The sequence below is a fragment of the Heterocephalus glaber genome, unplaced genomic scaffold (assembly GCF_053883595.1).
Source record: "Heterocephalus glaber isolate CG9 unplaced genomic scaffold, H.glaber_assembly_v1.0 deba00001764, whole genome shotgun sequence".
NCBI classification, from domain to species: Eukaryota; Metazoa; Chordata; class Mammalia; order Rodentia; family Bathyergidae; genus Heterocephalus; species Heterocephalus glaber.
This window is the reverse complement of record NW_028258461.1, coordinates 994,571-1,066,659: the sequence shown is the minus strand read 5'-3', so window position 1 is coordinate 1,066,659 and position 72,089 is coordinate 994,571. Positions and strand designations below refer to the sequence as shown.

The window sequence follows — 72,089 nt, the reverse complement described above, 5'->3', positions numbered from 1 at the left end:
CCCTCACGCTGTAGAGTATACTTTTTGCTACCTTTACTTGGCCCAGACTCATTCTTCAGAACCTATTTCTTTTCCTATGTTTAATCAATGTAAAACTTTGCTGCTCTTTGCACTTGTCTTGACCAATTCTTTGCTCAGGCCAGAAAGAACCTAGCAACCACCTCTAGAAGGAGACTCCAGCACCCCAAAACTTGGTAACAGTACTGCTTTTAAAATCTTTAGACCAGAGACAACTAAAACACAGGTTTTAGTCCATTTCCTTTGGCTCGGGTACCCTGTCTACACGGGAAGACTTATATGTTACTAAAAGGCATCTGAGTCAGGAGTGCACTCAATACTTAGTAGTCTTTCTCTTCCTTGTTTGTTCCCTGGGTCCTCTTTTCTCCTGTGAACTCAGATTACTAATAGCTCAAGTCAGCATATTCTCTTGGTGACTGGTCTGGCTTCTCAGGCCACCGATAAAGAACACAAAAGTCTTTGAAGCCCCACTTTCGCACCCCCTCCCCCAAGGGAAAGGCGACTGTGGTGAGTCTTGGCCTGGAAGCAAGAAAGGTAGGGTAGGGCATGAAATTTAAGTAAGTACCCCCTCTCAGTTTTGTACAAGTGCAGGGTCAGCACCTGAAAATATAGCCTTCCTTCAGTTTTGTGCCCTGGGTGCCTCACTTGCCTTAGCCTAGTGCAGGGCCCAGATTCATACATCCTCCAGTCAGAGGTGCCACGTGGATCTTAGGGCGTTCTTGTAAACATTGTCTGAGACGGGCCCCTCATCGCAATCCCTGGTTGTGGCTTTCCTTTTCTAGATTGTGCGAGTTTTCTGTTGTGTATATATCCCAGTAGAGAATCGAGATTATAAGCAAAATAAAAATAGTTACAATTTATTGATTGCATACTGAAAGACAGATCTGTGATTAGCAACGTTTGCATATATTATTTCTAATCATCATGGCAACTCCTTCCTACATTAGCAAACTGATGCTCAGAGAGGCTTAGTTCGGTTTGGCAAACTTCATATTCACTGCAGGCCTAGGAAAGTTGGTTTGGTTGAGGATAGTAGGAGGGAAGTTGATGAAATTCTCAGCAACCTCTCTGAGCCATTGTCTTTGGCTGTTTGAATCATCATTTAGGAATGCTCTAACGAAGAGGAGGGTTAAGGACAGGACAGGACAGGCTCTCTGGTCACTCGATAAGGAATGATACTGAAGCTTTTGGATAAGTTTAAGTGTAACCAGAAATATGCTAACCAGCTGTGTTAGAGTGTAATATGAAATATACTGCTAGAACTACTCAAACTGTCTTTCTTAACTGGACAAAGTGATCATTATTTAATGATGTTTTGTTGACCACAGCACTAGATAAATAATATGAGGGATTCACTTCTATAATTAACCATTTACTACATATTATACCTTTGCAGTGAATAGAACTCTAAATGAAACAGGGAATAGCGAAAGACCTGTGGAGAATGAATCACTAGAACTTTGCTCAGGTATGGTTGGGATTAGGTTCTGTTTTCTACGGTTTACGTATAGTTTTCCTAATAAGAGGCACACTGAAGTAATTAAAACAATCAACTCCTGTAAAACATTATGTGTACTAGAAAATGTGGAGGACAAGCAGGGTCCTGGGGGAAGGTGAGAGGATTTCTCAAAGTGACACTGGCTCGTAAGGAGAGGGGAATTTGGGAAATGTTCTGGCAAAGGAAGTTTCACTGATAGAACCAGCAGCCAGGGAAAAGTTAAGCCACAGAGGGAGTCGCGATGACTCAGTGAAGGACAGGATGGCCAAGGCCAGGGCTTCAGAGGTTCAATAAACAAAGGGTTAGTGGGATTTTCTTGCCCAGGAATAAGATAAAGCAAGGTGACCAGTAACTAGTACCGACAAGTCTCTATTCATACCCCTCTGCAGAGTGCCTTTGTTCTGCTAGTTTTAGAAAAGTTAACCATGAATGGTGCTTGCGAAAGTATGCTTGCTACATATCCCGAGTTCCATAGGACCACTTCTAAATTAAACTTTCCTGCTTGTGACCCCCTAGGCTGACCACAATTTGGCCCAGAGCGGTCTGGGATATAGGGATAAAAAAACCCCAAGACAAACAGACCCCGTGGCAACCCACTTGGGTTCTCTCCTAAGTTCAATACAGGGAGCTTTGTGCTTTCACTTTACCATAAATGCTGTTTTCTGTTTTCACTCTACAATAAATACTTTTGTTCAGACCTCTTTTGACTCTCTGCTTTGTAATCCTTTCTGGGTTGAGAGAAGAACCCACCAGCCAGACAGTAGCACTAAGAAAATGCGACAAAGATTTTTGTGGCTCATAAGGAAGGTGAAATATAGAAGTTTCAGGTGCTACCAAGAAAACATGGGCGATGTAAAAAGTGAGGGCTCTGCAGACATATTATTGAAGCTCTGCTCTCACTGAGGTGACAGTTTGGTCTTTAACAGCAATTCATACATTTTTAAAATTCTTCCTTTCTCTATTGCCACAGCAGTGGAAATTGAGTGCTCATGTAATGGTCGCAGAAAAAGCTTTTAGAGGCTGTGACACATGGGCTTGCAGTGTTAATGGGGTGACTGGACATGGCATTGCAAGCAGTATTTCTCAGGAGTAACTGGACATAACAGTGTTTTCTCTGCCATTATGGGCAAATCTAAAACTTGCATAGTATTGAATTGTTCTATTTGGGAAATAATATAAGATCATTAAAATATTTTAAAAATAAAAATTATCATTCTATAACTAGCTAAGATCTTTATCTTCAGTATTTTATAGGCTTCTGCTGTAGCCACACTCTTGCTCCCTTAAAACAAAGATTATATTCCACAGAAAGATATGAATGGTAATAGTAGGTGTGGAACAAGATCGCCACTGTTGGTGTCTGAGATGCTTTCTGTTGGGTGGCAGTGGGCCACAGGATTGACCTTTCTTATTGTCCCCATCACTGACTTCAGCAGTGATGAGGATGCTAGACTTTCAAGAGTGGGGTGAAAGTTTGCAGGTGGCATCAGTGGATGTTTCCTAGCATGAAATGAGAAAAAGCCATTCTTGTCTACCTCTGACTGAGAAAGCGGGCAGCTCTGGACTGGGGACTCTGATTTCATCCAGGTTCTCAAATCTGGTTGTCACAGCAACTGAGAGCATCACTGGCAGGTATGGCTTCCTCTCGTCTCACCTTCTGTGTCAGTTAGTGCACAGACTGAATGTAATTACCTATTCAAATAGCCTTCCCGAGCTGACTGCAAACCTTGCTCATAATGCAGCATTCAAAACAAGATTGAGATTCACTAAAAATCTCTGAGAATCATTTTGTTGGTGTACACAGTTACTGCCCCACCTTAGTGTAGACAATTTGCTTTCTCCTTTTATGTCAAATTGCACATCTAATTAATGCTAACAAAATTGTGGTAGCTATGTATCTATATAGCCTTTAGAGAAGTGTTGTGGTTCCAAAATATAAAAGGTACATTTATTTTCTCAATTTTATAAATATGAATGTACAGGTTTTACCAGTATGTAGATATATAAGGGTGAACCAGCTAGTATTAGCTAGCAGTAGATAAGGAGCCTCATGAAGTTGAGATATACATATACAAAATCACACACACAGACACACATACACATACACACTCTTCAGGGGAAGGAGGTAAGTAAGTATAAGTTAGAACCAAAAGTATTGCCCAATTGAGATACTGGCTCCTTTCTGTCTCTTAATGTGAGCAGACTTAGGCATAGATAAATAATACATTGGTACAAATCTGGGAGGGTATTTTATCCCATTATTAATATATGCCGACTGCATTGTGTGAAATGTATGATGGAAAAACATGTGGGTTAAGATTTAGATTTCACTCACTGTTGAGTGAGTTGCCCACATAATGGCCTCTAAGGATAACATAAACAGTTACATAAATGATTACACACCTGAAAATTTTGTCTTGGGCTCCCACGTTCTTTACCACTAAAGCATTTCTTTAAATGAGTCCCAGACGCCAAGATCTGCTTTTGTTTTGGGTTCTGCTTCAGCTGAAAAGTTCCTGTCTGGTCAGCTTATCTTTAGTCTTTCTCTGGCATCCACTTATGTGGATTTGATTCCTTGCCTATCACTTTTCTTTGCCCACTGGATTCAAAATACTCCAACCACCTGATTTCATTCACTCGGCACCTAGCACCTCCTGTCATTCACACAACTTCTGTTTTTATTTATTTAGAGACAGGGCCTTGCTATGTTGTTCAGACTGGCTTTGAACTCACTGTGTTGCCAAGCCTGGCCTGGAACACATGGCAATCCACCTGCCTCAGCCTCCTGAGTGCTAGAATTACAGACGTGCACCACCACGTCCAGCTTCAGCTTCATTTTTATGTCTCCTCCCCAGCCCTCTGATTTACCAAATTATTTTCTTTCTTTCAGCTTGTGAACTTTGACTTAATGTTTGACCCTCAATTTGATGTGTTAATTGAAAAAGGAAATTTCCAGGTAATATGTCTCCTAGCTTCATCCAGTCTCTGAGATCTCCCAAACAAATCTGCCCTTTATTCTGACTATGGTTTGGTTACTCACTTTTACTTTTCATTTTAATCTAGAGCCTGTAGTTATGTCTCATTCTATTTCTTCCCTGTTAATCCCATGCATTTAATCAAGTCTTTAAACAGTTTCTAGTCACTCTCTTATGGATTCATTAATTCAACAGATGTCTCAAGAATACATTCTATGTTCTAGGTGTCTGAGATATACCAGTCAAAAATGTCTCTATCTTCACGGAGCTTATATTCTGTTACATGGAAATATAACAAATAAATGAACAGGTAAATTATATAGTATATCAAATAGGGAAAATAATGTGATGGTTAATGGTGATTGTCAACTTGATTGGATTGAGATGTCTATGTAGTAAAGGACATCTCTGAGTATATCTATGTCATGTTCCCAGAGATAATTATCATATAGGCCAGCCAACTGAGCAGGGTAAGACCCGCCCTGATTATGGGCGGTGCCATCCAATAGGCTTGCAGCCCAGACAGAATGATAGAGGAAGAAAGGGGACTTTGGCTTGCAATTGAAAAGCTCCATTCTGCTTGAGTGGGGGCCTCTTTTGCTACTGCCATAGCCTGTGGACCTCAGACTCCAGCTTCCTCAGCCTTTCATCACAGACTCACACGCACGACTCTCCAGGGAGCTTCTAGGCCTTCAGTCTTGGACACGCACTGCATCCTTGATCCCTCTTTTTCTGTGGCTTCCAGCTTCCAGCCTCTTGAGAAGCTAATGGGCTTTCTGGTCTCCAGTATATACAGGGCCATTGTGGACTCTCCGGCTTCTGATCCTGTTTTGTTTCTGTTTCTCTAAAGAACCCTAAACAATATAAATGATATAACAGGAAAGAGGATAGGAACTGTGGAATCACAGTTACTCTTTTATTTAGGCTAGTTAGAGAAAGCTGCATTAATAAATCCTAGTCGACTAGAGATTCAAAGTGGTTAAGGAACTGGACTACGTAGCTATTTGGAGAACAACTGTAAGAAACGGAAGAGCAAGAGCAAGGACCACGAACAAGCCTACTCTGGGCATCTTTGAGGGGCAGAAGGAGGCAAAGACCTGGAGTAAAGTCCGTGAGGACTGAAGTGACACAACAGATCATCCACAGCCATCAGTTAGAAGATATTCGCCATAATCTCAGTGACAGTGACATTGACTTCAGCCACAAGAGAGGCAGTGGAAGTGGTGCTTGTGACTCATTAATGTCCACCTCAAGCTAGCTTAAGCTACCCTTTCTGAGATGCTCCCTCCACAACGTACATATATATTAGCTAGGGACATATGCATCTTTGTGTATACAGGCATGTGTTATTACCCAGAGAGAGAATCAGAATGGAAAAGCTTCTACATATTGATTCCCAAGGCAGCAATTGACAGCTGACAAAAAGGCAATAGATGAGAGCATTGAAGGGGTCACCACAGGACCATTGAACATGACACATGAGAGAACAAAGAAAGCTTGACTTTCCAAAGAGCATTTTGACATCCAGAGTCAGTGCCTGAGCCGATGTGACTTCAGCCATTGTTGGAATTTGGGGAAAGTTAAAGAATATAAATATGGGCTTCTTGTTCATTAATTTTGCAGATGAATTGGGTTGTTGTTTCCCAAAGAAATAAGTTGAATTAAGTAAAGTCTTATTTTGAGCAAAGACCCTGAACCTCACAGATGAGCTCTGAAGGTGATTTATCTAGGTTATTTTGCTACGGCGCTTTTATCTGTTGCCAACAAATCTATGGGAAACCTTTCTCTCTCTCCTTTTTCTTCAGAAGTGTGAAACCCATTACTAAAATCCCTCTTTGATGTTTAAATTACTATATGTCAAAGGTGGAGATCAAACTGTAGCTCTTTCATTTTTTTAGGGAAGTGTGAGAAATGGGAAAACTTTGAGACCTCTCTATTGATCATGCAGTCCATTTAAATACTCTCCTCCATGCTCTGACTTTCCCTCAAGAAAGGCTGTGGGAAGAATTTATTACTGCACAGTAGTTATTGAACCCATTTTGTCTTTTCTCTTTTGAGCCAATCTATAAAATTGTGAAACAGAACAATAAAATAATATCAAAATTTGGAAGAAATAGCTCTGAGCAAGAGTAATAAAGAAACACACATATTGAAGAAAAATTTAGAAATATAATTCTCAAAACAGAATATGTGTGACTTCAGTATCACGATTATCTGACTAGTTGTTTTTTTAAATATCAATTTTTAAAAGTATAATTGAGTTGGTGGTTGTAAATGAGTGTTTAATTCTGGCACATAGTAGGTCTGAAATGTTTCAATGAATTACTATCTTGTTATGGTGCTATATAATGTCCAAAGCAAAATTGTCCTTAAATAGGTCAGCTCCTACAAGCCATATGTTTAGCGAACCTCTATTACTGTGATAGCAAAGTTCACTCCAAGAACTGAGGCATAAAAGCAACTTAAATTTAACAAGAACTTAATCAGTTCCCAATGTGTCTCTGGTATTGTGCTAGGCATAACAGGACTGCAGAGGGGGTGACCATACTTATACATGCACCATAATTAACAGTATAGAACTATGTCAAATGTGTGCTAAACTGTGTACATTAAGGTACAAGGATGTGCAAATATTAAGTGCTTTGAGCATTTAGGGAAAAAGGGGGAATCAATGTTGTCTTATAGGAGCTTTTTAAAGCTCTATTTAATAATTCAGTGCTGATTAACAGTTTACAAGTGGTGTGGCAGGCAGTGCAGACAGTACTGATGATTCAGCTATGGCTACCCAGCCTGTAGAACAGTACTGTCTGGTCGGAATGTAATGGGATATGTAGACCCAATTTAAAATTTCTAGTAGCCACATTACAAAGGTTAAAAGGTAATAGGTGAGATTGGTTGTTAAAACATATTTGTGCTAGACATTGTAGCAAGGGGATATAATCCTGGGAATTTTAGGCTTCCATAACCCTTAGGATGGAGAAAAGTCAAGAAACTTGAGGAAATCAGGAAGCATAATAACAGTAAGACACTGTGAACCATGTTCTCAGCAGCATTGAAGGGGGATTGCTCAGAAGCCACTGCAAAACTCATGACTGCCATTTACTCCTGCTTCTTCTATTTTTGCCTTCCAAACATGGAATTAAGATGGGATGATGTGGCACAGGCATCTGGGAAAAATAGTTTCCAAGATTCCAACATGTGGCACACATTACCCCCCCCCACACACACACACATACTATTATGTTCTCTTAGTTATTTAAGTGAGAATATTTGGGATCCTTTTTCACTTCTATCTTAACAACCTGCAAATAGTCACAAAATCCTGTCAACCTCCCCTTCCAAATTTTCTCTATTTTCTATTCCCGTTATTATTTCTTCTGGCTCTTGTGTTTTACATTCAGATAATCACAGTGGTCTTTTAAATACCTTGCCTTTATTATCTTCCTCTGATCTGCCAACTTCCACCGTTTATCCTCCTTTTTTCCCATGTACTGCTACCAGGACTTAGAGGAGCTCCCAGTACCTGCATTAATTGATTCTATCAGCAAGATTACCAAATTTACATATTGCTGTTATAAAGAACATTGTTTAAGTTGAGTGCTGAAAATAAGAGCCCTTTGAGACCTTCTGCATTGGAGTGTGCAAGGGTCCAACATATGCCTGGGGGTGAGAAACATGGGGTTTTTCCTCCTCTGCTCTAACTTACTGTATGGATCCTTTCCCTTTTCTGAACTTCCTTTCCTACAGTGAAGTGGATGGGCTAAATTATGATTTGTAGACTTTTTTCTCATCTGCGTTGACAGCAACTTATGAAATCCATATTATACTATGTTTGGATTAGGGACTGAGTACGTGTTAAATGGCTCAATTAGAAACATCAGTATTCTCATCTGACTATAAAACATGATAGCTAGTTTATTTTCCTTTTCTTATTATAGTAAACAATTGAATTCATACCATGTGTAATTTGAGATAATATGGTATGTTGAGGAACAGGGTGCCATGTCCAATGGCTTTACAAAACTGTCACTAGAGAACCGACAGTAGACTTTTCACATGGAAAAAACAGCTCTTCTGTAATAGTATGACTTTCTAAGTTTTCTTGTAGTTTCACAATTTGCTGGATCACTGATTTATTTCAGAGTGTCTGGAAAACTGATAAATACATGTTTGAAAAGCATGAACTTTGTGATAGGCTCAAATTTTTTTTTGAAAATGTGGATCACTTGCTAAATACTGATGAGACAATGTTTCAGGCTGCTATTGAAAGCATTTCTCCATGAATGATATGTTCTGTGTGGGGATGCTTTTTATTCCTAATAAATGAATAGATAAATTATACATTCATTGCTTGTTTCTTTTTAAGGTTAACTTTTGAAATCCTAGAGATCATGTTATATATTATATGAAATGTTGATGAGGGATACGTGATAGATCAAAGAAAAGTAAGTCAAAAAACTGATTATTGTTTTTAGACTCTTCAGTGGTGTGTTGCATATCAGCATCAGTGTTCTCTTTTCTGTCTTTATCTTGGTCTATTGAGGTGGTAGTTAAATATACATCATGCTATGGCCTGCATGTTCATCCCCCTAAAATTCATATGGTTGAAATCTAATCTTCAGTGTTAAAATATTTGGAAGTGAAGCTGTCGGGAGATGATTATTGCCATTATAAAATATAAGCCCCAGGTGGCATATTTGCTCCTTCAACCATGTGAGGACATAATCTATAATGGAGTGGCCCTTCACCAGATACCAAACCTGCTTGGGCCTTCACCTTGGACTTCCCGGCCTCCAGACCCATGGAAAACAAATTTCTCTTGTTTATAAGCTGCTCAGGCACTTTTTTTTTTACCACCCCAAAGGACTAAGAGACATGATAAAAACATCACGAATAGTCAAAATCTGAAGTCAGCTGGTGCTGATGGACTGAGATGCATTATGAGTTCATTTTAGCTATTCTACCATCATGTACCACTTTATATATATATTTTAAATGGAAATCAAACATTAAAATAATTATCATATAGTTAACTCATTTTAAAATATAGAAATTGAAGCAGCCACAATGACCACTATTACCATTTGAACCCTCGGGGCATATTTGTGGATCTCTTGAGTGTTTTACAGGAAACTTTGGATGTACAATCTCTCAGGGCTCAGGGCTTTAAGAACTGGGAAGATGTGAATATTATACAGCATAGGATTTCTGGTACTTATGGTTGCTATGAATATAAGCACTAAATGTTTTCGAACTTCGATTTCAGTTATCCTGAGAAATAGTGTGCATTTTCCAGAATGCAATGGTTCGCTGCCTCTCTCTCTCTAGTTTTGGTTAAGCAATTATATTGTATTGAGGAATTCTAGGAGCAAAGAGCAGTTAGAAAGAAAGAAAGGAAAGAAAGAAAGAAAAGAAAAGAAAGAGAAACAATGAAGCACATGCTCAATAAAGGAGAAAAGACCATTTGACATTTATAAAGGTATAGTAAGTGGTATAAAATCTCAACAGGAAGTAATACTTTATCTCACGGTTATTTGATTTCTGCCTTCAATTCAAAGGTACCTTTTACTTTGTGTTGTGCACAGACAATATCCTTTGAACATTTCACAAGAAATGCCATTTCATTGGCTATTTTCATTTATATGTTTTAACATTAGATAGCTTGCAGAAAGTGTAAGAAAAACTTGGCTATTTAAGGTCTAAAAATAAGAACAGCCAGACTGAAACAGATACCAAATAAACAAGCCAAGATAAAAGCATTTTTGCTTCCTGCACTTCCTCAAAAACCTGTCTGTCTGTGTCCTGTGTTTTCTTGTATTCCATGCTAACGGCCACAGTGGTTGACCTCTCCTGTGCTATCCAGTTTTCATTGGTACGTGAAAATCATATTACAAATCCTCCAATCAATCCCGAGCCCATGCCCTAAGCCAGCTCCTTTATGTCATTGTCACACAGCAAGCCAGTATCCTGTCTTAACTCCCTGAGGTCCAGGTAGCAGATGACCAGAGATCATGTCTATAGACCAGATCCCGCTGAGATTTGTAAGACTAGCCAACGCTGATCTGTTTCCCTATCTTGGAAAATGCAATTAAATGCTTTCCCCTCACTCCTATTTCTGCCTTCTCACCAAGGTAGATGTTTCCCCGCGTAGTTCTGCATCGTGTGACATGCCCAGTCATCTCAGAAAATATAGGTCATAAAAACCTTCTTTCAAAGGCATTAGTATCCCCCTGTAATTTCGTAGTTACCCCCATAAATTAAAATCCCACAGGTACATTTTCATGTAGTCTTAAATCCATTCTAGACAACATCTTACTTGCTTTTCTTATAGACATCACCAATGACTTCCATGTTGCTAAGTCCAGTGGTCAAACCTTCATCCACAGCTTACTGGAAATAGCTTACTTAACCATTCAGCCACATCTGGGTTAGTGGACCACCTCCCTTTCCTTGGAACACTTTCTTCACTGGGACAGCTGGCATTAGAGGGTCAAAAATGAATGTTTTACTTGATTCAAGTGCAAAACCTAAGGTTCATGCCAGAAACTCAATAATCAATGTATATAATATTTCACTGCAATATTTTAAAAAGTCAAAATTAAAAGTCTACGCAGAACAAAATATCAAAGTTTTAAATAAAGAGGGCACTTGATAGTGCTATGCTAATCCACAATAGAACAATAGATCACTTACATGTGCCCCTGTAGAGGTACATGTGCATACATCAAGCATAATCAAAAGTGTGGTAAATGTTTAAAGAATTTCATTACAGTAAAGGACAGATTGCCATTAATGTCACTCAAAATACTCCCTTTCACTACAAGCACACTTATCTCATCTTTTTTGCCACTTTTTGAAGCATTTTTGAAAGTCTTCTTTCACCAGTGTCTTTAGTTTTGCTATTATGGCTGCCTCGGTATCAGAGTCCTGAATCAGTTCAAAATGTTTACTTTTCATGGTCATTTTGACTGTGGGGAAGAGCCAGAAGGCACATGGTGCCAGATTCGGTGAATAATGCTCACAAGGACACACCAGAACGTTTTGATGAGCCTGCCTTTCCACTGGATGGTACTTAGTAGAAGCATTCACCATGTTTTTATTGTATTTCAGAAAGACACTCACAAAACAGGACTTCCAGAACTGCTTCAGAAAGTAGCAAGAACAATGGGATAAATGTATTCCAAGTGAGAGGGAGTATTTTGAGTGGGATTAATAATAATGTGTTATTTACTATAATATGTATTTTTATTTAAATATTCATTGTATATTTTGATAATACTGCATCATATGTGTGTGCCTGTGTGTTTTTATCTTTTATTTTCTGAAGCTTTCCTTGGAGGTACAATGATAAGCATGTTTTTCCATCTTTCTATTCAGAGAGACCCATTCTGGTACCTACATTTCCTGGGCAAACTGAACTTGGGACAAAGTTAAAGGAAGTGCAGCGGCAGAGAGGAATATCAGTACTAAGATAAGCCTGTTTAATAAATATTGGAACCAAGTTCTGGAAACGCTTATGGATAAGGTAATAGAAAAATCTTTATGAACACATAATGGTAATGAATCTTTCTTGGAGGTGTATGAATGTGAGTGGAGGGAAAATATTCTGAGTGTCCCAAAACTAAGTCTGCTCCTTTTGAGAGCTGTCCCCAAAATGTTCCCATTTCCCATCATGCACCAAGTTCCACACTTCTCTAAACTATATAAAATATGTGTATCTATGTTATGTGTAATAAAGATTAGAGATACACAAAATATATGTATCTCTATTATCTTTAAATCAGATTAGATAGACTGATTTCTAGGAAGATTTATGGCTGCATTTAGCTCAAAACTCCTGGTCCCAACTCAATAAAAATGGGCACAGTCACATCCAAGCTAGCTGGAAGAGCTGAACAGCATTCTCTTCTTCTCAACCGGATTTTTCCTTCGGGGCCTTCACTTGACATCCTCCGGCTAGAGGCGGAGGGTGACTGCAGCCACATAGTTCATTTCAGAGAGCAAGGGGGCTCCTCTCGCCTTGTCATTCCCATCAGTCTACAAGGCTTTTGTAAACTCTGTACTACAGTTCTCAATGTTCAGTGGAGTTTAGTTCAGGAAACATTGTTCACCCATCAAAAATATTCCAAATATCTCAAACCCTTTACTGGAAATTCTTGAAATCATTTAAAAAGAATAAAGTTATAATTCCTCTGCAGTGGTTACAGATTCCACCATCTATTCCTATTTCTCTCATGTCAAAAAACCTTCCCCCATCGTCACTTCAGTCACCACAAGCGAAACCAAATGCCCACAGTACAATAGCTGGGTGTTATTCGCACCGCGCTACGGGAACTGTACACGCAGCGAGTCAGTGAACCAGGAGTAAGGTGCTGGCGAAACTGTCCATGTTGCAGGGGAGGAACCCCGCATGCACCGCGGGATCTTGGCACTGGGGAAGGCATCCACACTGCAGGAGCTGGGCCTCAGGGAAGCTGCTGAGGCAGAGGCTACCTGCCCTGCCCAGAGCCCACTCTAATCAGGGTGCTGCTGTAATGTCTTCTCAGCGCCCTCTAGGGACAAAACCGAACTTGGTGCCAACTGAGAGGAAAAGTAAAGGGCCTATCCTCATTTTCACAGAGCAGGCAAAAATGGGCCCTTTGGAGGTAAAAGCCGATACCATCTGTAGCCAGCAGAGAATCTCAGACTAATATGACCAAGACAGAACTCTTTGTCCACTACCTATAATCTCCAATTTCTTCCTACATTTCCGTAAATGTTACCTTGTTATCTCCATTCATTTAAGTCTCAATTAGGTGTCAAACCTAAAACTCAAGTTATTTTGTATTCTTGTGTCTTTCTCACCCCCTTTTTGTTTGTTTCTTTTTTTTTTTTTGCTATATAGTTCAGACTGGCCTTGAACTCATAGTGATCCTCCTGCCTCAGCCTCCTCATGGCTGAGATTGCAGCCATGCACCACCATGGGGGCTTTTTCTCACTTTCTGTATTGAGTACATTACTACAGACTCTCAGGGCTAGCTCCCCAGCATGGCTTGAATGTATCAATTGCTCTCCCATTCCAGTTCCTTTATCCTGGTCTGACCCTCATTGGCCTCTGCACTTCTGAACAGTTCTTCTGAAACAGTTCCGTAACTCTGCTGCACGCTTCAATTCTTGGTCCCCATCAGCCATCAGTCTATTGTTTCCATGGCAGAGATAGTGATTTTCATACGCTCTGCGTCAGATGTGCCATTCTCCTCTGCCTCAGAAATCCAATTCGCCTCCTTTCTCCCTCAGACTGGGTGGAAACTTACGAGGACCCATTCGGTCCTACCTCTCTCATCTCTTTTCCTACGAACTTGTCTCTTTCTTGCTCTGCTCCCACCTCTTGGCCTCTTTCATGTTTTTCAAGTAGCCTAGGTTCCTTCTTGCTTGAGAGTTTTTGCACTTGCTGCTTCCTCTAACTTGGGACAGTCATCTCCTGTTTTGTCAAATGGCTTGTTTCTTCGTATCATCCTTGCATGAGCTCAAATATTTCTTTAGCTAAACTCAAGCAGATCCCACTCATTCATTTTTCTCTCCTCTGCTTATTTTCTCCCATGTTAGTTATTACTATTTAGCCTACTACGTACATAAATATACATATTATATTTATCCACAGTATTTAGACACATATTTATACCTACTCATCTCCTTGCTCATCGCTCTTCTCCCTCCAGCAGCACAACCTTCTCATGCTCACAGGCTAATCTCACAGATGTTTTTAATTCTCACATGAACTGGACAAGAGGGCCCATTCCATTATAGAGTTGAGAAAATGTGCATGTGGAAAAGTGAAATTTCATTAAAACTTTGCGTCGTGATGAAATATTTTGTTTGTTGTTGTTGTTGTTGTTGTTCTTTTTTGTTGTTACCGGGGATCAAACTCAGGACCTTGTGCTTGCAAGGGAGGCAGCAACACCACTGAGCTAAATCCCAGGCCTGAAATATTTTGTTGAATGATTTGCACCAAAGAATTATCAGGGTTGACATGGATTCTCATTTGCATATTAGAACACAGTGAACGAGTGTAATCTGTTATTCAGATTCTAGTTCATGTTTCAGCCCTCTCTATAATTTACCTAAGTTACTGTCCAATGAATTCTTGAGTGTTAGTACTATTTAATATTTCTACCAACAAGGAACTCACTCCCACACAAAGGGACCCATTTCACTGATGGGGACTTAAGGGGTAGAAAGTTTTGTTTGGTTTCGAGACAGGGTCTTGCTATGTAGTTCAGGCTGGCCTTAAACTCACTATGTAGTCTAGGCTGGCCTTGAACTCATGATGATTCTACTGCCTCAGTCTGCTGAATACTGCAATTATAGGAGTGAGTACCCTTTCTTTAACTTTAGTGAAATTTGGGAATGAAAGACTGTAGTTTGAAACCTAGCTCTGACATCTGTGACCCGGACCTATACCTGTAACATTTCTAAATCTCGGTCATCTATTTGTAAAACACAGATATTCATCCCCATGACATTGAATCACTGGTTAGATTAAATAAAAGAAAATATACAAGCATCTGTCATTGTACTGACACATAGAAGACACTGAAAAAAATGCCACTTGGTTGGCTCTTTCTCTTACTCCAAGTTTTATTTCCCTCTGTTTATAGCAGGTATACATTTCTATAGGCCCACTATATACCCCCTAACACATCCCTCATGATGAGAGTATATGTTTCTGTTTCACTGACTGCAGCTAATTATACGTTTTAATTAACTGGAGATGGATCACAAAAGCATGTAAGGCCAAATAAAAAGGTAATTTTGATACATTTTAACCTTCTTTGTTAGTCAATTAAACCAAACATACTAAAATTTATTTCCACGTGGTCCATCAAGTAGGCAATGTAGTTCCTTTAATTTGTAGGTTAGGCGAGCAAGAAATACTGGATTGACTCTGATTAGGACGTTTTGTGTTCTCTCTCTAGTCTGCCTATGAAAATGAAGGTGTCTCATTCTTTCCCTTCCTGGGGGATTGTGAGTACTAAATACTCATATGTCATTAATCTATCCTCCAGAGCATTTATCAGGTGACTCTCCTGCCCACCGTGTTGGCAATCTTTGCTTTCCTTCCACAGGGTGGGTCAGGAGGCACAGCTCACACACTTTGTTATGGGATGGGTCCTTTGGCATTGACAGCATGTTGTGGACTAAGAGCTGGGGAAAACTGAAGCTACCAGACCATGTCTAGGCCATTGCAGTGACTTCTGCTGGAAGCAGATAGGGATCTCTTCCTTGTCCTAATGCAGAGGAAGAGAAAAAGCTAGTCTTTCTGCAACTGACATCTCCAGATACCTCAGAGCTTTTAAGTCTGTTACTGCTATACAAAAGTTTCAACTTAGAATTATGTGATGTTTAAGTGAAAACTTGAAAGTGAATGTTCTTAGCTTCATTATACAGAATAGTAAAGAAGTGGAGACAACACAAACGTCCATCAACTGATGGATGAAACACACAAAATATGGTGTCCTGACACAATGGAATGTCACCGAGTACACCAAGGAGTGAAATGCTGCGACAACATGAAGTACTCGCTACAAAATGTGCAAACCTTGAAAATATTATGTTAAGCAAAAGCTTCTCCTGACTACTCTTACTCTCTCTTCTTCACTTGGCACAGTGATTACTTACAATCAGTCTCTTGCACTTCTGACTCTATCTTGGTATCTGCTTCCTGGAGGACCAAAACTGACACTCTTTGGTGGAGCAAATATTTAAGCACAAATCTTCTGGCTCCAAGATCTTTCTATAGAGCTAACTATCACTATTGTGCATAGCCCCCTGGGACTAACTAGCTGAATAACAAAACACTGCTGAGTTTACCGTGTTCCCTTCTATACAGATACACATGAAGAAGGCCAATTTTATAGATAGAACAAGCTTCTGGGGCTAAATTCAGTATGCTCAGAACGCTTAATGTACTGACGAGTACAATGTATCCCATGAGACAGTCCATGTGAACTTTCATAAACCAGGGTCTTTCTTACTCCTCCCTCACACTTTTGCAGGAATTACCAGAGTCTAATTACTTTCATTTGCAATGTACAAATGAGATCAGCTATACGGAGAGAGCAGAGGTTTGGAATTGAATTTGAGGTGGTTACAGGGAAGAGTTGTTGGAGTACATAGAACATCAGGAGAAGACAGATCTTCCAGCATGAGGTACTTGGCCTCATGTGGGGAAGTATGCAGAATACAAAGGCAATACAGACTTTTGTTGGCTGCTTTGAATTTGTTGCCCCTTGACAGCAAGATCCTTTGTGAATTCTTCCCCACCCATATCCTCAATTTAAGACAGACTTTATTGAGCACTGACTATAGGCCAAACTCAATGCTGGGAATCTCAAGGGCTCCCAGACTTGTAATCAAGTGACAAGACGTATGTGACTATGACCCCTAAATGCAAGCCAAGTTCAGTGCTGGGAGTAAAGCAAGCCGAAAGATTGGTTCCAAAAGGAAGGTTTTGAAGTAAGTGATTAAAGGGATGGGTATGCAAAGAGAAGTAAAACTTGAGCAAAGCAGGTATTCCAGACAGCAGTGACACCATGAAGAATGGCAGCAAGGTGAGAGATGCCATCACATTTACAAACCAACAAGGGTCGCTAAGTAGTCAAATCCATGGCAGGTTGGGGGCAGAGGTGAGTGGTGTGGAAGAGGAAGAAGGGACCATGCCCACATAATCTCATGTGGCAAGCAAAGGAGTGTGAACATTATCCTGTGGGTAACTAGGAGGTACCAACAAGTTTAAAAGTGTGCCGGGGTGAGAGAGGGTTGCTTATATGATTTTTTATATTAACAGGTCTAACTCCTAAATCTGTGATGTCTTGAATTTATCTGCAGAAATACTGACCCACACACCATAATACATTTACACGTACGTACTGCAAAGAACACTTGACTGTGGTAAAGCAGTCTCTTCGGACTCCAGTTTTGTCATCTGTAAAACATGTGTGACCTTGGAGGTTCCCTCCACCCTATGCTTCTATGGCTCTATTCTTAATAATTTGTCTAGAAACAACCTAGATGGTAGTTCTGACATGCAAATCTACTTGACTTGGATCTCTACCATTAATATGAAGTGCTTAAGCAATTAGCAATTTCACTTGACAGTGTAGTTGAGGATCCAAAGTAGATTTATTTAAATTGAGTCAACTATCTGGATAAGGCTCGACTACTGTCTGAAAAGCACGCTGCTCAGCTCATATTTTTACCAATCAGTGCTTAGGTTATGCATTTGTTGCCTGTTTCGCATTGGTCTGAGTGCCTCGAGAAGCCATGGCTGGTCAGGCTTGCTGATAGTTAAGCATGGAGACAATGTCCCCAGCTAACTCTACTCATTGCATCTGATGGCTTCTTGGAGCCAGGCAAGCAGCCCAGGCAGGACTAATGATGCACTTGGGCTTTTCATAAAAGCACACTTTCAACCAAGTCTTTTCTAGTTATCCATCTCTCTGGTGATAATGATAAGTTGCTTTCTTCAGCAGTTCACGATCACAAGATTATGAATCTAAGGTTGTAGAGAGAAGTGTTGTCTTGCCTTTATAGTACAAAGAATTTGGGATTCAGTGGGCCCTTACAAGTCATCTAGATTCTTCACTTTACAAAAGAGGAAGCCGGGGAACACTTCAAGTCTTTCAAATTCACAGATACTTGTCATCACTTCTTCTTTAGCCCCGTCTCTCTTAATCATCAAGAATCATGAACTTTTCATAAAAATGTACTTTTCTACCAGTTTAATGCTCTTGGTAATAACTATGCAGTTTAGCTAGAGAATGGAGTCTTGTGTGGGTGTACTGGCAAGTTATTCATTTAGCTACTCCTAAAGGTCCTCATTGCTCTTTAATACCAAATCCTTTCAGCATTTATGTGAATTCATTCAACATTCAATCAGCAGCTTTTATTGAACTGATATTGTTCTCCTCTCTGGGATGAGTAAGACATGTTCCTTGCTTTGAATAGCTTGATCTTTTATTTTGGGGGGGGTGGACACTCTAAAAGGCAACTGCAATTTAATGTGACAAGCACAGAATTATAAAAGTGAACTATACGTAGGGACAAAAATGAGGGAGCAATTAATTCCATCTGAGGTATAAGAGATCGACAGAAAGCAAGTGACATTTGAGCTGGCCCTGGGAAGGAAAGAAGCAGTTGTGGCAGGTACTTGAAGAGCGGGGGCTCAGTGTGGGGGAGGATTTTCTCGACAGGGGACTGAGTCAAAGTCACTGAAGCGTGCAAGAGTATGGCTTTTTGGGAAGTGGGATAGCTGGAGTTTATGGCATCTGCATGCAAATGGATCTAGTGCATAGGATAGTGGAGGACCTTGCAAGGCAGGGGAAGGCTTGTGGTGTTTGCTGTGTTATTCAGCTTTTTGTCATTCTAATTACATATACAGAGCAAAGCTTTAGGTTGGCTCACAGGCTTGGAAGTTCCAGTCATTGATCATTGGCCCCAATGGTTTGGGCCTGTGCAAGCCAGTATATCAAACTGGGAGCCTATGATGGACCAAAACCACTCATCTTGTGGCCAGGAAGTGACAGAGGGGGCAGAATCCACAGTCTCCTATGAGGGCATGTCCTTCATGACTCTTGAAGTTTCTGCCACTTCCCCACGGTGACACACTGGGAATCAGGCTTTAACACTTGTGCCACTGAGAAACAGTGAAGAACCACACTACAGCATTTGTTTAATATCCACAGTCCTAAAGGTGGAGACCCATGGTATACATGAGCGTAGCATGGTTCTGAAAGGCACCTTGGAGCTTCAGAGTATAGGATGGGATGGACACAGGCAAACCAATGAAAATTCCGTTGCATGTGTAATTAGCCCTAACTTCAGAAGGATAGTTTCATTTCTCTGTGTGTATCTGGCTGTACTTGGCATTAACCCCCATCCAAAAGACACTGAGTTTTAATCCATCTTCTCTTGCTATAGGAAAATACCACAGGGTAGGTCATACATAAACAATATTTGATATTTGTTTGGCTTTTAGTTCTTGAGGCTAGGAAGTAAAGAGTATTGTGGTGGCATCCAGTGTGAACCTTCCTGCTGCACAATAACATGGTGAAGGGGAGCACATGGTGAGAGGGAACGAACATTTTAGCATTTAGGGCTTTTCCTCTTCCTGATGTCCTTATGGGAATCCCACCCTCTTGACCTCATCTAATCTCTTTTTTTTCTAATTAATTTTATTGGTACATTTAAGGTACACAATATAATGACATTCATCATTGGGAATTTGCAACTTTCCATAATCTCTCTTGGTTCTTATGTTTCCCCCTTCCCCTGCCCTCCCTTCAACCACTCCATCCCTCCCTATTTACAAAGATTTTGTTTCCACTTTTTCATTTTCTCATATTAATTCCATTCCTTTCTTTCCTTTCCCCTACCCCTCCCACTTTCTCTTCCCCTTTGCCCCTTTTTTTCCTATTTCACATTATATATTAGACCTTTTAGTCCTTATTTACAGTTTCAGTTTCTCACACCAGAGAAACTATTTAGTATTTACACATGTGTGTCCTATTTGTTTCACCTAAGAGTATCACCTCAATGTGCATCCATTTAGCTATAAATGTCTCTAATTTCTTATTTTTTATGGCTGAGTAGTACTCCATTTTATTAAAAAAAAAACCCCACATTTTCTTTATCCAGTCTATAGTTGATGTGCAATTGGGCTCCTTCCAAGTCTTAGCTATTACAAACTGTGCTGCTATGAACATGGGTGCACAAATATCACTGTGGTATGATTCTTTTAATTCTTTGGGGAAGATCCCCAGCAGTGGAATAGCAGGGTTGAATGGGACTTCCAGTCCTAGTTCTTTGAGGTATCTCCATACTGATTTCCACAGTGGTTGTACCAGTCTACAGTCCCACCAGCAGTGGAGCAGGGTTCCTCTTTCCCCACAGCCCCGCCAGCATTTGTTACTGGTCGATTCCATGATAGCAGACATTCTTTCTGGAGTGAGGTGGAATCTCAGCATTGTTTTCATTTGCATCTCTTGAATGACCAGTGATGTTGAGCATTTTTTCATATGTTTATTTGCTATTTCTACTTTTTGTCTGAGAAATGTCTGGTCATTTCAGGTGCCCATTTTTGGTTTGGGTCTTTAAATTTGGAAGGCCTGATTTTTTAAAGTTCTTCACAGATTCTAGATAGTAGACCTGTGTCTGAGGAAGAGCACGTGAAGATTTTTTCCCACATTGTGGGTTGTCTCTTCACACTGCTGGTGGTTTCTCTTGCTGTGCAGAAGCTTTTTAGTAAGAAAAGATCCCACTTGTTGATTGTTTGTGCTAGTTCACAGGCAACTGAGGTTTTGTCCATAAAATCTTTTCCTACAGCAATGTCTTAAAGAGTTTTACCTAACTTCTGCTCCAGCCGGTTCAGCGTTTCTGTTTTAATACTTAGATCTTTATTCCATTTTGATTTTAGTTTAGTGCATGGTGAGAGATACAGGCCTAGTTTTAATCTTTGGCAAATTGAAAATCAGTTTTTCCAGCACCATTTATTAAAGAGGCTATCTTTCCTCCAGTGAGGGTGTTTGGCTCCTTTGTCGAAGATGAGATGGCTGAGTGTGTCTGGCGTTGCTTCTGCATCTTCTAATCTGTTCCACTGGTGATCCAGTCTGTTCCTTTGCCAGTACCATGCTGGATTTATCAGAGTAGCTTTGTAGTATAGTTGCAGGTTGGGGATTCGGATACCCCCTTCCAAGTCTCTGTTACCTAGAATTGCTTTTGCTATTTTGGGTCACTTCTTGTTTCAAATGAATTTTTGGATTGTTTTCTCAAAGTCCATAAAGTATGCTGCTGGAATTTCAATTGGGATTGCATTAAATCTATATAGCAGTTTTGGAAATATGGCCATTTTCACTATGTTGATTCTTCCTACCCAGGAGCAGGGGATGTCTGTCCATTTTCTGATATCAGCTTCAATATCTCTTTTCAGAGTGCTATAGTTTTCAGAAAAGAGGTCTTTGATTTCTTTCATTAGGTTGATTCCTAGATATTTCAGTTTCTTGGATACTATCATGAAAGGAATTATTTGCCCTATTTCTCTCTCAGTGAGTCTGTTGTTTGTGTAGAGGAAAGCTATTGATTTTTGTATGTTGACCTTATATCCACCTACTTTACTTCATTATTAAGTCTAGAACACTTTTGATGTAATTCTTGAGGTCTTCTATATAGAGTATCATGTCATCTTCAAATAATGACAACTTGACTTCTTCATTTCCTATCTTTATTCATTTTATTTCTTTCTCTTGTCTAATTGCTGTGGCTAATGTTTCCAAGACTATATTGAACAAGAGAGGTGATAGTGGACATCCTTGTCTTGTTCCTGATTTTAGTGCAAAGGATTTCAGTTTTTAACTACTTAGTATGGTATTGGCTGTTGGTTTTTCATAGATAGCTTTTATCAGATTGAGGTAGAGACTGTCTATTCAAATTTTTTGTAGGGTTTTTTTTTAATCATAAATGTGCATTGGATTTTGTCAAATGCTTTTTCTGCATCTATTGAGATGACCATATGGTTTTTGTCCTTGACTCTATTGATATAATGTGTTACATTTATTGATTTGCGCACACTGAACCATCCCTGCATCCCTGGGATGAATCCCACTTGGTCACGGTGTATGATCTTCTTAATGATCTTCTGCATTCTATTTGCTAGTATCTTATTAAGGATTTTTGCATTTGTGTTCATTAGTGAGATTGGCCTATAGTTTGCTTTTTCGGTTGGGTCTTTCTCTACTTTTGGGATCAAGATGATATTTGCTTCCAGGAATGAATTTGGGAGTATTGCTTCCCTTTCAATCTCATTGAAGAGTTTAAACAGTAGTGGCAGCAGTTCCTCTCTAAATGTCTTGTAGAATTCAGCAGAGAAGGCATCATGAGCCGGGCTTTTATTAGTTGGTAAATTTTTAATTACATTTTCAATTTCATTGATTGATATTGGGGTGTTTAGAGTTTTTAGGTCATCTTCGTTCAACTTTGGTAATTCATACTTATCTAGGAATCTATCCCTTTTTTCTGTGTTTTCCATCTTATTGGCATACAAGTTCTCGAAGGAGGTATTGATGATTCTCTGAATTTCTACTGGGTCCGTTGTAATTTCATCCTTTTCATTCCTAATTGCATGGATTTGGGCCATTTCTTTCCTTTTTCTGGTAAGGATGGCTAAGGGTTTGCCAATTTTGTTTATTCTTTCAAAGAACCAACTCTTGGCTTCATTGATTTTTTTGTATTGTCCACTTAGTCTCCATTGCATTGATTTCTCCTCTGATCTTTATAATTTCCTCCCTTGTATGAGCTTTGGGGTTGTCCTGCTCTTCTTTTTCGAGAAGCTTGAGGTTCAGCATCAGGTTGTTTAATTGGGCTCCTTCAGTTTTCCTAATATGCATATTCACTGCTATGAATTTCCCTCGTAAGACAGCTTTCATTGTGTCCCATAGATTCCAATATGTTGTATTGGCATTGTCATTTAATTGAAGGAACTGCCTGATTTCTTATTTAATTTCCTCTGTGACTCATTGGTTATTCAGAAGTGTGTTGTTCAATTTCCATGTGTTTATGAAATTTTTGTGGTTTCTTTTGCTATTGATATCCAACTTCATTGCACTATGATCTGATAATATACAGGGGATAACTTCAATTTTTTTGTACTTACCTTAATATGTTCTATGAGGGAGTATGTGGCCTATTTTGGAGAATGACCAGTGTGCAGCTGAAAAGGATGTGTTTTCTGATTTTGTGGGGTGGAACACTCTGTAAACATCTGTTAAGTTCATTTGTTCAAGAGTTTCATTCAGTTTTAGTATTTCGTTGCTTGTTTTTTGCCTTGTTTATCTATCCATTTGTGACATTGGGGTATTGAGGTCCCCTGCTACTATTGTATTAGTGCTTATATGATTTTTAATGTCTGTTATTATTTGTTTTATATAATTGGGTACATTAGTGTTTGCTTCATATATATATTTATGATTGCCATCTCTTTCTCTCAGATTGTTTATTTTACAAGGATGCAGTGTCCTTCTTTGTCTCTCTTAATCAGTGTTGGTTTGAAATCCACTTGATCTGCAAAGAGGATAGCTACTCCTGCTTTTTTTCAGGTTCCTGTTGCATGGAGTAATGTTTTCCACCCTTTAACTTTCAGTCTATGAGTTTCTTTTTGAATTAAGCATGTTTCTTGTATGCAGCATATTGTTGGATCTTGCTTCTTGACCCATTCTGCCAGTCTATTTCCTTTGATTGGTGAGTTGAGACCATTAACGTTGATGGTTATAACTGTTAGTTATTGACTTATCATTTTCATGACTTTTTCTTTTTGTTGGCTTCTCCCCCTTTGCTTTTAATTTCTCGTGGAGCCCAGTGTATCCATTCTGTTGTGCTTCCTGAGGTTGTTATCCTCATTGTCTTTTCCTAGGATATTGTGTAGAATTCTTTGGAGTGCTGGTTTGGTATTCATGAAGTTCCTAAGGTACTCTTTGTCATGAAAGCATCTTATTTCTCCATCAATTTTGAAAGATAGTTTTGCAGGGTACATCAATCTGGGTTGGAGGCTGTTTTCCTTTAGGTCTTGAAATATGTCACTCCAACCTCTTCTTGCCTTGAGGGTTTGCATTGAGAATTCCGCTGTGATTCTGATGGGCTTTCCTTTGCATGTGATTTGTTTCTTCTCTTTAACTGCTTGTAGAACTTTGTTCTTCTGTTGGGCTTCTGGAATCTTAACAATTATATGCCTATATGTAGATTTTTTTTTCTGATCAAGGCTGTTTGGAGTCCTATATGCCTCACTTTTCTGTATGTCAAGTTCTTTTCCCCTGCTTGGGAAGTTTTCTGCCATTGCATCTGTGAGCAGTTTTTTTTTTATGTCATCTGAACTCTCTCCTGTTTCTTCATTGATTCCAATCACTCTGATGTTATTCTTTGCATTATCCAGAAGCTGCTGGATTGATTTCTCGTGGTCCCCTACAATTTTAAAGAAAATTTTTTTCTCCTGGTTGGTCACTAACTGCAATCTTATCTTCTATATCTGAAATTCTGTCCTCACATTGGCTCATTCTGCTGCACAGACTTTCAGTGGAGTTTTTAATCTCCTGGAAATCTGTTTGCATCTGTTGTATGGATTCCATTTGTTTCCTATGTTGGGATTCCATCATGTTCCTCAGCTCCTCTATTTTTTCACCTGTGTTCTCTCTAGATTTATTAATCATCTCTTGTACTATGGGCCCAATCTCTGCTGTTATGTGAGAAATTATTTCTGATTTCAGTTATTCCAGATCCTCTCTTGTTTTCAGTTCAGGGAGTCCAGGAAGACAATCTGATACTCAGTCAGGTGGTTGAGCATCAGTGTGTTCCATCTCCTTTCCCTTTGGGGTTGCTTTGTGTGATCAGGGAGTATGGTTTTGAGACTCGTTTAAGTGTCGTCTTATTTCAAATTGGGGGGTGGGATGCGTGCTGCTTGTGCCCCCAGGGCTCGCCTCCTCTGTGCTCAGGCCAGTGGTTTGGCAGCTTGGAAGTTTCACCTCCTCTGCACTGGGAGCAGCTCTGCTTCTCAGCACTGGGGGTGCTGGTCCATCTAATCTTAATCACCTCCCAAAGTTTCTACCTTCAGATACTAATGACCATAACTTTGGAGATGAATTTTCAGCATGAGTTTAGGAAGGAACAAGTGCTTAGGCCATAGAACACTTGTTGTCTTATTGCTTTGGTCAGACTACTGTAACAAAATGCCACAGATTGGGTGGTTTAACAACACAAATTTAGTTTCTCATGGTTCTGGAGGCCAAAAATCTCAGATTGAGGCCCTGGCAGATTCAGTTTCTGGTGTGGTGAAGTCTCTCTTCCTGGGACCTAGAAAGCTACCTCATAGCTTGTGGCTGAAGGAGGCAAGTCAATCTGAGGTATCCCTTCTTCCCACATAAGAATCTGTGTTCTGTCTGATGAGGGCTCCATCCCTACTATCTCATTTAGTCTTAATTACTGCCATAAAAGTCCTAATTCCATATATAGCCATATTGAGGTTTCAGCATATGGAACCTGTTTTGAGGGGAGGGGATAAAATTTAGCTTTCAATAACAGCTGAACTTCTGGTTCTACATAGCAAGAAACCCATACAAAGAGTTTTTATAGCCAGAAACCATACAATGACTATCATCTCTCCAGACTGCAAATGAAAGTCAAACATGCCATGTGAAGATCCCAGCTGTGTCTAGTATTCCCAATATTGTATATATTTTCCTTTTGATCGAGGAGTGAGAGATTCCTCCTATTCCCCAGAGTCCAGAGAACTGGCATCACTGCCATCCTAATGTTTGATCCCTCTTTTAGGCGATTTATCACTTAGGCTCTGGTAATCATTCCCTGATCTGCTGAACAGCCCACCCCTCCCCAATTCAGGCACTGTCCTCCATATTTTATTCTCTTCTTATCCTTTCCCGAAACAACCCACAGACTTTCCATTTCCCCAGGTCACAATCCTTTTTCCGTTCCAAAATACAGGCCTTCCGAGAAGTGGCAAACCAACAGGGCTTAGTCCTTCTGCCTCAGCTCCTTTTCCTGCAACCCAATAGGGCACATGAACACTTGCAAGGCTAATTGATTAAATGCCTGCTGAATGAATGCTGATAATCAAATGAATACCAACAATGACTGGAGCTAGAAATAGGAATTGTTTATGGACTCAGCATACAAAGGTTCACATAAAATAAAAGTACTATATTGGGGCTGGAGATTTAGCTCAGTGGTTCTGCCGCCTGCCTGGCAAGTGCAAGGTCCTGAGTTCGATCCCTGGTACCAAAAAAATAAAAGTACTATAAAAATTTCAGCAGGATTATTAGAACTCTAGTTTTGCTCTTCTAAATACAACCTCCAATTCTGTTTAATAGAAAAATATTGATTGGGCTTTATTTATAGATAAGACGGTCATATATATTGGACAAATAGTGTTATTGTCCCTTGGCAAATAAGATAAAAATTCATAGCTATGATAAAATATTGGCATAAATGATAAAATAATTATATGCTATGTCCTTAGTTCTAACAACAATAGACTGAGTATTTGTAGAATAAATAAAAAATGAAATTACATTGAAGGCAGATTAATTCAACAAAAATGTGCTGTGTCCAGAAATTTTAAGCAATTCCCTAGAGCTGCGGGAGCCAGCAGGCGTGAAATCTGCTGTTAGAATGCTCCTCACCTGTGCCATGGGGCCCAGTGGTGGTGGTGCATCCCTGGGGCCATGCCTTTGAAGCACTGGCACTCTTCCTCTGTGCTCTGCTTGCTGTTCACCACTAAGTGAACAGCTTTACTCCACCATGCTCTTCCGCCATGATGTATCTGTGCTGGAGCCAGCTAACTGTGGACTGAAACCATGAAGCAAATTGATCTCCTTCTCCTTTAAGTTGAGTAAGCCAGCCATTTTGTCCGAGCGATGGGAAAAGTGCCTGGTACAGGACAGAAGTCAAATTACCTTCATACACGTAAAAGTGAAGAATTAAATATCGACTGGAGTCTACAGACATTGCCCCATGTTGTACTTGAATGATAAAATTCCTACCCTGGTAAATCCCTGCTAAACCCACTTACCTACTGCAATAGGTGAACAGTATTTGAGAGAAGCACAGGATTATGTTTACTGGTTTTCATTTAGTACATGCCCGCTAATTTCAAGTGAGTTTTTAGTGCTACCTAGGTGTCCAAACTCATTTAGCTAACACACTCATTACCTTTCTCTCATAGAAGACTCATTTATGCCCTACCTTTTTCATCTGACCTTCAACACCTTTGAGACAGCCATAGAGTTGTGTACCTGTATCTCCCTACAGGAAAAAATTGCTGTTCAACTGCAAGGAGTGCAGCTAGCTGAGAGTCCCCAACCATCAGCTCTTTCAGAAAATGCCTCAGCCTTCTCGGTGAGGACACACTATTCCCAGGTAAACATGAGCCAGTGATTGGAAACACCAAAGTGACAGTGGCCTGACCATTTTGTCAAAGTGGAGCTCTTTTAACTCCTCTTCTTAGTTCTGGAGCTCTGTTCTGGGTGGCCAATTAAATTTTCAAATCTTACCACTGCCTGAGGTTGTTCCTGCCCTATGCTGTTTTCTCTAGCCCCCCTGCCACTGTTGCCCCAGCCACAGCCCAGATTACTTTAGACAGAAATATAGTACGCAATGTGGAAGAACATTAAAAGTTAACTTTATTTTCTTCTGGTATCAGCATTTAAAATGTTTTTATAGCCAACGATTTTTTAAAAAAATTAAGGCTCCATCTAGTTAAAGGAAAATACTGAATCATTATGCAGCTAATGGTTGCTGTTGCTCAGCTCTGTTCTCTGCACCACAAGCCTTGAGCCTTTCTCCCAGGAGACTAAAGCAGCACTTCCAACACCAAAAAGCATCACTGACCAGAAGATAACAAGGTGCAACTAGGACTGACATCTTTTCCCCACACTATTCAGTATAGTAAGGGCACTATGTACCTCCCTACAGGGCTTTGTATTCGCAATCATTGTGTCTTGGAAAGGTATTTTTTTTTTGCATTTAATTCCTATAACTTGACTCTATAACGCAAGAAAATATATTTTGAAAGGGAAGCATAGGGCTCATATTGTTTATCATCTAATATTCACACCTTCTGTATTGATGATTCTTTGCAGTTGCAAGATTTTGCCCTCCACTATTAAAGGGGAATCTTCTAACAGTCTTGTGAAGGGACAAGGAGGGGTATCATTTTCTGTGTTTTACATGTAGGAAAAATAAGGTTCACAGAGGCTATGTGTTTCTTTCAATAGCACAGAGCAGGAAAACGCAAAAGCTGTTACAAGATCCTAAGTTGTTCAAGTCTGACCAAAGTCCATTCTGTACTATATGACTGAGAGAGATCACTCTGACAAAATACAGGAAGACATCTGTGATTTGAGTCCAAGCTTGTATGAAGTACGGCACTGTGCATAATAACATTTTTTTCTTTATTCTATTTGCATGAGATGCAAAAGAAGATAAAAATTCATTAATGAAAACTGCTTTGAAGTATAATACTTGCACGCCCTGCTGAAGTATTAAAGCCTGCCAGTTGTTCATAATCATTAAGATTCCATTTTTGAGCAAAGACTAATTTGATTGTGACTCATAGTGAAGGTTCAGTGGATAAAATGGCCTAGAAATAAAAGAAACAGGTGAATTACCCATGACTGGCATTTGGCTATCCACAAGCGTGCTGGACTATGGATTAGACTCACCAGTAAGCCATTTGCCTTACTGTGACTGTTAAAAACATGTCCTATGTTTTGTTTTTTTTTGGCACAGGGAAACAAATGAAGTTGGGCAGCTAGGCAAGTTATTTTTTCCCCTTCGTAGTTCTCCAAGTAAGTGGAATAAATTCACTACGATTAAAATGTGAAATTTCAAATAAATTAATGAAACTGATGAAACTTTTAAATGGGTAATTACACTTATCATATTTTAAGGGAAATAAGAAGAGATGTAAAGCTTATAGAAATATGATTTATTCAGGAGAAGGAATTAGAAAAGAAAGTAGAGATATTTTAATTTGTTTTTTATGCAAGCAGTGTGTGGATATTATCTTGCAGTAAAACATGATTTCAAACAATGCGGAATATAAGATGAAAATGAAAATTCTATAATTACCTCTCCCTTTCCTAGATACAGCCACTGTCAAGAGTTCAGTGCATATACTTCTTGCTGTGCATGTGTATATACAGACTTTTTAATATAAATTGGACTTTGGTGTATACATTATTCCCTCACTCTTTTATTTTTACTAAATGATGTATATTAGAGATCATTCATCATTGTATTTAACCACATTATGTTAATCTATAGTATGGGTGTTACAGAAAGTCTTTTAGCCACACCTTGATTAATAGATACTTACCTTTTTTCCCAACAACGATGTGGTGCACATTTTGTTACAGGCTTCTTTGTTCACATAAATACCCAGAAAACAAACTGTGCGTTTGAAGTATCTGTGAATTTCAAGTTTATGTAGATTCTGCCGAATTGTCCTCCTAAATGTCTACCTATTTATCTGATCTCCAACACTGCGAGAGAGTAAAATGATCACTCACAATAATACGTATTATAATTCTAAAATTGTCCCATAATTTAAGATGTTTATTGCCCATGTAATTCTCCTTTGAAATATTTTTTATAACTTTATTTTTTTTCTACAGGTTGTTTTTGTTTTTGGATTGTTAGGCACCACTCTGTATATTCTAAATATTAATCTTCTGTCTATAGTTTATATTTTATGTATTTTCTCTCAGCCTGCCACTTGTATTTCACCTTTCCTTATAGTGTCTATTGTTAAACAGTGTTTACCTGTCTAAATCTGTTTTTCTTTTCTGGTAGGGTTCTGGGTTTTGTGCCTTGCTTAGGAAGTTTTTTCACCTTGAAACAATGAAAAGATTTTCTCCACTTTTCCAGTGCATTTAAAATTGAGTAGCTTTTCCTACTTAGACCTTTAATCTATATGGAATTTAATGTTTGAATGATCTGAGAAAACCCGTGCTCATAGCAGCATTATTCACACGGATGGAAGAAACTCAAGTATTCATTGACAGATCAATTCATAAAACAAGTATGTTATAAACTTACAATGCATTATTATTCAGGCTTACAAAGGAATGAAATTCTGACACACTTTGCAACATAGATGAACAATGAGGATATTATGGTAAGTGAAGTAACCAGTTACATAGAGTAAAATGTATGTAATTGTGCTTATATGGGGAATCTAGAGTGGTCAAATTCATAAACACAGAAAGAAGAATTGCCAATCACTGGGTGTTGGAGGAACTGGGGAGTTGGTTTAAAGATTCAGAGTTTTAGTTTTGTGAGATGAAAAGTTTCTGGGGATTGGTTGCAAACACTGTGAATATACTTAACGGTACTGAATTCTACACTTACAATGATTGTGAAGGTCAGTTTCCTGTATGTATGTTTTATTACAATTTTAAAAACAGTTAATCAAGTCTTATGTTTTTACTGTTCTCTATTTCTAAATTTTTGCATTTGTTGTAAGTTCTTTTTGTTTTCTTTACATGCATTTGTTCTTTCTATTAATAGTAGAATAAGATGCAAGGTACATTAATTTCTCTCATTATGACTGGGAAAATGCTGAAATTTCATTTTCAGAGTTTTTTATTTACATATTTAAAAATTATTACTAGGTTCAGAAAGGTTATGGATGCTCTATCTTATAGGCATATTAAACATTTTCTCAACATTAAAATTCTGCTATGACCCTCCGTCCAATTTAATCCTTTGGGATTTGAATTTTTCTGTATGTTACTGTCCATACACTTGCCTTTTCCCCGAAGTCTTTGGCTGGTATATCCCATTATTTTCCTCTTTGTGCCCCATATTTTTCAATCATTTTCTGTTTCATTGGCATGGATTTGCTTCTTTCAGTAGAACATAACTCAGTTTTAAAAATTAGATGCAGAAAGCCCCGACTATGAAATAGTGAAATTTAAGACATACACATTTGCTGACATTGCCAATTTCTTTGATCTTTTCCTACTACTTAATTGTATGCTTTCTGTTTGTGCCTTTTTGTTTGGTTTTTCCTATCCTTGCTTCTTGCCATTTGTTAGATTGATAAATTTTCTTTGTTCAATTTTTCCTACCGTCTGTATTTCCCTATAAATATCTAGGACAAATAAATATTTCTATACTTCTTCTAAATGAGAAGTCTATTACTTTGAACCATTCCCCTAAGACTCCTATGTAATAATCATCTGAGTTTGCTGTTCTAGATCATCATCACATTTTTACATAATGAAAAAAACATGGATTCAGATATAATCAGAAGTTAAACCTTCTTCTTTGTCCCTCACTCGTGTCTCTCATGTCATCTTATTTCTCTTTTATTGTTGTTTATAAATAGGTTATAAGCTATTTCTTTCAGAATCTGCAGATAGTGACCTTTCTTAGTCCTTATAGGTCTAACATGTCTTTAGCGTCACTTCGTAATTAAAATGTCAACTAGGAATGATCAAAATCATTGTCATATGTAAGGTGGCTTACTGAGGTCTGGGTGTAGTTGGAGTGTCTTAACTGGCAGGCTATTTGAATAGACGGGTGGGCTTGGGAGCCTCTCCAAGCCACTGCCAAAGTAGTAGGGCTATGCACTGCTGGTGAAGGGTCTTGTAGATCTCTCTCCTGGACAATGCTACCCGGCTCATACAACCACTGCACATAAACACATAAGCTTGTTGCAACTACTAGAAATATTTTCTTGCTTTTCCGTCAGGTTCCTATATTCTTCTAAGGAGCTATTTCCAAGCAGATAGTCCATTTTTGGTTTTAGCCAAGGATTAAATTCCAGAACTGTATGTTAAACACTGTGGGCATGTGTGTGTGTGCATGTGCATGTGCACACGTGTGTGTGTAGCTATGTGGGTTCCTGGGAAAGAATGCCTTTCTGTATATTCTGAGGATTTTACATCAGTCTTTAAAAATTGTCTCAGGGACCTCTCAGGTTATTTCTATTTGTTCTCTCTGATGTTGGTGTTTCTCTAATTCTGTAATTAACTTAGATGTTCTTTCTGACCTACCTTTTCGGCTATGATTTCTCTTGTTACTGTATTTTAGAGAATTCAATTATGTCCACGTCTATTTCAAGAAGGTGTTCATGGTTTCTGAGTCTTTGTTTACATTTCCTTTTGTTTTTCAGTGCTCTATCGGATATATGGACATTTGGTTGTTGGTGGTAGGAGGATTATGTACAACAGATATGTGTAACTTTTCTGTCACTTTTAACCACTTGAGCACACATTCAAGTAGACCGTGTGATGAGTCTAACACCATCTAGTGTAGTTAAAAGTTATAGCCATTCTTCCCTCAGCATGTACTTTCTCGGACATGTGCTAGACAGTTCATGGACATTATTTCTAATCCTCAAACAGTGCTAGAACATAAGCTGCATGTGGACTGAGACCATAGGACATCTTGACTGCTATTGTATTCCTAAGCCCAACACCCACTGAGTAGTAGCTACTCAATATACTCATTGAATGAAACGATGAACACCTTACAAGAGAAACGGTTTTATTACCATTTAGCAGATCCTAAAACTTAATCTCATACAGGTCTAGTATTTTGCTCTTGATGGGAAGTACTGGAGATGGAACTCAAGCTTGCTCTTACATTCTACAATACTTTTAAAAGGGGTTCTTTAAGTGAAACTAGGAAGGAGGCATGAGCTATTGTTCCTGATCTGACTTGAGCTCTGATTTTCTCTCAGTGATGAAGTTGTATATTAAGGTTGCCCTTGATATGCTGGAAAACAATAATCTCTTCACCACAGCCATGGGCACTAATTTTAGTGGGAGAGATATGGATTTTTTAGTAGTTTATATTATTAAAACCTCAGATTTTTGATTTCTCGAAGGTTTCAAGTGACCCCTCAGTGTGACATGGTCAGTGCAAAAAATGTAAGTTTATTTTAAGGCAAATAAATGGAAGTATGGTACTGAAACCAGCATCTATTGCATTCTATGTTCATTAGCTCGACTCTGGAGAATTCTGTTTACCTCCAGGACACTAACAACCATATGATACATACCATAGTAAACTGGGGCATGCTTTGGATCCAGCTGTGCTTTTGCACTTTAATTTATCCTTCTTCATTTGTCCCTCCAGACACTGGCTTCCTTGAAGGCCTCATCACTCTTTACCATTGCACCAACACAGTGCTGAGTCTTTCTGTCTAAAATCTTGCCACTTCAGATCCACCCTCCACCCAGCAGATCTTTCAAAAATAAAAATTAAGTTGGGCGCGTAGGTGCACACCCATAATTCCAGCACATGGAGGGTGAGATGGGAGAACTGCAAGTTCAAGATTCACCTAGGCAATTTATTTTTTTACAGCTTACTATTGCCTTTATTTTCTTATAAGAGGTATTACTAAATCTTTTTCATAATAGTTAATGATGAATTATATGAAATACTTGAAAGACTTGCATAGAAAAGATAAAACATGACATTATGTTGAAGGAAAATTAAGATGCACCCTGGTCTATATCACCTTACAAATCTTTCAACCAGCAACTAGCAATTGATGTATATTTCATAAAAATATATTCAGAGACTAAAAGGAAGATCAAATTCTTTTCCTTTTACAATGTATTTTTTAAACATAACAAAAGTACTGTAATTAAATGCCTTTGTTGTCTAGTAGTAAAAGAGGAACAAATGATAAGATTTTCTTTCTAAAGCAAAGTAACCGTTGGTGCTGAATCTACTTGATGGTTACAATGCCTTCTTTCTATGCTGATATTTCCAGTCTGAGTGAAACCGAAGTGATGTAGCATCTCATCAGTGGTCAGCATGTTTGACTGTTGTAATTTAGACTGTTGTGAGGAGGCTAGAGATGATGAAGTAAGTGTGAGATTTTTGTTGACTGTGACAGTTTCGAGTCTCTGTTTCTCTATCTGCATCTTTGTGGAAGAATTTTCAGTGTGTTCAAATTCACCAATCTGAAAAGAGCCTTGATGAGGTAGTTTAGGACAGGAACACAGAGCATCTTGACTTTGGTGTTTTCTAGGTAATGGCAACGTTGCACTGTAGCATCTGAACATTTCAGCCTCCTGCTGGGCTACACTGAAATCATAAATGGAAAGAAGAATTGGCTCATTCTGCCCAAATGCACAAAATGCAACCATATTTTCAAAAGGATGATAAGAAATGTCTCGAATGGGTGACTTGAAAAGCAGGACAGAATACAGAATAGTTGTTCCCCTGTTTCAGGGTTCCAAACATATACTCTACCATCCTCACTTCCAGCAAAGAGGAAAGTTCCACATGGCATCAAAGTACTGTGAGTCTTCTCCAGATAATTTGCTGCACCTAGAAATTTCCTTGCTGCTAATATTTGGAGATCCATAATTCTCAAAGTACTATCTTTGGTATGAATTGACAAACGTTTTCCATTGGGATGAACCTCCAAATAACTTATTGGAATCCCCTTAAATTCAGTTTACTTATTTATAGTCCAGTGGCACACTGAGTGTTCCAAATTATTAACATTGACATAAGAATTCCACACAAAAATCACTCATGTGCAGTCTCCTGAATACATGTGATGACCTTCAGCATCAAAACAGAGAGAGTTCATAAAACTCTTGTGAGTGTCATATCGTTGGATCAATACAGCAGAACATTCTCTCACATCAATTTTCCATATCAGTATCACAGAATCATAGCATCCTGTAACCACCAGCTCTCTTACAGCTGGATGGAATTTAGCCGTGTAAATAAAAACAGGATGAGGAAAAGCTCCAAAAGTATTTGTAGCATTTATTTCATTTTTCCATACCCTGGCAGTGCCATCAGAGGATGAAGTAAGCATACAGCTATCATCTTTTGACCAGGAAGGGTCATAAATGATATTGAGGTGGCCACACAATTCTCTCATGAAAGGTCCAGAAGGAATTTCATATAATATAATTGGATATCCATCCCAGCTGGTACAGGATGCTGCTGATATCCTTCCATTATGGGAGAAACCAAGACAAAACATCCTCGTTCTCCTGCATTAGTGAGAAGAGGTGCTTGTTTGGTACACTGCAAGCCTGTCCAGATAGTCATTTCCACTCTACTATTTCCTTCAAATCTTCTAATTCAGGTTCTGTGTCTATTGAAGTTGACTCACAGTGATGTTCATAATGTTCTGGTTTACCTTTCTCTTCCTGAAGAGCCATCATAGATCAGTAAGATGGCTTTATACCATCTGGAACTTTCAGTCCTCATATAGTTATATACAACACTGATAATGATTTCTTGGTCATTCGGACCACCATTCAAAAACCTCAGACATTTAACTGAGATCGCGGCTTAGTAGGTGGGTAGTAAAGCTGCAAGAGAAGTTTTGAATTGATACTTTCATTTCCTTTGAAGATTAAGAAAGGCCCAGGCAATTTTCCAAAAGCCACATTCTTGGTTTCGGACTTCAGAGTTATTCTTAACTTCATTCATGCTTAAAAAATCAAGAATCTCAATGAAAAGGATCACCTTAGGATCCTCATCAAAATCTTAAAGCAAATAGGGAAATTTTTCATTAAATATAATTTGTTCTTCCCACTCTGGGAGTATTGATGTTAACTATTTAAAATCCTATGGTTGTGTCATGATAGGAAGAATATAATCCACATTCTCTTTTTCATAGCAAGATGACACAGGATGCTCACTGTCATCTTTCTTGACATACTGACCAGTTTTCTCATCAACCACATGAATTTTTACCATTGGGTGAGAAATCATAAAATCTGACTTAAGTCGATCAGTTTGGTGAATGTAAACTCCTATGACAAGGCCATCCATCATCAAGCAAACTTTTGGGATAAACTGGACTATCTCGGCTTGTTACTTCATGAAGCCCATCTCTATCAATTTCTTCATTATTATCTGAAACTTCTTTAGCCGTTTTTTTTGGTTTGGATTTTGTGTTCTTTGCCACACCGCCTAGGCAATTTAGCAAGACCCTGTCTCAAGATAAAATTTTTAAAAAGGGCTGGGGATGAAGCTCAATGGTAGAGTGTCCCTGGGTTTGATCCCCAGTACTGTGAAAAAAACAAAAAACCCCAAAGATAAAAACCAGATCCTTATATCCCTTTTATGAAAAGCCTTTAATGACTCTCAGCTGTTCTAACGATTAAATAGCATTAGAGATATTGTTCTTCAAGACCTTCGCCCCTCTACCTTTGCTAGCTTATCTTCTATCACATCTCACAACAGAGGAGGATGTGGCAATGCTGAAATGCTTTTCAGGTAGACAGTTGAGGAACTGAATTAAGGTAACATAGTGTAGATAGATACCTAGTAGGAATACTTTATATACTCTAAATCCATGCTTCCCTACATTATATGGGTCAATATTACTTTTGGCTATGGATCTTGGGGTATTGCTCTCAGAACTCAGTTAGGTAAACATAATCAATATAATTACTTCCAAATGTTGATTTATCCAAACTTCCAACTGGCTATATTCCCCCCTGCCAAAAAAAAAAAAAGCAAAAAGAAACTTGAAACTTAATCTTCTCAGATTGTCCTAAATTACTGACATATTGGAGTTTCTATAAATCTGGAGGCAGTGGTTATGAGCAGGTTGGAAAGAGCAGGCTCTGAAGTGTAGGGAAGTAAAAGGGTTCTGGATGGCTGAGGCAGGCTAGTGGTTAAGAGGGGAGAGGTCAGCCGAGGTGAGGGGGCCTCAGGCTGAATGTGTGGGTCAAGGTCTGAGGGTTGCCAGCATAGGACTTTTCAGTCACAACCCAAGAGCAAACTTCTGAGTGTTTATTGTGGTTTGGTTCCGGTCTGATTTGGGTCACCTTGTCCCCTTGCTAGTTTATTGTAGCCAGAAGGAACTCAGGTCTTTCAGAGGAATTTTATTCCTCATTCAGCCAAAAACAATTAGCCGATCATTCATTTGTCATTTATGACAAGACTCCGAAGTGGCAGATAGTCTGCCAGGTCCCAAGGTATTGGTTGGAGTGCTGACTTCTGTAATAAACGACTCTCACTCTGATCCCAGTCCTTCACTCAGTTATTCAGCGAGTCCAGCTCCTTCCTCCTTTAGTCTCACTGTCTTCTTGGTCCTTGAAGCTTTCTCCTGTCCAGTGGGCGGGTGTGGAGCAATCTTTTGCAGTCACATCTCATTAGCAATTCCAGTCCCACGGATGTCCCTAAGCAGAAGGGAAACTGGGACATGCAGTCTTCCTAAGACTCTATGAAGATGAGAACATGCACATTGGCAAGCACTAGCAATTTCTGCATATGGGGCTTAGAGAGATTTAGACTTATAGTAACATCCAAAGACACTGAGCTTTTAAGATGTGACTGCTACAGAGTACAAAAGAAACCACAGGGTGAGTGTATGGCAAACAGAGTTAAAGAACTATTGGTATCACCCTCCCACCCTCCCTCCAGGACTGAGGAATGAACCCAGGGGCCCTCTACCACGGAGCAGTATCCTCACCTACTTTTTAATTTTTTTTTTTAAATTCTTGAGACAAGGTCTTGCTAAGTTGCTCAGGCAGAAATCAAATTTGTGAACCTTCTGCCTCAGCCTCCTGGATAGCTGGAATTATGGCATATGCCACTGTACCTGGCTACCAGTTTTATTTTTCTGAGAGTGAAAATTAGGACCAACATATAAATGTCATGGTTGTCACTTGATTTTTATTTTTAATTTTTTTTCCAGTTTATTTATTTATTTATTGTATCTATCACATTTTGTTTATTTATTAATTGGGGGAAATTTCATTTATTCCTTTTTGTTTTTTAAATTTTTTTATTTTTTAAATTAATTTTATTGGTACATTTAAAATATACAACATAATGACATTCATCATTGGAAATTTGCACCTTTACATAGTCTCTCTTGGTTCTTATTTTTTCCCCATTCCTCTGCCCTTCCTTCAATCCCTCCATTCCTCCCTATTTACAAAGACTTTGCTTCCATTTTTCATTTTCTCATATTAACTCCATTCCCTTCTTTCCCTTTCCCTACCCTTCCTACTTCCCCTTCCCCTTTGCCCCTTTTCTTCCTATTTCACATTATGTATTATACCTTTTAGTCCTTATTTACACTTTCAGTTTCTCACACTAGAGAAATTATTCTGTATTTACACATGTGTGTCCTATTTATTTCACTTAAGAGTATGGCCTCCATGTGCATCCATTTAGCTATAAATGTCTCTAATTTCTCATTCTTTATGGCTGAGTAGTACTCCATTTTATATTAAAAAAGCACATTTTCTTGATCCAGTCTCCAGTTGATGGGCATTTGGGCTGTTTCCAAGTTTTAGCTATGACAAACTGTGCTGCTATGAACATGGGCGCACATATATCACTGTGGTATGATTCTTTTAATTCTTTGGGGAAGATCTCCAGCAGTGGAATAGTGGGGTCAAATGGGACTTCCAGTCCTAGTTCTTTGAGGTATCTCCATACTGATTTCCACAGTGGTTGCACCAGTCTACACTCCCACCAGCAGTGGAGCAGGGTTCCTCTTTCCCCACAGCCCCGCCAGCATTTGTTATTGGTTGATTTCTTGATAGCAGCCATTCTTTCTGGGGTGAGGTGGAATCTCAGCATTGTTTTCATTTGCATCTCTCGAATGGCCAGTGATGTTGAACATTTTTTCATACGTTTATTTGCAATTTCTACTTCTTTGTCTGAGAAATGTCTGCTCATTTCAGTTGCCCATTTGTGGATTGGGTCTTTAAATTTGGGAGGTCTGATCTTTTTAAATTCTTTATAGATTCGAGATAGTAGACCTGTGTCTGAGGAAGAGCAGGTGAAAATTTTTTCCCACATTGTGGGTTGTCTCTTCACACTGAATTGCTTTATCGTGCAAATATATGAACAGCTGAAATATTCACAACCGTATTTGTGCTATCTCATATATATTCATTTCATGTATGCATATTCTTTATATAGAATGGTGGATTTCATTTTGACATATTTGTACATGCATATAATATACATTGCTCATTTTCACTCCTCACTGTCCCCTTCCTCTGAGTCTTCCTCTTCCTTTCGGTGAATCCCCTTTTTAGTCTTCCTTCTACTTTCATGCCATCTCTTTTTAATTTTTGTAGATTACATACACACTATATATACATATATCTTTAAGCATATGCATATATATGCACGTATAACTTAATCTTTAAACTTATGTAACATGTGTAATCTGTCAGGCACTGTTTTAGGCACTTTATACATGTTCTCCTATTTAATTCTCAGAACAACCCTGTGAGGTAAGTAGTATTATCATCTTATTTTATAAATGCAGAAATGAAGGCCCAGTTCAGGATGCCACAGAGAATACACAGCAACACACTCAGTAGCCTGACCTTAAACCCATTAGACCAGCTCCAGATTCTAGGCTTTCCTCAGGGGGACCCTTCTCAGTTATTTCTTCATGTCAAGCGACACCTCATGAGTTTTATTTTGTGATGCCCACATGGAGTCCTTTCAGGCCACAAAAGGACGTTACACTTTAAGAACTGAGCAGAGTGAGGTAGGCAAGATGCGATACCCACACTGTGGCTCTGGCAGGGGTCTTGATGCTTAGAGTCTCGGAGTGAGTGGGACTGGCCCAGGAGGGGCCATGAGGAGAATGTGGTGGCAGCCTGGCAAGCTGCTGCACACCAGCTCTGATGGGGGGAGGAAGGCAGAGCTACGCAGCAGACTGTACAGAGAAGAGGCAGCAGGCTCTGGCAGCGGGTGGGAAGGAGAAGGGAGAGAGAGGCACGACTGTCCGGCAGCGCCCATCTGTTGTCTTGTCGCTTGTCTGCCAGTCGAATGTAACCAGTGACTTCTGAAAGCCAACTGCCCTTCACCTCAGAGCATAGTGTTGACAAACAGTAATAGCACTTTCAAGGAAGAAGTGAAAAGCTGGCTCCATCAATTAGTGGTTGTTGATGGAAATGGGGCAGAGAATTTTCCCTGAAGAAATCCTCAAAACACAGACCAGCCATCAGTTCTGTGAAGTACCTCAATGGACCCTGAAGCCTCTTACGCCAATGATACATGTCACTCTTCTGTGGCTTCTCAACCCAAGGTGACCAATCCCAGGTGACAGGAGAGGAGACAACCACTGCCTGGCAAGTTCTCACTTACAACTGCACTGATGTCAGGTTATTACCTGGGTGCACCTGTCTGCCTGCAAGACTGTGGCTGCTGAAATGAAGTGCAAGTGTTTCAAAACTATCACATTCCCTCTATCAACTCAACCTGCCGAATTCTCTTTTAAATAGCAATTTGTTCTGTTTGTTTTTAATTCTCTCATTTGGTCTTCCTCAACCAGAACGCCTCCCTTGGTGGACCAAGAGAAATGTGCCTTGTCGAGGGGTGCTGGCCTGGTGGTCAGGACAAAGAGGTCAGTTTCTCCCTCCCTGCCACTTGTAAAGCCAGGTTGAGTAGCCGTGGGCAAGTCCTTAAACTTCCAGGGCCCCTCTGCTGTCTCGGCTGGTTCTCTAATGCATGCTGAGTTTCCCCAGCCAAAGACCTGCTCAAGTACGAAGAGTCAAGATGTGAGATCCTCCCAGCCTACTGTGGGGGTCGCGGTCTAGGCGCCCTCAGCTCTGCCCTGAAGTTATCAGTTCAGAAGGGTATGCAGACTCCCAGCCAGCCAGCTCCATTAGCCCTCGGGTGAGGGACAAGCCATTTTACCCCAACTGTCTCTGCAGTGCTGGGCGCAGCCACCGAGAAGTGTGTACAGGCTCTTGATGGAACTGCAAATCTCTGTGACATTTTCCTTCACTTCACTTCACAGCCAGGGCACAAGTTGCCTAATTACTTGTCCAATCTGGTGGCTTATTATTTTCTTTTCTATGTTTTTCCAAGATGATAAACCTGACAGGAACCGCATTTGTCATTCAAACGGGAAACTGCTTTGTCAGCTCAATTATTTCACCGTGTCTTAAACCAACAAAAAACTTGCTTCCGATAGGAATTCCTAGGCATGTTGAAGGTGGCTACGGCACAAGTACATGTCATGAAGGGTTGACAAGTACACGGGTTAATTGATTTCGGTCAATTTTAAAGGTCAATGCATCTTCCTTCCCACTTTCTGTCCCCAGGCCACAGATCCTGTAAACTAATGGGCAATTTTGGTTTTACCAGGTTTCCATAATCCCCAGGCCAGATGTGTTAAATCTCCCCCAGGTTTCTCCTAACAAACTGACAGCAGGTTTTAATCTTCCTGTACACACTGCAGCAGCTGTGCAAACATTTCATTAACAACGGAAAAGTGGGAAGCATTAAAACCTGTGGGTAATTTGTGCATAGCATTTGATATCAGTAGATTTTAAGATCCCCCAAAGTAAGGATAAATCTGTGTACGTTAAATTCTACTTTATTTCAAAAAACTTGTGTAGTCATTGCAAAGAAATTAAACTCCACCTAGGGAATTTAAAAATGTAAGAAAAAACTTTAAATTAGTATTCAGCTACCCAATTCTTTAAAAGTATATGTAGCAGCAATAATAAAACAACTTCCAAGCAGAAAGTCACATTCTGAATGAGGAAACCATAAAACGTGAGGAAGGCAAGTTTTTTAAATGAAAAGCTATTTAATATAATATTTACATGCTGTCCTTCAGAAGTTTTGAGAATTTTATCGACATTTGTTCTCAAGATACAAAATTGTTCAAAGATAGCTGGAAAGTCAACACTGGGAATTTGAGTTGTCTTGGTTTTATTACCATTAAAGTGATTTATTATGTTTATTTAATATTTCTCCTTGCTGTGAATTTTTAATACATTGCTGACATTTTATTAGTTGGAGATTTTTTTATATCAAAGAATCTGCCTATTGATTCTGTACTTACTGTTGTAAAAACATAAGAACAAATCCCTACTGTTGTCCTAGCTCATTTTTGTTTGAACTTAATTCAAAGTATGCCACATCATAAATATTTATTACCGACATTCTATTTTAAAGATACAGGCTACTGTGTTTGAGATGAATGCCTCTTCCTCCATATAGTCCTCTCTAATCCGAGTAGAAAGTCCTATCTCCGTCCGTCCTTCCATTGGACTTTTAAATATCTCCTTTATGGTGTTCACAGTGGTTTCCTGTGTGTGGTTCTTTGCATATGTGTCACTCTTCTACTCCTGAGTGAACTACTTGAAGGCAGACATTGGGGCTGGTCCAAAGTTAACAATCAACAAAGTCCACAACCAACACTTGACTGAAAACATCTGCTGTATGAAGCCTCTGGGTGGGCCTTCCTCCTGTTCAGTTGTTTTGTTTGTTTCAGTGAATACAGACTTATTAATTTTTTCTTTTAAGTTAACATGTGAAAATTGTATGTTCTTGTGAAGAACTGGAAGAGCACATATTTTTTTTTAATCCCCATTTGTATGCTTTCCTTGCATAGGGTATGGAGTTGGGTGAAAGCTAAGTAAAAGACACTTCCCTGCCTCTGAGGAGCCCACATTTCAGGAAATTTGCATATCAGCAATAAGCATGTTTTCCAGATGTAATTTTTAAAAATCTTACAGCCATATTGTATAAAATTGACTTGTGTTACATTTTTAGAGAGTCCTTTAAAAGAAAGTTACTTGATGGGTTTCCGCAGTGTAGTGGTTATCATGTTCAATGAAGGTTACTTGAATTTTGTTTTTCTGGTACTGAGGATTGAACTCAGGACCTTGCACTTGCAAGGCAGCCACAGTGCCACTGAGCTAAATCCCCAGCCCACTTGAACAATTTTTAAAAGGGCATATCGCTGTAATATCCCTTTTCCTTTCTTTGAGGTGATACTGCTTTTCATTTCTTAGAAGTGGTTGAATTCTACCTAGAAGCTGCGCCTGTACCTGGGTCTCTAAGGAAGCTGTGTGCAAAGCTCTCAGACCTTCTTATTGTCTTTACCAGGGGCACCTCTGTATTCCAGGGAGTTAAGAACAGAGACTCTGTTTCTGCCAGTCTGCAGTAGGGCTCAGAAAGTGCCTTTTAACATAGCACTTATCCCTTCTTCCCAATCCACACATACACAGTGCCTTGAACTCCAAGAGGTTCTGAGGTCAGCGGTCCAAGTCCACCAAGAGAACAACCTTATTTTAAGCCTTCGGAGCACATTGCCTGCCAACTACTATGTTCAGTGTAAACATAGGTACTGGGTCCTGAGATTGAATGGCCCGCTCTTGGGAGTAGGGAAACAAGTCCTAAGCATGTCCCAAAATGTGTCTCAGGCTTTGGGATAATTCCTGAAGTCCAAGAACAGAAGACTCGCGAAAGATTTACAAGCGGAGGAAATGGACAGCAAAGTGTTTGGGGATAAGAAGAAGCACATGTAATAAAAAACCAGCAATAGGCTGGTGTGGTCCAGGTCAAAGAGATTGGGAAAGTGGAAAGATTCGCAGCTCCACTACTTTTTAGCTGAATGACCTTAGAAAGGTGCATAACCCTTTAGAAACTCTATTCCCCTGCCTGTAAAATGGTGATGCTAACACCTACCAAGCTTGTAAGAATTAAGCAAGTTGCATGTAAAGCACATTGCATAATGCCAGGCACAGAGCATGCCTTTAGGAAATGATATTTCATCATTAGTACTATCCATATGGTTGGAATTTTCCATTAGTAAAATGACTGTGAATATAAAGTAAAAAATGAAACTGTGAAATTCAGAAAAATACATCCATTTATCCTGGAATTATCAAGGAAATTGAGGCACAATTGCAGCTGGGCTTTAAGCTATCTATTCATTGAACTACATCTATGGAAGACTTAATATGTGTCCAGTGGTGGAGAATTCTCTCAATTCTCTTTTCTCTTCTCAACTTGTAGACAGAGCTAGGAGGAACTTTGTTGTGTTTCATCAAAGAAAAAACCATCTTAATCCTGAAATCCTGGCCAAGTCAAACCCACATTCCCACTGGAAAAACAGGATCCTGTTTCTCAGCTTCCTGGGGCATGAAGTCTGAGTTCCTTTGTCCAACCTGCACAGTTTCCACTGTCTGGTTGCTGCCTTCTCTCTCACTACCAGCTGATAATATCTGATAATTCAGGAGAATTCAGCTTCAGCTTACTGGCTCATAACTACAGCTTAAATATACTCTTTTCCCTAAAAGGAAAAAAGAAAAATGTTAGCTAAACCCCAAATCTTCAATAGTCAATGTTTATTCTATCAAATTAGTTAATTTTGTAAATACTTTGAACAGTGTGTGGTTGTTGGAAAGTGCCATCTACATGCTAAATAAAATGAAACGCTTCCCTTCTTAGAAAGATCTACCTCCCTAGGTCCTATCATCTATCTTTTTTATTTTGCTCTTTATTTATATTTGGGTTTCTTCTATAAGAGAAACCATGCAATATTTAAAATTGTGTGTCTGATTTATTTTACTTAATATTATGGTTTTAAGGTGCTTCCATTTCCCTACAAAGGAGTTAATTTTATCCTTCTTTATGTTAGAGTAGTACTCCACTGTGTGTAAAAACCACATTTTCTTCATCCATTTATCTGTTGAGGGAGGAGAGAGGGAGAAAAAGGAAAGGTGGATGAGAAAAGAAATGAAGATGTGTTATGTACATGTACCAACCCCACAGAAGGAATGTAATCATTACGTACTGCCAAGTATGTGCTTCCCAAAGAAGAAGGGAATCAAGAGATGGATGGAGGAGGAAAGGACAGAAGGGAAAGGGAATGAAAAAAGAAATTAAGATATATTATGTACATGTACCAATTACACACAAAATATGTAAATATTATGTACTACAAACATGTACTAATAAAACAAATAAAAATCAAACATTTTCAACCTTATAAATAGTGGAACCACATTAAATGCTAACACTGACAGCTTTTTAAACTACTGCCACTCGATACAACCTAGTTTGTGAGAGTTCCTTTTTCTTGATTGATTGTTCCAAAATAATCTCTTAGGGTATTCTTTCTTAGCCCAGTGATGGGAGCTCTGTGCTGTTGGGTGAATTATTAAAGATGGAGAAAGGACAAAGGAAATAAGCAAGCAATATTAAAGAGTGGACATTTTTGGGCTGGTTTGCAGAGAAGCAGCTGAGAATCACAGTTCCAAGATTCTTAGGAATCTGTTTACCTGGAACCCACATGATAGAAACCTAAATTCCTTATTTTCTCTACCTGTTATCAAACTCTGTGCAGGGGTGAAATTATCCTCGTGTTCCAGACAGCGCTCTTTGTCCCTTTGATTACTGCAGAGAATCATAGGTCCTGTATTTGAGCATCAAAGCAGCAACCACTACATGAACAAAGTCCTGTGTGCTGGCAGTGTGACATCTTCAAGGAAGCGGGAAATAGTGTGGCAGTTTACTTGGTCTTGAACCATGACACAGGAGAGCTGCCATGTGCTAAAACACGGCAGGCACGCTTACCCCATGCTTTGCATTAAATAGAAGTGTGTCATTTCGGTAAACTTAAGACCCCCTTATGAAACTCTCTCAGTTTTCTTTTCCGGCACAAGATGCTTAAAGCCTTCCAATGGGAAAATTGTCTTCCTCTCTTCTTTAGGAACTTCTCCAAGAAGCTTGTGCTGCACTTATCTCTGTGATTCCATAATTTCATTTTTAGTTACCCCTGGGGGTGGCTCAACTTCTACTTTCCATAGATTATGAACAGCCACCAGGACTGAGCACTTGTCTCGTTGCTGGGGCTGGTTGAGTACTAAGAACTTAATATCCATGCAATCTCTGATCCTCAGCCCTTTTGACATACTCACAGCCTGGGGAGAAGACAAGACTTTTGAGTAATTTGAGAGCTTATTTAAAATAGAGTGTTTGCTGAGATTCCACCTCACCCCAGAAAGAGTGGCTGCAATCAAGAAATCAACCAATAACAAATGCTGGCGAGGGTGTTGAGAGAAAGGAACCCTTCTCCATTGTTGGTGGGAGTGTAGACTGGTGCAACCACTGTGGAAGTCAGTATGGAGACACCTCAAAGAACTAGGACTACAGGTCCCATTTGACCCAGCTATTCCCCTACTGGGAATCTTCCCCAAAGAATTAAAAGAATCATACCACAGCGATATATGTGCACCCATGTTTATAGTGGCACAGTTTGTAATAGCTAAAGCTTGGAAACAGCCCAAGTGCTCATCAACTGGAAACTGGATAAAAAAGATGTGTTGTTTTTATAAAATGGAGTACTACTCAGCCATAAAGAACAAGAAACTAGAGTCATTTATAGCTAAATGGATGCATATTGAGGCCATACTCTTAAGTGAAATAAATAGGACACACATGTGTAAATGCTGCATAGTTTCTCTAGTGTGAGAAACTGAGAGTGTAAATAAGGATTAAAAGAATTAATAAGTAATAATTGATACTTTGAAATAAGAAAAGGTCCAAAGGGGTAGGGGTGGTGGGAGGAGATGGGGAAAGGAAAGAATGGAAAGGAAAAATTAGGAGAAAAGAAAAAAAGTGGAAACGAAATCTATGTAAATAGGGAAGGGTGGAGGGGTGGAGGGTGCACAGGTAATGGGGAAAAATAAGAACCAAGATATATCATGTACAGGTACAAACACCCAATAACAAATGTAAACATACTGTATACCTAAAATGTACCAATAAAAGAATTTAAGCAAAAAAATAAAAAATAAAATAAAATAAAATACAGTGTTCGTGGCATACTTATTTGTACCAGGCACCACACTGAATATTTTTTGTTCAGTAATCACTTCAACACCATGAGCTAGAAGCTAGTATTATACCTGGTCTGGCTGACAATTGAAGGATGGAGCAACTTGTAAACACATCAGAATGTAGCTTAATGTTTGGTCCATTTGATTCACTCTGTTTTGGCCTCAGTTCGGGATAACAGGAGGTAGAAATATCCTCAAAGACAGCTCCCTGTGAATGAACCAGATTTGGCCATGGGGATGTTACCTGGACTTCTTTTCAATGACTGGATAAGAATAGACTATTCTAGAGCCTAATGGTCCCTCCCACTCCTCCAGACTCTGATATATAGTACCCTAGGGCTAGGAGGATGGTTTGCCATCATGGGAGGCTTGGGGCACTTATCTTTTCTAGTATCATACCCAATGTTCTGAGTGTGTGATGGAGTTTTCTAATTCATATAGCCCAATGGTCAACTTCAGAGATTCTGGAGGTAGAGTGCCTGAGTTGACATTCTAGGTTTTCCTTTATCTTCTTGTATGATCTTGGGAATGGTACTTACCTTGTTCTCAGTTTATTGTAAATTAGGACTTATAATGGTACCAATCTTATGTTGCTTTTTCCAATTTTAATTTTCTTATTAGTACATGTATACAGTACATAATGATTACATTACTTGTGGGCAGTTGGTACATGTACATAACACAGTGAGCCAGGGATTTAGCTCAGTGGTTCCACCGCCTGCCTTGGAAGCGCAAGGTCCTGAGTTTGATCCCCGGTACCCTCCTCAAAAAATAACCATCAGGAAGTACATAACACAGTTGAATTCTTTTATAATCCCCTTCCCTTTACTCTACCCACTGCCTCCATCTCTTGGTCCCTTTCCCTTTTGCAAAAGATCTATCGTGCTATTTCCTATTGTCCATATTTCATTTTGTTCTTTATTTATTTTGCATTTCTCATATAAGAGAAACTATCGATACTTAAACTGTGTGTCTGATTTATTTCACTTAACATTATGGTCTCAAGATGAATCTGTTTTCCTACAAAAGATTCAAATTTACTCTTCTTTAAGATTGAGTAGTACTCCATTGTGCATAAATACCATATTTTCTTTATCCATTCATCTGTTGATGAACATATAGGTCATTTCAAGATTTAGCTATTATGAGATGTTCTACTATAAACATGGGTATGCATGTATTATTGTACTATGATGTCTTTAACTCTTTAGGGAAGATACCTAGAAGGGGCATAGCAGGGTTGAATAGAATTTATATTTTTAGTTTTTTGAAGGGTCTCCAGACTTATTTCCAGGATGTTTGTACTAGTTTACATTCCCACCAGCAATATAGAAGGGTCCTTATTTCTCCACAGCCTCTCCAGCAGTTGTTGTAATTTGATTTCTTGATGATATCCATTCTTTTGGAGTAGATGGAATCTCAGTGTTGTTTTAATTTGCATTTCTCTAATAGCCAGAGATGTTGTCCATTTTCATCTATTTATTAGCCATTTGTATTTCTGAGAAATGCCTTTTCATTTAAGTTGCCAATTTCTTGAGTGGATCTTTTATTTTTTTGGAGGGGGTCTAATTTTTTTAGTTCTCTCTGTATTCTAGATATTATTCCTCTGCCTAAGGGAATTTTTTTAATTTTGCAAGTTGTCTCTACACTTTGTTGGTTGTTTCCTTGGCTGTGCTAAAGCTTTTTAACTTCATATGATCTCATTTGTTGGTTTTCACTGTTATTTCTTGCATAATTGGGGTTCTGTTCAGGAAGTCCTTGCCTGTGCCTCTGTCTTCAAGAGTTTTACCTACTTTATCTTTCAGCAGATTAAGTGTTTCTGTTTTAACATTTAGGTCTTTGACCAGCCTGATGTGTTTTAAAGAAAGTAAGACATGTCTGACAGGAAGAGGCATTCAATAAATGTTAGCTGTTATTATACATAACTTACTCAGGAATTTTTCTCATTTTCTTTAGAATTGTTTTCATCTTCAAGCCCCTACCATTTTGTTGTGGTAACTAAGCTCATGTATAACCTCAAATTATTTCTGCTCTATACAACCCTCAGGCAGCCAGACTTAGTTGATGCAGCTTTTAACTTCCTTTACATTTTGCCCCATCATATTGATTTGCATCCCCTTACATGTCTTCTGTTGAATAATCTGCTTTCCTGGTATTTGGATGTATTTGCAAAGAATAGTTATTTGTGAGGAACACTGAGGTCACAGAGAGAACACCCATTCGATTCTACACTGCCATTTTGCTCCATAATTTAGAATCACTGAATCTTTCACAAAACATGCTGCAGAACTTGGGAGAAGCATATATTAAGGCATCAGAAGGATCATGTAAAACTTCTGTTTATTTGACAAGCATTTTGGAGGACCTACTATGTTCCAGACTTCCTCCTAGGCACTGGAGAAACAGTAATGACAAAATACCCTTGCCATTTACAGTGAGATAATCACCATTTAGCAGCTGATTGGATCAGAGCATGGCAAACCCTGGAGTTAGGATAAGCAGAGATACTATGAGGAGCCTGCAGGACGACCTAGCCTAGCTCCTTGTTAAAGCTGTACAGTTTAATGAATGAGAAAAGCCCCTAATAGAACCTGTATTCTGGCTAAACTCACTTCATACTGGGAATATTATAGCAGCCTTTCCACTATTCTTCATGGTTCGGCCAACTCCAATCCATTTTTTGGCTGAACGACATGTTAATTTTCCAAAAAGAAATAGGCAAATAAATGAAATTGATCAAAATCAAATCTGACAAAGCAACATATGTATAAAAACTGAATATTCTCTATAATTGTAAATACATACATGTGCATACACATATTCAACTCTCTCTCTCTCTCTCTTTCTCTCTCTCATTCTTTCTCTCTTACCTACGGACCACCTCATTAAGTTTTGTATACCTGAGGCAATTTTGCAATGTTTCTATGTCCTTTTTTGGATTTCTGGTCATTAATTTTTCTAAGAATATTTTTGGTAATTTCTACAAATGATAGGAAAGTTCTACAGTTGCTAAGTGTGTTTTTTGATGATAATTTTTATTCATTTTTTAAATTAAACAAACTCTAAATTGGTTTTAGCCAGCTACATCAGAGCTGCATGTTTTTCAATGTGGCTTGAATTTTAAAATCTTGCCTCTGGCTCTAAATGAATTTTTAGGAAGTAAAATGGTCAAAAGCACTAGCAGTCACTAGCTCCCTTACTAATGAATTTGATTCATTTCAAGTTGATATTTCAGTATGTTGGATAGTCCCAGCAGATGATTTTTCCATTTCTATATAACTTTGCTTCTTCAATTTTATTTTTAGCCAATGAGATTTAATTTACCTTTTGGGTATTTTAAACTATTATAAATTGATTTTAATATTGTATTGATTTTATGATTGATTGTACTGTGTTGATTTTTGTATTTATTATATTTCATCTGAAAGAAAAACAAAAGAAGTCTGTAGGAATAGGGAGTGATTGGTTTGGTGTTTAGATAGTTTTGAAATAGGTAAGAAATTTTATATGTTGATTTATCATCACATCAAAGCATGAAATAAAGAGATGAATAATGTTTCTCATTTGTTAATCTTTACAATACTGGTAGACATTTTAGATTGTTTATTATCATTAATTTGTTATTCTACTGTCTAAGATTGGCCAACTGTAGTGAATAAGAATGTAGATAAGACTTGGTAAATGCTAACCCAACTATTACCTAGAAATATTCATTTTCTGACAATTCACTATTTCAGTTTATGTGCCATTTCAACCAACTGTTTAAACCCAAATCTCCTTTTCTTTTCTATACTGCCCCAGATTCCAGCATATAAAACCTGCCTCTCTCTTGGTTGTCCCTTGCTCAAAAATGTATTCTACCTTACTAGCAGGATACTTTGCAAACTTCTTAGCTTATTCAGCATCAGAAGAGATGCTCGATTATTCTTTTTGGTAATAATAATAGTAATACTTGTATTCTGATTAATATGTTCTACCACTATCGTAAATGCTTTATGTTTATATTGTTTTAAATCTTAGCTCTGAAAAGTTTATATTTTAAAAACATTGTGGTAAAATATATAGAAAACTTAACCTTTTATTTATTTTAAGGGTAAAATTCAGTGATATTACGTGCCTTCACAGTGCTGTGCAAACATAACCATTATCCATTTTCCAGGACTTTTTAGGTTTTTAAATAGAAATTGTGTATGCATAAAATAGCATTTCCCTTTTCTCTCTTACACCCAACCCCTGGTGACCTGTATTCTACTTTATTTCTCTGTAAATTTGCCAATTTACATACTTCATATAAGTGGACTAAGACAATATTTTTCTTATGTGTTGCTTTTCAGGTTCATTTATGCTGTAGGATGTATAAGAAAATCTTTCCTTTTTAAGAATCAGTAATATTCCAGTGTATCTACAAGCCACATTTTGTTCTTTCACTCAGTGGAAAAATTAACTGTTTTCACTTATGGGTACTATGAATAAAGCTGCTATGAACATTGATATTCAAATGTCAATTAAGTCCCTGCTTTCGGCTCTTTTATGTATATACCTAAGAGTAGAATTTCTGGATCATGTGGCAATTCTGATTTTTAAATTTTTCAGGAAGTGGCATACTGTTTCCCACAGCAGCTTCACCATTTTACATTCCTACAAGCTATGCACACTGGTTCTAATTTTTCCATATCCTTGGTGACACTTATTTTATTTCATTACATTTCCATTAATCCCTATCCTAGTGAGTGTGAAGTGATAGTTCATGGTGTTTTTGATTTTCAGTTTCATAATGATTACTGATGTTGAGTCTCTATTCATGTGCTTATGAACCATATGTATGAATTCTGTGGGGGAAAGGTCTATTAAAGTTTTTATCCACTTAAAAAGTGATCTACGGTTTTTTTTTGTTGGTGGGTTTTTAATTTTTTATGAAAAATATTTAAGGAACATGATCTATATATAAGGAACTGTGTTAGACACTGTGAGAGATAAAAAATAAGACAGCTGGTTACTACTGGGGTACCTAAGACAATGTACACAGAATAGACAGATGGGGATAAGAAATGCCCAAAGAAGCACACACATGGGAACAGAAAGAGACAATACTCCCTTTTCAAGACTTTTGAGAAAAAAAATCAGAGAAGCCTGCATGAAATCACTAGCATTGGAGATGAACTTTCAAGGAAGGAATGGATTTCTGTAGGCACCCACAGGACTGGGAGGACGTTCAGGCAGAAGATACACCATGACAAAAAATATGGATTCAGGCAAGTTTGGGGCACCAAGACCTAGTTTAGTTATTCACAAAGGCTGGGTAAGGCTTTACTGTAGAAGTCCTTAAATATCAGAATAACAGATTTCTAAACTGCTTTAATAAACAGTAGGGAACTTGAGGAAATTTTTGAGAAGTAAAGAGATCTGAAGAGATCTAGATCTTGAATATTTTCTCTGTTCTCATGCTTTTGTTGAGCTGTGTGTCACATAACCTCTTGTAGGTACTCTGTACATATCAAGCATCCAGCCAATGACTGATTGGTAGAACAAAATCCTATATACCAGTCTCTTTGCTGTTATGTCATTTACCGGAATATGTAGAACATCAATGGAATTTTTAACAGTGTGACTCTCTATACAATTATTTTGTCAAAGCTACTAATGGTTTTCCAGAATAATGAATGGGTTACCTGAATGTGTCTTTTATGCCAATGAATTTTATAGAGACTGCAGGAATTGTATCAGCATGTCTTTTTTGAAGCAATTAAGAAAAAAAAAATGGAGCTCTTACAAACAGAACGCAGGACTCCAAACCAGGCCTCAATCATTTTCTGGCTACAGATATGAAACCCTAGTCAGTTCCAGCCTACGCTCTGTGATTCAGTTCTGTGATGGTAAATGTGAAAAGCTATTTTTTTAAAAAAATAGAAACAATTCACATTGAAATCAACATAGACAAAAGAAAGGTTTTCTTATAGATAGTCACCAGATTGAATGGAACATTTTTCTTTCCCTACACAACAATAGTGTCTGTGGTTTCTGGAATCAGGAGAAACTGAAGTACTGGTGAGCTTTTTCAGTGCCTACAATACTTCAGCTTCTCCTTGTTTAAGAATAAACCACAAGGGCGTTTATATGTGTCTGTAACAATTTAAAACAACTCACACTTGCTATAAAAGGTCAATATTTCCACTACATAAAGATGTTATTGGCAAAAAGCAAAAAGGAAAAAGAAGTTCCAGGGTTGCAATGAATGGATGTGCCTAGTTAAGGGTGATGATTACTACATGTATTAAATACTTACAATGACCTAAACACTGTAAGGCTTTTGTTGCATTACTTCTTTCAAGAGCTCTGCAGTGTAGATGTTATGTCCCCAACATTATAGATGGGGCTAGTTATATAGATTTATACCTTTTCAGATTTAGCTAATACTGACTCCAGAATCTGTGGCTTAACATAATAAAAGTTACTTCTTTTTTCCTCTCCTAGTCTAGCTGGGTCAAAAGAGGTGTTCTATTTCATGAGGTTGTTGTGGGACTTGAGGTGAGGGAGTCATTCTAGTAAGGATTCTCACAAACTCGTGGGCCACTGGATTATTTTGCATAAAAGTGTCAGGTAAGGGAAGGAAAAGACATGGAAAATGACTTGAAAAATGCTAGAAACCCATCCGATTCAGCACATATTCCACTGCTCAGGAGTTAACCACATGGACCCACTTAATTGCAAATAGGTCAGGACATGTATTCTAATGTATTAAGGAACAGGGTGAAAAAGGCGACATTTGTTACCAATAAATTGCTTTGCTATAGAGCACATTTTTCTGATTATCAAATCTCCTGCCTGTCACTCTTCTTCTCCAACACACAACACAATGACTATGTACTCCTTTTTTAGGCCAGCAGCAGCCCACAGCCCCACTTAGTTATAGCTTCCACCTCAGATGATGTGAGACATAGTTTTCTCCATCACCTCCAGATTAGGTTTAGAAACTTTGGGCTTTGTATCTAGTTGGTGAAGATTAACAAATATGACTCAGCAAGCATATCACTCTAAAGCATTTCCTTGTTTAAAAACATGAATAACTGTTTGTTTAGTTCCCTCTATATTAAATGTAAGAGTTAAGTGAGGTTACATATAAGATCATGTTATAGTTATAATTGTTTTACTTTCCTATGCATGCTGGAACAACAAATTATTTATTTGTTAATACTCTAGAAATTATGTGGAAATGATATTTGCCACACAAATTGTGTGGCTTTTGTAATTCTGGATATTTTTTGGCTTGTTTTGGTGTTGTTCATTTCTTGTGTTGGATGACTAGTGGCCCAATTTGGAGAGATTGAAAGGGATAAAGAAACATAATTTTGCTACATTAGAGGTTTGATGTTTTAGTTGCTTTTTTCTGAAGATCCAAACAAGACTCTGGTTCTCTGCCTATCTGGTTCAGCCACAAAACGTAAATGACTGAGTATGTCAGATGAACTTTTTGTCTTCCTAACTATGGTGCATGTATGCTCTTCTCACTGGAACATCCAAATCTCTATCTTATTTTTATTTCTAATAGTAGAGTTATCTATAGTTGAACTTTCCCATTAAGCACATTAAGGAATGTTGATTACAGAATATGAGAGCTGTGTTCTCTTTGGCAGCACATATACTAAAATTGGAATGATATAGAAAAGATTAGCATGGTCCTTGTGCAAAGATGACATGCAAATCTGTGAAGAGTTGTTTTTCCTTGTATGCCAAGATTGAGATTGCCTGAGTATCATAATCAATACTATAGACCAGTGCCAAAGAACAGGGCCTAGGCCAAATAGGCAGCAACTTCTCATCCCCACTAAATTGAAGAGATAGGATCTTGCAAAAGATTCAAAAGCCAAAAGCCAGCTACACCTGGAAGACATCTCTGATAAGTAGTCATTTTCTATGTGTTCTAAATACTAGCAATAAAGCTACCTACCATAAGTAATTTACAAGCATCAAAACAGAAATTGAACTAAAAATAAATAGATAATAAGAAGACACAGAAGCAAGATACAACTCCAGACTACCAGCTTGCCAAACCAAATGCAGGGGAGGCAATGAGGTAGAACAACTTGAAAGCCATCCACCTGGACTCTCTGAAGGGGTAACAGTGGGAGTACCAAAGAAGATCAAGAAAAAATCAAATTAAAAATAATTCTTAGATAACTGAAGAGATAGCAATCATAATGAAGACTATGGTTAGTGAATCTAGAGTAGACATAGATAAAAAATAGACACAGTTAGGAAAATGATGGAAACCAACATTGCCCAACATTGGGGGGGGGGAATTGGAATCCATGAAACAGATCCAAAGAGATATCTAGATTAAAAATTCTATCAAAAGTACATGCAGTAGAATGAACAAATGTGAGGATAAACTATCCAATTTAGAAGACAGTTTTGTGGTTAGTGATCATGAAAAGAAAGATCTTTTTTTAAAGAAAGATTTCTTAAAAATACCAAGAGACCATGAAAATCCACTCAACATCTGCTAGATGATGCAAAGAAGTATAACATTTGATTGATCAGAGTCAATGAAAAAGGAGAGTGCAAACAACATAAAAAACATGTTCACAGAAGTAATGACATAAAACTTCCCAAGCAGGAAAAAAGAATTTGACATACAGAGAAGTGAGGACTATAGAACTCCAATTAGCCATGACCAAAAAAATCTACACCAAGACATATAATTGTCCAGATTCCAGAAATTCAACAAAACAACAGAATACTGAAAGATGTTAGATAAAAGAAAAAAATCACCTATAAAGGAAAGTCCATCAGAATCACAGCAGACTTTTGAACACTAACCATTAAGTCAAGGAGAGCTTGAAGTTAAGTATTTGAAGTCCTAAAACAAAACAACTTCGAATCCAGATTGATGCAGTCTGCAAAACTATCTTTCAAAATTGATGAAGAAATACGATACTTCTGTGACAAAAAAAATTGGAAGAAATTCATGACCACCAAACCAGCACTCCAAAATATTCTGAAGGATATTCTAGAAAGAAATAATGAAAATTACAACTCTACAAACCCCAACAGAATCAATCCACCAGGCAAGGAAAGCAAATAAACAGAGGGGGAAGAAAGAGAACCATAACAGGAAAATAACATGATAAGGATAAGTCAGTGCATACCAGTTATAAACATTGTCTTAGCCTCTTTTCTCATTGCTGAGACAAAACACCCAACAACCAAAGTTAAAGGACAAAAGGTTTATTTAGCTCAGTGTGTAGAGGTTTCAGCCCACAATGGGCTGGCTCCAAGGCAGGGTGGCGTGACAGACAAGCATATCAAAGGAGAAAATGTTCATGGCAGGCAGAAGGTAGCAAAGCAACAAGAGAACCACAGCACTTACTGTCACTTATGTCTTATCCAGGCTACCAGCACTTAGGGTGGGGAGCACTCACACCCTTAATCCTGGTGCCCTTGATCATAGCATTACACCATGAATTGATCCCAGGTTCACACACTCGAGATTCAGCCACCTCTGAAAAATCTCCACCTATGACTGAATGAGGCTTTGGTGAACATCTAGACATGAGCCATAACAATCATAAATGTAAATGGTCTCAATTCAATAACCAAAAGACACAGACTAGCAGGATGGATCAATCAACAAGATCCAACAATATGCTGCATAGAAGAACCACATTAGCTCAAAAAGAAATTCACAGACTGAAAGTCAAAGGATGGAAAACAATACTCCATGAGACAGGAACCTGGAAAAAAAGCAGCAGTAGCTATTCTATTTGCAGGTAAAATGAATTTCAAGCCAAGACTGACCAAGAGAGAGAAAGGAGGTCACTACATACTTGTAAAGGGAACTATCCAAGAGGAAGAGGTAACAATCATAAATATATATGCACCAAATACCAGCACAACCAACTATATAAAACAAATAGCATGTCTCTCACCATGTGCTAAACTAAAATCAAAATGGATCAAAGATTGAAATATTAAAACAGAAACACTAAATCTTCTGGAATACAGAATAGGTAGAACTCCTGAAGACATAGGTGTAGGCAAAGATTTCATGAGCAAAACCCAAACCACACAGGAAATATTACAAAGAATCAACAACTAGGATTTCATCTTATTAAAAAGCTTTTGCACAGCAAAAGAAACCACCAACAGAGTGAAAAGGCAACCCACAGTATGGGAAAAAAAATTTGCCAGCTGTTCCTCAGACAAAGAAGTAACATCTAGAATACATAAAAACCAAAAAAATCAGACTCCCCCAAACTTAAAGACTCAATCCCCAAATGGGCATCTCAAATGAATAGATGAAGAAATACAAATGGGAAATAAATACATGAAAAAATGTTCAACATCACTGATCTTTTGAGAGATGCAAATTAAAACAACACTGAGAGTCCATCTCATTCCAGAAAGCCATAACAAATGCTGGTGGGGCTATGGGGAGAAAGGAACCCTGCTCTACTGTTGGTGGGAGTGAGTGTAGACTGGTGCAATTATTGCAGAAGTCATTGTGGGGAGTTCTAAAAATCTAAAACTACAGGTTCCATTTGACCCAGCTATCCCCTTCCTTGGTATCTTTCTGAAAGAATTAATAGCATCACACCACAGGGATATATGCATATCTATGTTTATAATACCACAGTTTGTAATAGCTAAACCTTGGAAACAGCCCAAATGCCCATCAACCAATGAATGTTTAAAGAAGATGTGGCTTTTGTCTACATTGGAGTACTACTTGCTATAAAGAAGAATAAACTTGAGACATTTCTAGGTAAATGAACCTTGTTGCACCTTGAAACCATACTCTTAAGTGAAATAAATTGGACACACATGTTTAAATATCATACTTTTCCTCTGTTGTGAGAAACTGAAAGTGTGAATAATTACTATAATGTATAATAGGTATTGAAAAATGGAAAGAAAATGTTCAAATGGGAAGAGGAACAAGGGAGGGAGGAAGGAAGGGAAAGGGGAAAAAGAGACAATAGAAGGAAAAAATGGAAATGAAGCTTTTTGTGTAAAAGCTTTTGTAAGATTTTTGTAAAAAGCTTTTGTAAAAAGCTTTTTTGAAGAGAGGTTGAAGGGAGGGGAGGGGATTAGGGAAAAAAGAATCAAGATATATCATGTACAGGTACAAATTCCCTATGAAAAATGTGATCATTAGGTATACCTAAAATGCACCAATAAAATTAATCTTAAAAAATATATGAAATGTATCAGTAGTGTGACCTCTGGTTTTTATATATTTAGACCACTTAAAATGCACTAGATCTGAGTAGAGTCCTGCTCTTCCCATCAGCAACCATCTCCTTTCTCATGATGATCCTGGTACTCTGCCTCTATCTCTAGGAGTTATTCCTCTAAATTGACACAACTAGACTCTAATTCAGGCCTGGTAATTACTAGTTGCCAAAGCTCACAAGAGAATTTGTGTCCAGTCAAGTAATAAGAAAACATTGAAGATTATTCTCTGAAGTTTTCAGAATAGCCTTCGGGACAGACTGTGCTGATAACTGTTTTTTTAGAAACACCCAACACTGACTAGGTGTAGTGTGGATTCTGGGCCAGCCTCTTCAAAGATATTATTTCATCTCCATTACTGATGGTGATTAAATGTTTTGTTACGTTTATACCACTTGCTTACAAAGATGATTTGTGGTGACTTTAAATATGCTTAACTTTAAAAATTCCATGGTGACTGATGAGGAAGGAGTTACGTTGAGGAATATCTCATTAATGCAATGACCATAATGATTGAGGTTGAATATGAGCTTCCCCAGAAGCAAGTATATAAAAGAAAATACAATGCGTTACACAATTCCTATTATGAAATACAAAGAAAACATATACTTTCTTTATGGGAGACAAACTATACACAGTTTATTAAATTCTTCCTGGGGTTATGGTTGGGAGAAGAGTCATTAAGGTAGATTTTATACTCTAAAAACAATCTTATGGCTCCATATGCATGAAATATTGGACAACAAATGAAAGCATCTTCAAAAAGTTCTTACTATAAAATGCAGAGAATCATAATTCATTGTCATTTTGTGTATTGGGCATTGATAAAAGCCAAGGGCATGATGTTCAGGTTGACAACAGGGCCAGGCATGATCATGGACTGCTGTAATCCTAGTACACTGTAAGGCTGAGGCAGGAGGATGGCAAGTTGGAGCCTAGCCTGGGCAACTTAGTGATTTAATGTGACCATGTTTCAAGGGCTGGGGATGGAGCCCAGTGTGAGCTGGGTTCAATACCCAGTAGTACCGAAAATAAAAAGGTGGTCAACAGAAAATGTACCAACTCCCCTAAAAAGGCCCATCTTTGTTTGTTTTTTTTTAGGTGTTACTTTTTAATAATTTGCTGTGGATAAAGGTTCCACATTTCAAAATACATGATTAAGTCGGACAAAAGTGGTACTCGAGGCCTTGATGAGCCAATGCTTGGGAATTTTATTTGACTTATGTTGTGTTTTCTTGGGCTTTGGCAAAATTGGAGGAATAATTTTTCTTAAAGTCCTTCAACAGTATAATTTTGATTATTAGTAGCATTATTTATTGAAATGCAATTTTGCAATATTGCTTCTGGAGGCTGACAGCCCACACTCAGATGTCTTCTTCCAGCATTTCAGGCTTTCATTTTTAGAACAGAATGATTCGACAAGTTCTTCGGCTATAAGAAGTTGTCTGCTACCTAATAGCTTGAGGGACAAGTATCATCAGACAAACAGTAGATAAACATGACTCCAAAAGGCAGTACTGCAGAATAAATGAGAGTCTGTATTTTTCTATGCCTGAATAAACTAAATATACAAAAGGGATTGAGTAAAATGTCCTGTGACTCCAGATCAATCCTCTGTGGGGTCTGGATTAGAAGCCAAAAGGCCCAGACACTACTCTGCTATACGTTTGCTCAAGTTCTCATATTTGCAATCCCAGTTTTTTCCTGACACAGAATGTCAGCATAGTACTAGATGATATCTGAATTTTCTTTAAGAAAGCTGATTTTATGAAAGAAAAAAAAAGATTCCAGCAAGCTATAGCAAGAGGCTGATTGCCAGAATGAAATGCAAAATGGATGAATCCTCAGTCTTGCACTACTTGCATCCAGAAAGCACTCTATATGCTTAAAGCATGTGGGAGATATTGGTTAATATTGAATAATGGGGTTGATGGGTAGAAGCTTTTGAACTGCAGTTATCATAAGGGATCACTATATTGTGTAGTTGCTGAAAGTTAATCAAGTATTTCTTTAGGTAAACCACGTCAGAAGTGTGTTACTTAGACAGGGAGAGCTGATGTAGTAGCACCCTTGTACCAGCATGTTAGGTCAAGAATAGGTATCTGAACTGGTGAAGAGACTTATATGCATCTAATGAAAAGAACAGAGGAACTGAAGATGATTGGTTGGAGAAAGTGCTGAGAAAACACATGTTCAGCCTTCAAATATGCTAAGTAATATTTGCCCTTCAAAATCTCTCCACTTCTCTTCTCCACTCTCTTACTCTCTGGCTTCCAACTAGGTTCTGGCAAATGCGAGACACCATCAAGACATTATAATGAAGAAGAGAAGAAAATCCGAATTTGAATTTCCCTTCGTTCCCCTAGCTGAACTTTGGCTTGCCAGTGACTGTGCCATTCTTCTGAAGGGCTTCTTTCCCCTTTATTTATTTCTCTCTCTGGAATCCTCCTCTTGCCCTGGCAGCAACTTGCTAGCCCCAGGGTCCTTCAACTCCAGTTTTGTCCACTTGTTTATAAATAGTCACTTTGTTAAACTCTTTTAATTATGTGCTTCAGTGTGCCATCTATTTCATGCCAGAATATTAATGAATAATCATCTTCATATAGAAGACAGACTAAACTATGGGACCAGGGGCAAGGGCTAATACCATTTGTTAATCCATTTTTCATCTTTTCCTATGATTTTTTAGATTCCCACTGCTGGGGCACATCTTTGTACCTGACTGTCACGGTCTGTCCGTGACCTCTCTTCACTCTCCTTATCAATGTTAAGAGGAAGACACTGCTAAGGCAAAGGGAAATGTTACATATTGCTATCTTAAATTAGAATAATGAAAGGTTAGTGTCCTTATTTTTCCTTTGAGAAAAAAGTGCACTAATGAAAAGAACTTGCAGTTATATTAAAATCAGGGGAAGTACATACAAACACAACATTGTAACACTGCTCATTACTGATAGGTCTCCCACCACCTCAGCAGCTATTATGTATAGTAGCTGCCCTCTTCCTATGGTGCCTTGCCCCTTCCCCTGTGTGACATCATGCCAAGATGGTTGCTCCCACCAAAGAACAAACCCTTCTTCCCAGCATGCCCCTGTTCCCACCTAGAGAGTAACCTAATACTCGCTCACCTCCTACCACCTAGTGACATCACCGGCTCCTCCATTCCCTAGTCACTACCTCAGTCAACCCCACCTCAGCCCCTACAAACCCCACCCCAGTCTCTATAAAAGACTCTCCCTGCCCCGGCCATAATGCTTTTGTCTCTCCTTTGTTCAGAGACAGCCTGGCAGATCTATTCCCCTAATAAAGGCTTGTTGTGGCCTGGTCTGGTCTTGGTCTTCGGCCCTTTTACCTGACAATTACAAACTAAGTAAAGATAAAATGGGCAAAAATTGTGCTTGTTATACTGAGATGCCTGACCCTTATGTATGAATTAGCCTTGGAGTACCACTAACTGTAACAGAATAACAGAATTCCTTTTACTTTTAAGAATTTTAAAAGGGATTCCCAAGTGCCTGCACTTTTCAGACTAACCAACAAAAATGTCTTTGTCATATTAGGTGCAATGAGATATTGTTATTGATTTTTTCCAAGGCTGAAGAAGACCATCATATCCAACTTTTGAGGTGGTCTTTGAAACTTCAAATGCTCTACTATTTCTTTTGAGGTCATTTTATTTAGAGATATTGTATTATAGTTTTAGAATGTAATAGGTGCTGTCAATTATGTTAGTTAAATGCACGATGCAAGAAGGAAGAAGAAGGGCCCAGGATTTAGCTCAGTAGTTCTGCCACCTGCTTTGTTCCTGAGTTTGATCCCTGGTACAAAAAAAAGAAAAGGAGGAAGAAGAAAATAAAATCACAATTATTGTAAAGAGACTGTGATGAGCAAGCTAAGTAGAATATTTTCCTCTAAAGAAGTAGTCTTTTCCTGACTTAGGTTCGTGCTGTGATGACAGGCACATGCTTTTGAAAGCATCGTGCTCACCATAGTTCAAAAGTTTTAGATGTTCCCTACTCTACAATACCTCTCCCATCATTTAGGTGCAGGCCAATGTTTGTAATACATTGTGCTGCCAGCTCTCGCCAGTGTCATAACAGTCTCTTATGTTATGAATGAGCACTGAGTCAAGTGTCCTCTAATTGCATCACCCATGTGATATACTGATAAGTAGATAGCATAAAGGGGAATAGGATAGAGGCATGGCATATAGTCTCATTTCCAACGCTATGACTTGAAGTGGAGTTAAATTTTATCATTTTACAGAATCTGAGAAATATATGTCTACACATTCCAGAGCATGGAAGGGGAAATTTCCTCCCAGCTTTGTGTGTCAATGCTTGCATTGCTGCACAAAGAGAACATAACCTAAGTAGATATCACATACAGTGTTTTGGTGTTCACCTTTTACCACAATATTGATAGATCTTAAATTTAGGTGGCAAAGACACACTACTTTAAATATCTCACGGTTTCTCTTATTTGAGAAACCTAAAATATAAACAGAGAGCAAAATAGAAGATAAACAATAGGAAGTAGGGAGACAGATTTTTGCAAAGGGGAAGTGGATCAAGAGATGGAGGGAGAGGAGTAAGGGGAGGGGAAGAAGACAAGAAAAGGAATTACTGCACGATGTGTTAAGTGCTTGTACCAACTCCACACAAGAAACGTAAATGTTATGTGCTGTAAACATGTATAAAAGAAAAAAAGCAAGGGGGTCAAGAGATAGGTGGAGGGGGGAGGAAGGGAAGAGGATAAAAAAAGGAATGAAGATGTGTTATGTACATGTACCAACTCCATACAAAGAATGTAAACATTATGTACTGCACACATGTACTAATAAGTTAAATAATGATTATGCAAAAATTTAGCTGGTGGTCTTAAATGGCATTGGTATGGACCTACAACTAGCCAAATGTTGCTATTTAAATGCACACTAATTAAAATTAAAATAAAACATTCAACCTCCCACAGTCATGCCAATGTACTTTCAATTGCTTAATAGGGCAGTGCAGATATGCATATTCTGATCATAACTGAACATTATATTGGAAGGCACTAGTATAAGTAACTCCTACACTGAGTTTTTTGCATGTGTCTGTGTGATTTCATGGGACATCTTCATATCCTAAAGCTAGGAGAGTAACAGAGGCCAAGCACATGTCACAGCTATAGAGCTGTGAGGCACTCAGATGACTAAAGGAAGTGCAGCAGTGGTTTTGGAATGCTGCGCCATTCTAATTTTTTATGACACGGCATATTGTGTTTCAATATTTGTATGCTATTTAATTTGAGGAATTTATACAACAAAAGCAAAAGTATGAAGTATATTTCAAAGTATTTTTATATTTACTGTGTAGACTTTTAATGGTTTGATAAAACAAATACATTATACTATATGAGTGACTTTTTGGTGCTTTGAAATTTAATTATTTTGGTCTTTTGGTCTGGGGACTTACCAACTGCTTTCCTTGAAATTATTCTTAAATATTGACTTAGCTAGAAGCAAAGCCTGGGAGCACTGGGCTTGCCCAAGTGTAACATTACATGTCATATTGCATTAATGTCATGTAGTACTACAATATGGCACTTTCAATTCCAAATGTGAGAGCACATGAATATCCTTTGCAGCTAATGGAGTGGTATGTGTCTTGCTTCACAGGAAGATTCGTTGAAATAACTGCCCACTGTATCTTGAGGAGCTCTCCAAAACTACACATTAGAAAAGGAATATCACCCAGAAGAGCTGCAGTATATCTAAGTTTCACACACATTTTTATAGTTCTTCATAGAGGAAATGGGCTTTTGAATCCATTCAGGCTGTTACTGCACACACACACAAACACACACACACACACACACACACACACACACACACACACACACCTCGGAGGATGTCCGCTGGGGGCGCTCGCTATGCTTGGGCGGCAGCAAAGTCAACAGTAGAGAACGTGTGTTGCGTAGCACTGTGTGGTTCCTAGGGGCAACTGAGGACGCGGTTCGCCCAGTGGCCCAGTGAGGAAGCTTCGAGGCGCGGAACTCTGTTCAGGAGGCTCCTAAAGTAAGTCACTGGCGAGCTACTGATTGGAGGGTCTGCTGTAGGTGGGTTCTTGGGCCATCAGAGACAGCTGACAGTCTCTAAGAATGCTGTTGACAGTGTGTGGCACCTTTCCTGAGCCAGACCGTGGTCCTTGTGACTTCGGAGTGGGCCCCTCATGGCTTCAGGGGTAGAAGAGCACTACAATCGTGGCCTGCACTGCAGAAACAGCTATAAGCAGAGCAGTGCCCAGGCACAGTGTCTGCCCCATCACCCAAGAAGCCCACGGAGGGCAGAACCTGGTCTCCAGCTGTAGGGAACAGGGGAAGGGGACGTTACCAGAAGCTGTGCAGTAAGTCCTGGTCTCCTGTGAGCCAAGGCAGCACACGGTGAATTACAAGAAAGGTAGAAAACTGAGACTGAGAAGAAGCTGAGCTTTAGGTCTGATCACTGAGGTCTCAGTTGTGACCCGAGGCCAAAATGCAATTATGTCTGGAATGTCATAGCTGATCTGTAGGCCGGAGAACTAGGCCTACTCAAATGATTTTTCCCTAGAATTATGTAGCATTGCTCCCAACATCCTGCCCTTCAGTGGGTAAAGCCAATCTGGAAGCTGGACAGGAAACACACTGGCACAGTAGCAGCAAGGTTGTGCCCAGGCATCTTCCGGCTTTCACCCCAGCCAGTGCATTTATCTTACTCCAGCTCTTAGGTAGTCCTGGGAGCGCAGCTGTCACTGAAGGCCATAGCAACTCCAGTCACTTGAGTTCTTTCCTGGCCTTGTACAGCAGTACCCTGGTGTACCACCGCTCTGACAATATGCCCAAGCCATACCAGCAACTGGAGTCTACCCAATCAGAAAAAAAGACCCTTTTTTGTCACTCAAAAGAGGCTCCCCGTCAGTCTCATTGAGAATAAAGTCACTTCTCCCACACTCTTCCCCATGGCCCCATCCACAGCACCTCTATCCACAGATCCATTTCTCTCGCTGGAAGTAGCTACAAGAAAATCTGCAAGGAGGTGCCTGGCCCCTGCCATCTCAGGCAAGATCTCATCTGCACTGTCTTCCTCCAAGCCTAAATTGAACAACAACATCTTCATGCAACTGAACATCATTAAAGTGTGTTCCTCTGAGGGCACAGGGTGCTTAAAACCAGTATCCCCACCCAAGAGTCACCGTGTCTTCTTGCATCACTTGGGGGTCTACTGGAAACTACGCACCCCAGACTCTTGACTACAACGTGCCCAAAAGCATTCACAGTGTCATAGGTAATGCTGCTGCCCATATTACCCTGCCTACCCCTAGCGCCTTCAATGCACCCCCCATCAGTGTTGCTCCTTCCCAGTACAACTGGAATAACCTAGGCACAAGGGCAGAGCCACGCCCCTGTATCCTGGATGATAACTCCACTTCCTGGCCTCCTGCTTAAGAGCCTCGAGTCACTGAGGCTGTGAGGAGACTGGCTGCAAAGGACATCGAGAAGCCACAGCAAGCCTCCCAGCTTGGGCAATTTTGTTCTGTGAACTCAAACTTCCAGTGGAGGCTCCTCAACAGGAGTAGGTGGTGGAAACCACATTTGGTCAGCAAGCAATTTTCTCAGCAGGATGCTGGATCAGACCGGAAGGAAGATCGTCCCTGGAGCCTTGAACACCACAGGATTGGACAGTATAGACCGCTATACCAAAAAGAGAAGCATTCACCTCCTTGCCTCACATGCCAACAGGCTCAGCCCCAGACCTGCCTGTGGGTCTGTAATTGCCCCCCTACCAGTTGGAGAAGACAAAGCTCCCATTCCTCTTATTCCCCCCTTTTCCCTTCAGCCACCCGCTGAAGTGGCCACCCACTTCTCCTCCATCCGTCTGTCCAGGCCAGCCTGGGAAAGAGAGGACTGAGGAAGCTGCGGCACTGGGCTCAACCGCTGTTGGTTCAGCTAATCACTGCCAACCAGGCCAGATAGAGGCTGATGATATGGAAGAACTAGTAGATGATTTGGAAGACAGCTCCAGCCATGACGAGAGGGAAAAGGAGGAGGGGGATGAGGCCATCCTGTTAAGTGCTGTCTTCCCCACTGACTTGGTGGCAGGGATCTCCCAGGGCTGCACAGAAACTCCAACCAAAGCACTTTCCAATCCTGAGAAAATCACCCGGCCGGCCCTCACCTCTAGTCTCTTCCCCAATGTTGCCCCTACCATCTATTTTGGCACTCAGGATGAGAGTGGAGAAGCTTCCTTGGCAGCAGAGGTAGCTGCTCCAGTGGAAGATGAGTGGGGCGACTCCCAACATTGTCAGGCAGATCGTTGAGCGGTCCCATTTCACAATCAGCAAGAGAAACAATGATGACTGGCTGGGCTGCTGGGGTTGCCACATGAAGTGTTCTGGATTCTGAACCATTCTCGAGCACCAGAAGTTCAACCATTTCCCAGGCTCCTTCCAGACTGGACGAAAAGATCATTTGTGGTACAACCTGTCTTGGATGCAGAGCCGTTTTGGCCAGAAAGAATTCAGTTTCTTTCCCCTGTCTTTCATGCTGCCCCAGGACACAAAGCTCCTCCAAAAGGACTGGGAGAGCAGTCCCAGCCAAAACTGGATTGTGAAACCACCAGCATCAGCTCGAGGCATTAACATCCAAGTAATTCACAAGTGGAGCCAGCTCCCCAAGCACAGGCCCCTCCTGGTACAGAAGTATCTACACAAACCCTACCTCATCAGCGGCAGAAAGTTTGATCTGCGGGTCTATGTTTACGTCACTTCCTATGATCCTCTACGGATTTACCTCTTTTCCAATGGACTTCTCCGCTTTGCCAGTTGCAAGTATTCCACTTCTATAAAGACCCTTGGCAACAAGTTCATGCACCTGACCAACTACAGTACCAATAAAAAGAATGCAGAATACCAGGCCAATGCAGATGAAATGGCCCGCCAGGGCCACAAATGGTCACTGAAAGCTTTGTGGAAATACCTGAGCCAGAAAGGAGTCAAGAGTGATGCAATCTGGAAGAAGATAAAGGATATTGTTGTGAAAACCATCATCTCATCAGAGCCCTATGTGACCAACCTGCTCAAGATGTACGTCCAGCGACCCTACAGCTACCACGAGCTGTTCGGTTTTGACATCATGCTTGATAAGAACCTCAAACCCAGTCAACATTTCACCCAGGCTCCACTCTAATTCTCCGTTGGACGTCAGCATCAAAGGCCAGATGATCCATGATCTTCTCAACCTGGCAGGGTTTCTTCTACCCACTGCAGAGGACATCAGTTCCACCTCTTGTACATCAAGCAGCTTCCCTGCCAGTTTACCCAGCTCTCCCATGGACACATGTCCAGTGGCTTTGGAGTATTTTGCTGCACAGAAAATGAAGAAAGCTTATTACCTGGCCCAGAAGGTTTCTGACCCGAATGTCTACACATCTGTGCTGGAGGATGTCCTGACACCAGATGACTTTTGGATTCTCATTGAGATGGAGGATGAGTTTTCTCGTCGTGGTCAATTTCAATGAATTTTTCCATCTTGTACATCTTCTTGTTATCTCCGCTTTTTCGAGCAGCCACGATATTTCAACATTCTTACCATTCAGTGGGAACAAAAGTACCACAGCAACAAGGCCAAAGGACTGGATCTGCTTCGGAGTTGGTGTTCTAAAAGGTTCCACGTGGGGGTGATATTTGATTCTGCTCCACTGTAGTCACAGCACACACCAATTCCGAGTGGCCCAAAGAGTGACAGCGTATCCAAACCAGACACCAGCAAGCCAGAGAAACCATTTTCGGTAGAGGACAGTGAAGACACCAGCAAGGAGCCCAACCCCTCCATCTAGACACTGCTTACCATCAAGTGCTCTGGGCAGACACTGAGACTTTCTGCTTTCTTTTCTTCCCTGTCAACCAGTGACTCCCTCCTAGGCTGCTATAAACCCGTGCCTGGCTAATACCACATGCCCTGCCTGGGAGCACCAACATCATCGACCTCATGGGGACCAGCCTACAGACCAGCCTGAAGTGCTAGTATTACAGTGATGGGCATTTGGAGACTTGGAGGGGTGTAGTGAAGAGGAGTGGTGAGGAAATCTCATGCTCCTCTGTCACCTGTTGCCTAGCTGCACACATCACATCTCAGTTGCACCTAAGGCAGGGTTTGATTTCCACCTTTGCAGAAAACAAGATGCCTATCAGTGTCTGCTGTATATTGTATGGTCAATAAATGTTATTGTTTAATGCTCACTCCTTTCCTCCTTCTCATAATTAATAGTATGGGAAAAGGCTCCTATGTGTGGTTTTCCTAATCATTGATAACGTTGAACATTGAATAAAACCTGGGATGGAAAGAATCTACATAGGTTTCCCATTTGCTTTTGCTGACCTCCTAAAAAGGCTCTCCATTGGCTTTGTTCCATGACACTGGCTGCTGATTGATACCAGTTCTCACAGTGTTAGCATTCTTGCTCACTGGTAGCCTGAGTGTTACCACTTACCTTCCTCCTGGGATGGACGATTCTGATCACTTTTGGTTTAGAGATCACCATCTTTTTTTTTTTCTTACCTATCATTTGCCTAAATCTTAGTGTCCTACATACAGTTGGCAGTTCATGCATGATGATTATTGCAATAAATATTCACCTTGGTGATTCCATGAGGGAAACATCAGGGTATGATGATTTATCGTTTATAGAATCATTCACATAAAAATATTTAAGATGGACCAAACAGGACACAGATTTACCCTCCTACCTGAAACATTCCCTGGCTCCAAACCCCATACATCAAATTTGGGAAGATGATGAACATCTGGTGACAGTGAACTGGGATGCCCAAGAAGTGTAAAACAAGTGAGTTGAGGCTTTAATTGCTGAAACTTTGTGAGTATCCAGGCTGTGTCACAAGGAGAAGAAACTAGAGTGGAGCCTGTTGAATTTCCTGACTTGAAGAGGTAGAACTGAATGTCTGGGAAGGGTGGATGGGGGAGTCTAGAGAAGAAAGAACTGGAGAGGAAAGAGCTGAACGGAATTAGAAACACGGATATCAGTAAAGATGTCCTGGAGTACTTCGCAGAATATATACCTAAGAGACCACGACCTCAGGTCTAGGAAAAGAACCCCTTGATAGGTTTAGAGAATGGGTGTCCAGTCTTTTGCCTTGTTTGGACCTCATTGAGTGAAGTGTAATTGTCTTAGGCTGCACATAATGTATGTAATATATGTAATGTATACAAGTAACAAAATGTCCTTGTTTATATTTTAACTTATTAGATTATTTTATGAAATAGCACAGTAAGCCCAACCAAATCCATTAATTAAATAATGTGTCTGTTTAATAACAATAGTTGTTTATCTTCACAGGCGCACACACTTGTGGGTAGGTGGAAATATTATTATCGGTAATCATAGCAGTTTACTCAGCAAGTCACACACGCACATGAAACACCAGATACATGTGGAAAACAATTGGGCTGATTATCTTGGTGGTCACAGCAAGTGGATTTACTGTTGCAGTGCACACCTGCCCCCCCATCCATCGTCACCTATGCAGTCCACACTTGAATGCTACGTAATCAAGCCATGAAAAATATCTCTACAAGTCACATAATGTTAGCTGTTTCCCATCTTGTGGAGCCTCATTACTAGCTGTCCAGGGCTGCATGTGGCCCATGAGCAGCAGTTTGAATGTGCCCTTTTTACAGGGAATAGTACTCAATTCTGACACAGAACTGGAAATAGTGCCACTTTGCACTAGTCAGACTCATTCTTTTTCAATGGAGTATATGCAGAGTATGCAAAAGGGACTTGCCTAAGTAACAAGAAATAATTACCCCTATTTTAAACACCTCAAACAAAACCATAGAAGGATCAAACTATTTCCAAGTAATTTGGCTGCATCCCCAAAGATATTTACAGAAAAAACAAAACTATGTAGCAATCAACAAGGTAAAAGTCACAAGATCTGACATCCTGTAAAAAATTCTTAGGCATGCAAAGAAGCAAGAACCATGATGAGATTAAAAATGCTCAATTCATAGCAACCCAGTTATAACGCAGATGCTAGAATTAGTAGATAAGGACATTCGATGAGTTATAACACATTAAAAGTGTTCAAAAAGTTAAGTATGAAAATGGATATTGTCTTAGTTACTTTTCTCACTGCTGAGACAACATACTCAACACCCACAAGGAGGAAAAGTTTATTTCAGGTAACATTTTATAGCAGTTTCAGTCCATAGTCAGCAATCTCCAAGTCAGGGTAACATGGCTGAGGAGAAACAATCCACCGTAGGGCAGGCAAGAGGCAGAAAGCAGCAACAGCAAGCTTCCTGTTTCCTTTTATCCCATCCAGGCTACAGTTTTTTTGGGTGGTGCCACCCACACCCATCCCAGGGTGGGCCTTCCCATATCCACACCCAGAACTATGCTAATTCCAATCAATGTACTAATGTAGCATCCTTATTCCCAGTATCACATGCACTAGATTGAACCAGCTCTGAAAAGCCCTACCTATGAGTGCATGAGGCTTTGGAGGGACATCTAGATACAAGCCATAACAGGTGCAAGAGACACACACTGCAAGAGATAAAAACAATAGTATCAAATAGAAAGTGCATGGGATGAGATGAAAGGGAGAATAAACATTGCAGAAGAGAAAATAGGTGAACTTGAAGACCAGACTGGAAGCTCTCCAAAATGAAAATGAGAATACAAGATTTGAAAAAGGCACCTGAGAGTTGTGTGACAGCTAGAAGCACTCTAATATATAAGCAGTTTGATTCCTTGAAATGGAGAGCAGAAAATATCTGAAGAAATAATGGTCCCAGATTTTCCAAATTTTATGAAAACTGTAGACCCACAGACCCAAGCAGCTCAATAAATCCCAGTGCATCTTTTTTAGGTACCACATTCAAACCACAGCATGGAGTGAATGCACAAGTCACTCCAATTAGGCCTTTAAGAATTCTGGCATAAAGCTTTAAAGGCATAGTTTAGAAGGATGGAGGGGGTAAAGGGAGTACAGGGAATGGGGAAAAATAAGAATCAAGATACATCATGTACAGGTACAAGCACCCAATGATAGATATAAACATACTGTATACCTAAAATGTACCAATAAAAGAATTTAAGCAAAAAACCCCATAGTTTACTTACAGTTTTTGCTTAGGAATTATTTATGCTTTCAACTCTTCCCTTTGCAGCACTGGTCCTGTGACTACTGCACTAGGTAAAAAAGAGGAAGTTGGGCCAATAAGGAAAAGAAATTAAAAAAAAAAGCATAGCAAAATTCTTCGTGTTTATTTCTCAACACATCTTAGATAACCAGTACTGAAAATACCTGTTACAATTCTCTATCATCATATTTCTCTGAGAAGGCTATCTCTGTCTATTGTTGGACATCATGGGTTGAAAACGTGTCCCTCGTTCCAAATAGATGTGTTTCAGCATCTCAGACTGGTGCAATACCTTCTGTTGTATTTCTTTATAGCACTCTGCCCATTTACATCTAACCCCAAGTGAGTAAAATCTGGTAGAGATTTCAGGTCTATTCTTGTTAAGGGCTTATTATTAGTTTCCCGGTACTATCAGCATTAGTCCAACTTGCTGGCCATGCCAAGGTTTCCCTCTCAGGGACTCTTTCACATTTCCATCTGAAATCTCTATCTCTTTGGTTGGAAGACAGAATAGGTTTTATTGGCAGAATTTAACCCACCTCTGTATCGATGCATCTTCTCAAACAAGCATAGCAGAATATTCATTTATCAATTCCAGTTACCTTGCAAACTTGAAAGGGTTCCTTCTGATGGACTTCACTGTGTAGACTTTAATTCAACCTTCAGATGCTCATCATGACTTCCATAGTGCCATGCCCTTGTACAAGCATACTTTCATAGGCCAGTTTGCCATTGCCCTCTGCCTGAGCATATGGCTTGACCTTTGGCCACTCTGCAGGAGCCAGTGAAATGCAAAGATAGGGGTATTTTGTCACTGATAAGTTCTTCCATTACTGTTAGGAAAACATGCAATTAAATCTTACTGAGATGATTTTTATGTTACATTCTGTGACAAGAATGGTAGCCTTCTAAACTCGATTTTATCCATGCACTTTGGATAATACCTATAAACCAAACAGCTCTTTCTTGGTCTGTCAAGAACATGTCCACGTGAGGATAGCATCCAGTAGC

At 39.3% G+C, this 72,089-nt stretch overlaps 1 non-coding gene and 2 pseudogenes across 1 annotated transcript; 2 read left to right on the top strand and 1 right to left on the bottom strand.

Moving 5' to 3' along the window:
• Nucleotides 1-33,746: 33,746 nt before the first annotated feature.
• On the bottom strand, nucleotides 33,747-63,444 carry LOC101706572 (jouberin pseudogene; annotated as a pseudogene).
• LOC147821088 (U6 spliceosomal RNA) lies at nucleotides 54,274-54,380 on the top strand. The gene has a single exon (XR_015447684.1). It is a non-coding gene; the product is annotated as a U6 spliceosomal RNA (small nuclear RNA).
• Nucleotides 63,445-63,784: 340 nt separating the features above from the next.
• Nucleotides 63,785-68,027, top strand: LOC101706204 (tubulin monoglutamylase TTLL4 pseudogene; annotated as a pseudogene).
• The last annotated feature ends 4,062 nt before the right edge of the window (nucleotides 68,028-72,089 follow it).